At 43.6% G+C, this 72,089-nt stretch overlaps 1 protein-coding gene across 1 annotated transcript; it reads right to left on the bottom strand.

Moving 5' to 3' along the window:
• Window positions 1-48,976: 48,976 nt before the first annotated feature.
• Window positions 48,977-60,465, bottom strand: RHOV (ras homolog family member V). The gene is made up of 3 exons (XM_075844742.1): window positions 60,240-60,465; window positions 50,874-50,932; window positions 48,977-49,417 (listed from the first exon to the last, which is right to left on the bottom strand). The coding sequence occupies exons 1-3, from the start codon at window positions 60,463-60,465 to the stop codon at window positions 48,977-48,979; spliced, it is 726 nt and encodes a 241-aa protein (XP_075700857.1).
• Between the last annotated feature and the right edge of the window lie 11,624 nt (window positions 60,466-72,089).

Here is a 72,089-nt window from a genome sequence, read left to right as displayed (position 1 = left end):
CAATGTTTAGTGTAAATTTTGATATATTACGAGTCTATTTTTGGGTAATTGGTCAGGGCTATCGTTACGAGAATGATTGGTGGGGGAAGAGATTTTTTGGGGGGTATTTTATGTGTTATGTTTGATTTTTACTTTTATTTTTTATTATTATGGCCTATCCCTCAAAGGTCAGAAAAGACCTTTGGGGGGGACATTATTATTACATTTTATATTTTTGACACAATACTTCTCCACTGTAACCAGAGCTGCACAGCCCTGGTATAGTGACTATTGCCACTGTTAGGGCTGTGCTGGGTCTAGTTAGACCCAGCAGCAGACTCCTAGTAAAGGCATCCCTGCTGCTGCCTCTATTCTTTACACAGCGGCGCTCATTGAGTACAGAGAAGCGGTGAAAACCAGTTCTGTCTTCTCTCCAGGGTCCCTGGCAGTCCCAGCTTAAACCTGCGCCGCATGATCCATACCTTCCAACCATCCCGGATTCAGTGAAACAGTCCCAGATTCCAGGTGTTGTCTTGCTGTCCCGGGCGGTCGGGGATATATCCCACTGTCAACTGTATCTGCATCCTCAGGACTCAGATAGAGTTGAACCCCATGTTGAAGCAAGGAACTGTCATCTCCCTGCTTCAGCATTAGTTCAGAGCGGAGTAGCAGAAGGAGCTCCTCCGATCGGGGACGACTCCCCGGGCACAGAGCTACTTTAAGCACTGTGCCCGGGGAAGCCCTTAAAGTCACTGTCCATATATGGACAGTGACGTCAGTGGCTCCTCTAGAGCGGAATCCCTGCCGACGCCCTGGCAGGGGATTCCACTCCTAAAGGTAGTCCCAGTGGCGCTATCAACGGGGGTAGCGCTGTCTACAGGGACGGTGGCGCTATCTTCAAGGGGGGTGTGGCACTATCTACATGGGCACAGTGGCACTATATAGGGGCACTATATAGGGGCGCTATCTACATGGGCACTACATGGGCAGTGTAGCACTATCTATGTGGACACTGGCACTACGAGCTGCTAAGGGGGCAATATACTATATGGGGCAGATAAGGGGGCAGCTAAGGGGGCATTATACTGCATGGGGAAGCTATAGGGGCATTATACTATATGGGGCAGCTGTGGGGGCAATATACTGTATGGTGGCAGCTAAGGGGGCCATATACTGTATGGTGAAGCTATAGGGGCATTATATTGTATGGGGCAGCTATGGGGGCATTATACTATATGGAGGCATTATACTGTATGGGGGCAGCTATGGGTGCATTATGCTCTATGGGTTCAGCTATAGGGGCATTATGCTGTATGGGAGCAGCTATAGGGGCATTATGATGTATGGGGAATTTGGGCATTATACTGTATGTGTGGGCATTATAATGTATGGCTGTATCTATGGGGGCATTATACTGTATGGGGCAGCTATAGGGGCATTATACTGTATGGTGGCAGCTAGAGGGCATTATACTGTGTGGGGGCAGCTATTTGGCATTATACTGTGTGGGAGGCACTATGGGTGCATGATACTGTGTGGGCTGAACCGTGTGTGTATGGGCGGGGATTGGGTGGGATTATAGGCGTGGCTTAAAAGAAAAAAGTTGCTATGCTCACTGCATCGGTTGTCCCTCTTTGTGATACTTGGAAGTTGGGAGGTATGTATATACAGTGGGCAGTCCTCAACCGGTTTACTACCTAAAGATGGTATATACTATGCTGGAGGTGATTGGCTCAGTTCATGGAAGGCTGTGATCAGTAGCAAGGTCAGGAAACAGGCCAAGATGTAACTGGTCAGCAACACCTTTGCAGGGAAAGCGAATCAGGTAAAAGGCTTTGTTCCAGGTCAAAATATAAAAGGAACCATGCCTACAATATTTTAGTGCGTGCGGCTGCCGGCACTTGTGGAGAGGCAGATGTACATCTATGCAACAAGGCGGGCAGTAGTGGGCCTCCTGGAGTGCATTTGTTTAGATTTGCTGGGGGCTGATGCCTGCCCTGCAACTATTCAGCATTTTATAGTACAGCACATCAGAATTTCCTGGGAGCTGACCCTTTAAATTAACAAGGTATGCGTGCATCTAGCAGCAAAAGCCTAGCAGCCAGGCAGAGACCATATCAAGAGCTCAGAGGCAGGTAGAATGGACCACCTACCACAGGGGGAACAATAATATAAAAAATAAATTTAGGATTCTGAGTGGAAAAAAGATGGTCAATTTGCCACTCAGATGTCTTCGGCTCCTCACTTTACCAACATTTCCACACCTATAAACGAAGATAAAATTATCATGGTGCCACACACTGTGCCCAGGAAAAAAAAATCGTACTAAACACTGTAAAGTAAAGCAACACATACACACAGCCCCTGTAGATAGCGTCACACACAGCCCCCCCTGTAGATAGCGCAATACACAGCCCCCTGTAGATATCGCCAGACACATCCCCTGTAAATAGCGCCACAGTCTCCCCCTTGTATATAGTGCCACCCTCCCCCTTATGTATAGTGCCTAACAGTGCCCCCTTTGTATATAGTGCCACACAGCGCCCCTTGTATATAGTGCTACACAGCGCTCCCCCTTGTATATAGTGCTACACAGCGCTCCCCCTTGTATATAGTGCCACACAGCCAGGGCCTCCATCAGGGGGGTATTAGGGGTACTGGTGTGAGGGGCCCGGCCAAACCTAATTGAAAGGGGGGCCCGGCAACTGCCGCGACTTGCCATTGGTAGAAAAAAACAGGCCCCTGCAATGGGGCCCGTTTTTTTCACCACAGAATGTCGTGAGCTGCGGGCCCCCCTCTCGTCTTGGGGTCGTCGAACCTCCCGCGCGCGTGCACAAGGAACCTCCCGCGCGCGCACAAGGAACCTCCCGCGCGTGCGCACTCGCGAGCGTCCGTGAGCACGCACCCACGAAAGCCCGCACTCGAGACCGCCCGCGCGCGCACCCGCGAAAGAACGGAAGCGAACGAAGCGTGAGCAGCCGCGGACACACACATGGACACAACTTACCTGGAGCCTGGAGGTGAAGGACTGGACGTCTGGACCGAAGACATCGCCTGAAGAGGACTGGAGTGGGAGCAGCTCTTCAGACACAGTGAGTAAAGTGTCTGAAAGTGCTGTTTATGTATGGCCCTATTCACACAGAGTATTTTGCAGGCAGAAAAAAATCTGCCTCAAAATTCCTTACAGAATTTTGAGCCAGATTTTGACCTGCCCTCACTATCTTGCAGCGTTTTTTTGCTGCGTTTTTTGGACGCGGCGATTGAGGACAGCAGACAAAAAACGCAGCGAAAAATGCATTTTCTGCCTCCCATTGATTTCGATGGGAGGTCAGAGGCAGAACCGCGGCAAGAAAGGACGTGCTGCTTTTTCTTTTCTCTGCGACTGGCTCCCATTGATTTCAGATTAAATCAATGGGAGGCAGTTTTGGAAGTTGTTTGGTGCTGATTCTGACGCAGTGTCCGAGTCAATATCAAGGCCCAAAAACTCTGTGAACTGGGCCTTATTGTTAGGGCTTATTCAGATGAACGTGTAATACATTGCAGGGGCCTGTTTTTTTTCTACCAAAGGCAAGTCGCGGCAGTTTGCCTGGCCCCCCTTTCAATTAGGTTTGGCCGGGCCTCTCACATCAGTACCCCTAATACCCCCCCTGATGGCGGCCCTGGGTACCATGATATAGTGCTGGATGGAGTACCGTTAACAGGCGGTGCCACGGTAGGGGGGCCCAGAAAATTTAGCTGTAGGGGGCCCTGAAATTCCTGATGGTGGCCCTGCACACAGCGCCCCCTTGTATATAGTGCCACACAGCGCTCCCCCATGTATATAGTGCCACACAGCGCTCCCCCTTGTATATAGTGCCACACAGCGCTCCCCCTTGTATATAGTGCCACACAGCGCTCCTCTATTGTATATAGTGCCATACAGCGCTCTCCCTTGTATACAGTGCCCCACAGCGCTCCTCCCCATTTTTTTGTAGTGTCACACATCGCTCCCCCCTTGTATGTAGTGCCACACAGATCTTCCCCCCTTGTATAGTGTCACTCAGCGCTTCCCCCTTGTATATAGTGTCACACAGAGCTTCCCCCCCTTATATACAGTGTCACACAGCGCTTCCCCCCCTTGTATATACTGCCACACATCGCTCTCCGCCGTTATATAGTGCTACACAGGACTACACCCCCCCCCAAAAAAAATCTAATAAGAAAAAATATTGTACTTATCTTGCCCTGTTCCCGTGACGGACGGAGCGCTACACATACTCCAGGCGGGACGCATGTGCAGACCAGCGTGATGCAGTGACGTCATCGAGGCGGCCTGCGCAGGTATTCTTCACAACGCGTTATAGGCTGCAGGCTTAACGTGGCCTGCAGCCTATAGTATTCATTTGTATCTGTGTCCTGAGGACACAGATACTAGTGAATGTGGCTGTCGCTAGCATCGGGGCCCCCTCCGGTGCTAGCGACACCACCAGACATGAGTAGGTCCCTGCGGTTATGTGTGGCTCAGGCGAACCGTCCTAATGATGATCCGCCACTGCGTATAGCACCTGTGTATGTGTCGTGCAGAGACACATAAACAGATGCTAATAAAGATGGCTGCCCCCACAAAAGTAAAAACATGAATAAATACAATTACTTTAGGGAACATATTAAAATAATTAGAAAAAATAGGCCCATAACTTAAAGGCTATGTACACAATTAGAAACATTATATTATATTATATTATGTGTGTGTGTGTGTGTGTGTGTGTGTGATTGATTGATTTTATTAAAAAATATTTGTACTTTTTGTGATACAGCTGCTCTGTATCCTGTATCCGTCCGAACTGCGGGACTGACGGGATCAGTGACACGGGTCCTGCGTTTTTCTGACACACAGGATCCACCTGTAATCTATCACATCTAAGATTATAACTTAGCGCAGGACCTGTGTCACTGATCCCGTCAGTCCCGCTAACCTGATGGATACAGGATACAAAGCAGCTGTATCTCATAATTTTTAATAAAACGTCATTACAAAGTTGCACCAAGCACACATTTTTATTTAAAAAGAGGTTTTCAAAGGTGTACATAGCCCCCCCCCCCCCCATAGAGCTCTCCGCAGTCAGTCAGACAATCTGACCTCTCCTTGCAATCTAATAGCTACTGAGGGCTTTATGGGGGAGAGTTATACTGCAAGGGGGGTCTAACCATCTGACTGCAGGCTGAGGGCTTTAGGAATAATCCCCCATAGGGTCCTCAGTAGTAATTATACTGCAAGGGGGGGTGGGGTTGAACGTCTAACGGACTGCAGACGGCTCTATGGGGGAAATTATTATCCCCAAATAGAGCCAGCTGCCGTCAGTAAGATTGTTAGACCACCCCCTTACTACATAGTCCCCCACCTAGCGTCTGCCAATAACTTTAATGTTAGTTGAGGCAGGAGGATAAAACGGCAGCCAGTACCACTAACTTCACTAACGGTGACCGCCCTGCTCTTCTCTTCCAACTTTTGTGACGGCATCGCTGTTCTGTTACTTTATGGCGGCGCCCGCAGTGTCAAAGAGGCGTGTCCTAAACACTAGCAGACATGCTTAACGTCTGCTAGCTAGCACTATCAAGGCCAAGCCCGCCCTGAATTCCCTGCTCCTGCTCCCCATCTCCGCAGCGGCCGTTAGCAGTGCTAGCACGCTAAATCGTTTTATAAGACTATGCGCGGTCCGCCCGAACTGCCCATATGATAATCCGCCACTGAGTTCTTCTTGGGGCCCCCCCAAACTTCTTTTCATGGCCGACGGCCCGCAGCTTTCAGCTGCATCGCTGGGCCTCCTAAGTTACCCAATGATGCAGCACCAACAGCCAGGGGTGTCACTAAGGTCTTAAAACCTCAGGGGAAATAGCCCAAATACATATGTTGCCCCCAAAAAAATGTGTGTGATAGGATGGATAGGATACAGTGGATATGGATAGGATTAGATACAGAGGCTCAGCAGACAGTATCACACACGATTGGCTTAGATATAGGGCCCAGCTCGGTGACATTGCGGCTCCAGTGCTGAACCCAGAAAAGGTAAGTATAATAATTGCTTTGCTTTTTTATGTGTTACTAAAAAATTTTGTGTTTGTGTTTTTTTACAGGTGCGGTTGTTGGACTACTTCGGATTTGAGGACTAATTCGATGACGGGGTCTTTTTTTATTCTCAATAAAATGGTTTATGAAGGTTGTGTGTTTTTTTTATTTCAATAAAATATTTTTTCTATGTCCTTGTATTTTTTTAAACTTTATTACTACCGCCTTAGTAATGGCCGATTGACAGCGTCCATTACTAAAACGGGGCTTAATGTTAGCCAGTGAAAAGTCTAAAAATAACCCCCCATTACTACCCCGGTACCCACCGCCACCAGGGGTACTGAGAAAAGCCAGCTACGATCCAGTACCCAACCATCTGTAGTGATGGCCAGGCACTGGGGCGGCCGCAGGCTGGTATTATTAGGCTAGGAAAGGCCAGAAACAGTGGTCCTTCCCACCTTGGTAATGCTAGGCTACTGCTGCTATGTTGTATCTGGCTGGTTATGAAAAATGAGGGAAACCCACATCGTTTTTCAATTTATTTATTTTTAAAAATGACGTGGGTCCCTCCCCATTTTCATAACCAGCCAGATACAACATAGCAGCAGTAGGCTTTCATTACCTGGGTGGGAAGGCCCACTGTTTTTGGTCTTTCCCATCCTAATAATACCAGCCTACAGCCGCTTACGAGCGCTGCACCCCCTTCGTTGCGACGTTATGACACGAAAAGACGTCAGGACCTCCACTGCACTCCAGAACGAGAAGGGTAAGTGTACTGTCAGTTACTATAGTAACAGGGACCTGTGTAGTTTATTACATAGGCCCCAGTTACTATAGTAACTTTTTATGGATGTGGTGCGGAGGGGGGGGGGCGTGGGCCCCCCTGGCTTTGGGGCCTGGTCGCAATAGCGACCGCTGCGACCCTTATAGTTACGCTACTGCCTCTGTTTATCTGAGGTAACAAAAGGATCAGACAGGTTCAAATCTAACTGACCAATCTGTGGTGTTCGCCATAGATATCTGCTGACACAAACCCGTCTGTGGTTTCTCTGGGAAAAACCTATGCCAAAAGAGTGCCCTTTCTATGTACATTTGTCTGGTTGAACATTTTTTAAGGGTGCTGAATAGTGTAGTTTTGTTATTGTTCACCTCAAAAGTAATTTTTTTCCTGACCCTTTAATTTAGTCGTAAAAATTTCTGCCAAGTTTGATGATACCCTTATAGAGCTGTAAACCAGTGATAGATGTGGAAACACATGCCTAAAATTTGCACCCTCTGTTTTACAGTAAACCTAAAAAGAACACCAAAAACGAGGTGTGACCAGAGCCTTACTTTCAGTAATATCTTGTTCCTACTGATGTAAGAGTCATGGCCTGGAAAGTAATTCCCAGCATATCACTCTGCAGTTACAGGTCATGATGGGATTAGTGTTGAGGAAACAATCTTGTTGCTGTTTTAACCATGTTTCTCCCAACATTGACAGCCATGGAAATGCAAATCTGAACCTGCACGTATCTGTTTATAAAACAGTGGCTAATTGAAAAAAGTGACAGCTCTGTGTACATCAAACCGCACACTTAGGAGGGGACATATAAAGAAGTGTTGTCTGTGTCATACAGTATGACTAATTATAATATCTCACAATTGTCTGGAGTAAATTCATTAAAGTTTGTGCCACTCGTGCAAAATTGTTCCTTTTAGTGGACAAAATGGGTTGTGGGCACATAAATTGTGTCTTATTTGTAAAACTAAAGAGTCTAGACCTCTCCCTAAATGGTGCATTGGATCTTCTAGTCTGCTATATTACACTATCCCCAATTTTTTTAAACTCCTGAATAACCCCTTTAAACACAATTTTATTTCCCATGTGTGTGTTTTCATATTATATAATAAATTATTGTCTAGGGCTATTAATTCCTGGTCATTTTTCAACTAAAGAGCCACTACATTGTTTCTCAGACATAGCATTGTTATCACTTTTTGAAATACTTTCACAATGACACAAAAATGGTAATTTAGAATAGTGAATGCTGTTTTAATGGAAATTTACAAGAAGATAAATTGGTTCTCTGCTTGTATCTTGCATACAAGTTAATTTGCTGTAAAGTTATCATGTGCAATGTATTCGGAAAGTATTCAGACCCTTTCAATTTTTTCACATTTTGTTATTTTGAGGGCTTAAATAAAAATGTTTTTACATTTTTACCCATCATTCTGCACTCAATACCCCATAACGACAAAGTGAAAACAGAATGTTAATAATCTTTGCTAATTTATTAAAAAGGAAAAACTAAAACATTGCATTGACATAAGAATTCAGACCTTTTATTGAGTACTTAGTTGAAGCCCCTTTGGTAGTGATAACAGCCTCCTGTCTTCTTGGGTATGATGCCACAAGGTTTCCAGATCTGGATTTGGGGATTTTCTGCCATTCTTCTCTGCAGACCCTCTCAAGCTCTGTCAGGTTGGGTGGGGACTGTTGGTGGACAGACATTTTCAGGTCTCTCCAGAGATGTTCGATTGGGTTCAAGTCAGGACTCTGGCCGGGCCACTCAAGGACATTCACAGGGTTGTCCTTAAGCCACTCCTGTGTTGCCTTGGCTGTGTGCTTAGGGTCATTGTCTTGTTGGAAGATGAACCTTCAGCCCTGTCTGAGGTCCAGAGCACTTTGGATCAGGTTTTCATTAAGAATATCTCTGTACTTTGCTTCATTCATCTTTCCCTCATCCCTGACCAGTCTCCCAACAGCATGATGCTGCCACCACCAACACTGTAGAGATGGTATTGTAAAGGTGATGAACAGTGCCTGGTTTCCTCCAGACCTGACACTTTGAATTGACAGCAAAAAGTTCAATCTTGGTTTCGTCAGACTTTAGGTGCTTTTTTGCAAACTCCAGACGGGCTTTCATGTGTCTTTTACTGAGGAGAGGCTTCTTTCTGGCCACTCTGCCATAAAGCCCAGATTGGTGGAGTGCTGCAGTGATAATTGACCTAGAAGTTTCTCCCATCTGCACACAGAATCTTTGGAGCTCAGCCAGAGTGACCATTGGGTTCTTGGTCCCCTCTCTCACCAAGGCCCTTCTCCCCCGATTACTTCGTTTGGTGGTTATTCCAAACTTTTTCCATTTAAGAACAATGGAGGCCAATGTGCTTTTGGGAACTTTCAGTACAACAGAATTGTTTTTTGTACCCTTCTCGAGATCTGTGCTGCCACACAATCGTGTTTCTGAGGTGTAGAAACATTTCAAAGATGATCTAGAAAAATGGAAGACCCTCAGAGCTAAATTTCATGTGTCATAGCAAAGGGTCTGAATACTTATGTCCATGCAAAATTAGCGTTTTTCATTTTTATTAAATTTGCAAAAATAAATAAAATTCGGTTTTCACTTTGTCATTATGGGGTATTGAGTGCAGAATGGTGGGGAAAAAGTTTAATGTTTATTTTATTTTAGCACAAGGTCTCAACGCAACAAACTGTGAAAACACTGAAAGGGTCTGAAGACTTTCAGAATACACTATATGCATGGCTAATCAGGTGCCTCTGTTCTCGGGATTGGGCGCCACCAATAATCCTATGGATTTACCATAAAAATCCTTGCCAGAAAGCAGTTTTCATTTATAGAAGCTAGTGTCAAATTGAATAAAGAGGTTTTCTGAGAGCCAGGGGTACTACAAAGTTTCAGCAGTATGTCATGTCCAACATGACATGAACCTACAATAAAGATCAATATTACCAATATTACTAATAATATCACCATACAGTGGCCAAATATTGGTCAGATACTAGTTCTACACGGGCGCTCTATAGGGTATCATAATGCTGTGAATACAATACAGTTAAATCCAATGATTCGCAGTTGACCTCTTCTCTGATGGTAGTTATTCACTTTCAATTTTCTTTTCCACTTAGCCCAGATGACTTCTCCCGGCCACAACTTGTCTCTGCAAAGTTTGCTACCCGGATATCTTTGGCCAATCGCTTTTCCAGCACATTCCCACCTTCTACACAAACTTTCCATCATGCTACGCCCTTTTATAGTGCCCTACTGCTGCAAAATAGTACCAGACAGAGATTAGTCTTTAAAATAATAGTAGCAAACAGTACCCAGATGGTTATAGTGTCCCACTTAGTGACCCCTTAATGCCCCACACGGTAAAAGTGACCCCTTATTGCCCCACATAGTAATAGTACCCCCCTTTGTCCCCACACAAGAACCCCTTAAGTAAGCAGCTATTTTACAATTTATTTTTAATGACACCATTTTTGGGTAAGTACAGTGTCTTAAAAAACGTTTATAATTTTTTTGCGGGGGTGAATAAAAAAAAATGTTTTGTTTTTACGCCATTCAGCGTGCGGTATACATTACATTAACTTAATTCTGTGGGTTGTTACAAATATGGTGAAATTTCTATAGTTTTTTTTAAATATTTTATATTACTTTATGAGGAGCTTTATGAGGGCTTGTCTATCGCGAGATAAGCTGTAGTTTCCACTTTAGACCTAATGATTAACTTTCATTCCTTTTTTTGAGACGGGTGCTAAACAAAACGATGCAATTCCACCATTTGTTTTGTCATTTTTTCCTTAATAAAAATGCATTTATTTTACAGTACATTATGGTAGTGGTGACACCAATTATGAGTACTTTTTAAAATATATTTTTTTCTATGATAAAGCATTTTGTGAGAGGAAGTTTTTTTGTGTTCATTTTGGATTTGTTAACTTTTTTAAAGCTGCCAGGCAGCCTCCGGCAGGGCCTAAGGGGCACGCACACATGGTAGACCTAGGGGTCCTCACCGATAGGATGACAGAGGGGTTAAACGGCCTAGACGGGAGTCAGAGTGTCATTTGTAATATACAGCTGACACCCGCTTCAGATGATGCGGCCATAGTTACAGTGTTAACTACATAGTACCAGCGAGGAGTGGTTAATAGAGCCCTCTTAGTGCCTGATACAGTAATAGTGCCCTCTTAGCGCCACCATACGGTAATAGTGCTCCCCATATTGTAATAGTGAGCCCTTTATGCACCACAAAGTAATAGTTTCCCCCCCTAGTGCCCCCCACAGTAATGATGCCTCCTTAGTGTCCCACACAGTAATAATGCCCCTTTTGTGTTCCACACAGTATCTGTCCATACATCTCTGCCCTAATCTCCCAATACCTCCCCACACCTAATCTCATTATTTTCTTCTCTCCTCCTCCATTGTTACATTGTTGATAAGGTTGAAAAAAGACACAAGTCCAACATATAATCCTACTGTAAAGGATCTGCCAGGCACAACTTCTGTGTATACGCCAATAGGTAATCAGTCTGCACCTGAGTCTGTGTCTCTGAGACTGACTCCATCTTCCACCACTCAGGATGGCAGGCTTAGGAGTGGGAAAGCCTATCGCAGCCTGGCCAGACGGAGCTAGCTCCCGCCCTCTGTCTATTTATACCTGCCTTTCCTGTTCCTCCTTTGCTTGTGATTCTTCTCGTGTGGTTTCCTGGCCCAGCTACAGCTTCTAACTATTTGATCCTGCTCCATACTGACCCTGGCTTACTGACTACTCTCCTGCTCTGCATTTGGTACCTCGTGCACTCCTGGTTTGACTCGGCTCGTTCACCACTCTTGTTGCTCACTATGTTGCCGTGGGCAACTGCCCCATTTCCCTTAGCTTTGTGTGCCCTTGTCTGTTTGTCTCGTGCACTTACTGAGCGTAGGGACCGCCGCCCAGTTGTAACCCGTCGCCTAGGGCGGGTCGTTGCAAGTAGGCAGGGACAGAGTGGCGGGTAGATTAGGGCTCACTTGTCCGTTTCCCTACCCCCATCATTACACCTACTGTGTTAATCGAGAGGAAGTCAAAACCCCCATGAGGTTGGTGCCAATTGCCTAATTAGGGGAAAAATTACTCCCTGGCTCCAAATATGGCAATCAGAATAAATCCCGGGATCAACGTCCCATCTCCAGAATCTAGTACCCATAATCTGTAATATTATATTTTTCAAGAAAGGCATCAAGGCCCTTCTTGAACTTGTTCAAAGAATCAACCATCACAACATCCTGTGGCAGAGAGTTCCATGGTCTCATTGCTTTCGCAGTAAAGAATCCAGTTTGTGATAATGGTGAAACCTTTTTTCCTCTAGAAGGAGAGGATGTCCCATTGTCATTGTTACAGGCCTAGGTGTAAAAAGATCATTAGAAAGATCTCTGTACTGTCATTGTAATTACATCGTCCCTAAGCCGTCCTTTTTCTAAACTGAATAGGCCCAAGTTTGATAACCTTTCTTAGTACTGCAATATGCCCATTCCCTTAAAGGGGTTGTCCACTACCGGTGGATAGGTCATCAGTATATGATCTGTGGTGGTCCGACACCCGGACCCTGCACCGATCAGCTGCTCCTGTGGCCTCAGGGCACCGGATGCCCATGCCGAATGCAGTTGGCTCCGGTCACGGAAGAAAGACTGAGCTGCAGTACTGTAAATAGTAAGTAAGTGAATAAAAGCAAAGCTGCAGTTCTGCAGCACGGCCGCTATGCAATTTACGGAGCCAACTGCTTCCGGCTCTGTACATTAAATACTGCGCAATGACATCTGGTTCTCGCAGGCCACCAGAGCAGCTGATCGGTGTGGGGTCCGGGTTTTGTGTGGATAGGTCATCAGTTGTCCGGTAGTGGACAACCCCTTTCATTGCCTTGGACGTCCTTCTTTTTGCACCAATTCTAGTTCAGCCATGTCCTTCTTATACACAGGTGCCCAAAATTGTACACAATATTCCATGTGTGGTCTGACGAGTGATTTGTATAGAGGCATAACTATGTTCTTGTCATGAGCATATATACCTCTTTTGATGCATCCAATGATTTTATTTGCCTTGGCAGCAGCTGCCTGGCACTGGTTGCAAAAGGTAAATGTACTGTCCACCAATAATATCCAAATCTTTTTTAGTATTAGTTTTACCCATTGTTTTATCATTTAATGCATAATTGTAAAATTTGTTTCCTCTGCCCAAGTGCATAACCTCTCATTTATCCACATTAAACTTAAATTACCATTTCTCTGCCCAAACCTCCAGCTTCCCCTAATCCCTCTGTAGTATTACATTCTCCTCCTCTGTAGTATTACATTCTCCTCCTCTGTAGTATTACATTCTCCTCCTCTGTAGTATTACATTCTCCTCCTCTGTAGTGTTACATTCTCCTCCTCTGTAGTATTACATTCTCCTCCTCTGTAGTATTACATTCTCCTCTGTAGTATTACATTATTCTCCTCTGTAGTATTACATTATCCTCCTCTGTAGTATTACATTATCCTCCTCTGTAGTATTACATTCTCCTCCACTGTAGTATTACATTCTCCTCCTCTGTGTTGATTACTTTACAGAGCTTAGTATCATCTGCAAATACTGAAATTATACTCTGTAAACAGGGATGGGATTCAAATTTTTAACAACAGGCTCCCTGTTTTGCAGACAAAGATATACGCGTTGGGGAGGGGGGGGGGGTGTCACGGTGTTTTGCGGGGTATCGTGCCATGGAAAATGATTCTAATAATAAAATAAAACAATTACGATATTCCAAATATGCCCTATATTAAAGTGGACTCAACATAAAGAAATTCCCTGTCCAGAATGTTTTAATGTGGATTTCCACAATATTTATATAATTACATAAGCGTACACACCTAGCTACCTCATTATATTAAACTCACCCATTACTTATAGACCTATATACGCACATTCAATATCCTGAGCGTGCTCAGCCCATTTAGTTAGGCTGTGGACTGTGAGAAGGGTGGAGGACAGTGAGGCGTGCGCAGTAAGCCACGACAAATCTCCCGGCTAATGCACAGGAGCAAGCTCAGTAAATATACACACCAGAACCAAGCTCATACATATATACAGCACCAACACCAAGCTCAGTACATACAGTGAAGGAAATAAGTATTTGATCCCTTGCTGATTTTGTAAGTTTGCCCACTGTCAAAGTCATGAACAGTCTAGAATCTTTAGGCTAGGTTAATTTTACCAGTGAGAGATAGATTATATTTAAAAAAAACCTGAAAATCACATAGTCAAAATTATATATATTTATTTGCATTGTGCACAGAGAAATAAGTATTTGATCCCCTACCAACCATTAAGAGTTCAGCCTCCTCCAGACCAGTTACACGCTCCAAATCAACTTGGTGCCTGCATTAAAGACAGCTCTCTTAAATGGTCCCCTGTATAAAAGACTCCTGTCCACAGACTCAATTAATCAGTCTGACTCTAACCTCTACAACATGGGCAAGACCAAAGAGCTTTCTAAGGATGTCAGGGACAAGATCATAGACCTGCACAAGGCTGGAATGGGCTACAAAACCATAAGTAAGACGCTGGGTGAGAAGGAGACAACTGTTGGTGCAATAGTAAGAAAATGGAAGACATACAAAATGACTGTCAATCGACATCGATCTGGGGTTCCATGCAAAATCTCACCTCGTGGGGTATCCTTGATCCTGAGGAAGGTGAGAGCTCAGCCAAAAACTACACGGGGGGAACATGTTAATGATCTCAAGGCAGCTGGGACCACAGTCACCAAGAAAACCATTGGTAACACATTACGCTGTAATGGATTAAAATCCTGCAGTGACCGCAAGGTCCCCCTGCTCAAGAAGGCACATGTACAGGCCCGTTTGAAGTTTGCAAATGAACATCTGGATGATTCTGAGAGTGATTGGGAGAAGGTGCTGTGGTCAGATGAGACTAAAATTGAGCTCTTTGGCATTAACTCAACTCGCCGTGTTTGGAGGAAGAGAAATGCTGCCTATGACCCAAAGAACACCGTCCGCACTGTCAAGCATGGAGGTGGAAACATTATGTTTTGGGGGTGTTTCTCTGCTAAGGGCACAGGACTACTTCACCGCATCAATGGGAGAATGGATGGAGCCATGTACCGTCAAATCCTGAGTGACAACCTCCTTCCCTCCACCAGGACATTAAAAATGGCTCGTGGCTGGGTCTTCCAGCACGACAATGACCCGAAACATACAGCCAAGGCAACAAAGGAGTGGCTCAAAAAGAAGCACATTAAGGTCATGGAGTGGCCTAGCCAGTCTCCAAACCTTAATCCCATCGAAAACTTATGGAGGGAGCTGAAGATCCGAGTTGCCAAGCGACAGCCTCGAAAAACTTAATGATTTACAGATGATCTGCAAAGAGGAGTGGGCCAAAATTCCATCTAACATGTGTGCAAACCTCATCATCAACTACAAAAAATGTCTGACTGCTGTGCTTGCCAACAAGGGTTTTGCCACCAAGTATTAAGTCTTGTTTGCCAAAGGGATCAAATACTTATTTCTCTGTGCACAATGCAAATAAATATATATAATTTTGACAATGTGATTTTCATTTTTTTTAATTTATAATCTATCTGTCACTGGTAAAATTAACCTAGCCTAAAAATTCTATACTGTTTATGTCTTTGACAGTGGGAAAACTTACAAAATCAGCAAGGGATCAAATACTTATTTCCTTCACTGTATATACAGCACCAGAACAAAGCCAAGTACATAAATACAACACAAGAACAAAGCTCAGTACATATATACAGCACAAAATACCAAGCTCAGTACATAAATACATCACCAGAACGAAGCTCAGTACATATATACAGCACCAGAACAAAGCTCATACATATATACAGCACCAGAACTAAGCTTATATACATATATACAGCACCAGAACAAAGCTCAGTACATAAATACAACACCAGAACCAGTTCAGTACATAAATACAGCACCAGAACTGTAAAGGATCTGCCAGGCACAGCTTCGGGGTTAACGCCCATAGATAATCAGTCTGCACCTGCTTCTATGTCGGTGAGACTGACTCCATCTTCCACCACTCAGGGTGGCAGGCTTAGGAGTGGGAGAACCTATCACAGCCTGGCCAAACGGAGCTAGCTCCCGCCCTCTGTCTATTTATACCTGCCTTTCCTGTTCCTCCTTTGCTTGTGATTTTTCTCGTTTGGTTTCCTGGCCCTGCTGCAGCTTCTTGTACTATTGTCCTTGCTTCATATTGACCCCGGCTTGCTGACTACTCTCCTGCTCTGCGTTTGGTACCTCGTACACTCCTAGTTTGACTCGGCTTGTTTATTACTCTTCTGCTCTGCGTTTGGCACCTCGTACTCTCCTGGTTTGACTCGGCTTGTTCACTTCTCTTGTTGCTCACGGTGTTGCCGTGGGAAACTGCCCCTTTCTCCCCCTAGCTCTATGTACCCTTGTCTGTTTGTCTGTCGTGCACCTATTGAGCGTAGGGACCGTAGCCCAGTTGTACCCCGTCGCCTAGGGCGGGTCGTTGCAAGTAGGCAGGGACTGAGTGGCGGGTAGATTAGGGCTCACTTGTCTGTCTCCCCACCCCCATCATTACATAATCACAAGCCCATACCTAGTCTACCCTGGTCCCTGACACCACTATGGACCCCCTTGAGACCCTGGCTCAGCAAATGCAGGGTCTCTCCCTACAGGTCCAGGCACTGGCTCAGAGGGTCAACCAGCCTGATGCTACCATGGTAGTCTCCCTCACCTCACCTCTTGAACCCCACCTCAAGTTAACCGACCGGTTCTCAGGGGACCGGAAGACTTTTCTCTCCTTTCGGGAGAGTTGTAGGCTCTATTTTCATTTAAAGCCCAACTCCTCAGGTTCTGAGAGCCAGCGGGTGGGTATAATTATGTCCCGGCTCCAGGAAGGGCCCCAAGAATGGGCCTTCTCCTTGGCTCCTGACGCCCCTGAACTTTCCTCCGTTGATCTTTTCTTTTCTGCTCTCGGACTCATCTATGACGACTGACAAGACTGCTTTTGCCGAGAGTCAGCTGGTGATCTTGCTCTGACTTTAGGAAGTGGTGCGTAGCTTCTCGGTGGAATGACCCTGCCTTAAGGTGCCAGTTTAGGTTGCGTCTGTCGAACGCCCTGAAAGATCTGCTAGTTAGTTATCCCTCTTCTGACTTCCTAGACCAGGTTATGGCTTTAGCGGTACGACTTGACCGATGTCTCAGGGAACGACGACTTGAACGTTTTGATGTTTTCTCCTCTGACTCCCCCATGATGCCTCCCGAGGTTCCGTTGCTTCGTTCCTCCCCGGAAGACTCGGAGGTACCTATGCAACTCGGGGCCTCCGTGTCCCCCCAACAACGTAGAGCTTTCCGCAGGAAGAAGGATGGTGGTCTTAGGCCATGCATTGACTACCGAAGCTTGAATAAGGTCACTGTAAGGAACCAGTATCCCCTTCCTCTGATTCCTGATCTCTTTAATCAGGTTCAGGGGGCCCAATGGTTCTCTAAGTTTGATCTACGGGGGGCGTATAACCTTATCCGCATCAAAGAGGGGGATGAGTGGAAGACTGCGTTTAACACGCCCGAAGGTCATTTCGAATACCTGGTCATGCCCTTTTGGTTGTGTAATGCTCCCGCGGTCTTCCAGAATTTCATAAATGAGATTTTAAGAGATTACCTGGGGGTATTTCTTGTTGTGTACCTTGATGACATACTTGTGTTTTCCAAGGACTGGTCCTCCCACATTGAGCATGTCAGGAAGGTGCTCCATGTCCTTCGAGAAAACAAACTGTTTGCGAAGACCGAAAAATGTGTGTTTGGGGTGCAGGAGATACCATTTTTGGGCCAAATCCTCATTCCTCATGAATTCCGCATGGACCCTACCAAGGTCCAGGCTGTGGCGGAATGGGTCCAACCTGCCTCCCTGAAGGCGTTACAGTGCTTCCTGGGGTTCGCTAATTATTACAGGAGGTTTATTGCTAACTTCTCGGTCATCGCTAAGCCTCTTACGGATCTCACTCGCAAAGGTGCTGATCTCCTCCACTGGCCTCCTGAGGCGGTCCAGGCTTTTGAGGTCCTTAAGAAGTGCTTTATCTCGGCCCCGGTGCTGGTTCAGCCCAACCAAATGGAGCCATTTATCGTGGAGGTTGACGCGTCCGAGGTGGGGGCTGTCTTGTCCCAGGGTACCAGGTACCTCACCCATCTCCGTCCCTGTGCCTACTTCTCCAGGAAGTTTTCACCCACTGAGAGTAACTATGATATTGGCAACCGCGAACTCTTAGCCATTAAATGGGCATTTGAAGAGTGGCGCCACTTCCTGGAGGGGGCTAGGCACCAGGTAACGGTCCTTACCGACCACAAGAATCTGGTTTTCCTAGAATCTGCCCGGAGGCTAAACCCGAGATAAGCTCGTTGGGCGTTATTTTTTACCAGATTCAACTTTGTGGTTACCTATAGGGCTGGGTCTAAAAATGTTAAGGCTGATGCACTGTCACGTAGCTTCATGGCCAGCCCTCCTTCGGAGGAAGATCCTGCTTGTATTTTGCCTCCAGGTATAATCATTTCCGCTATTGATTCTGATTTAGACTCTGAAATTGCGGCTGATCAAGGTTCAGCTCCCAGGAGCCTTCCTGAGAAAAAGCTGTTTGTTCCCCTGCAATTCCGGCTAAGGGTACTTAGGGAAAATCATGACTCTGCACTATCTGGCCATCCAGGCATCCTGGGTACCAAGCACCTCATTGCCAGAAACTATTGGTGGCCTTGGTTGCCTAAAGACGTTAAGGCCTACGTCGCCGCTTGTGAAGTTTGTGCTAGGTCCAAGACTCCCAGGTCCCGACCAGCGGGCTTACTATGTTCTTTGCTCATTCCCCAGAGACCTTGGACCCATATCTCCATGGATTTTATCACCGATTTGCCTCCATCACAAGGCAAGTCGGTGGTGTGGGTTGTAGTAGACCGCTTCAGTAAGATGTGCCGTTTAGTGCCCCTCAAGAAACTACCCAATGCTAAGACGTTAGCTACCTTGTTTGTCAAACACATCCTGCGTCTCCATGGGGTCCCTGTCAATATTGTTTCTGATGGAGGGGTACAATTTGTTTCATTGTTTTGGAGAGCCTTCTGTAAAAAGTTGGAGATTGATCTGTCCTTCTCCTCTGCCTTCCATCCTGAAACTAATGGCCAAACGGAGAGGACTAATCAGTCTCTAGAACAATATTTAAGGTGTTTTATCTCTGACTGTCAATATGATTGGGTCTCATTCATTCCCCTCGCCGAATTTTCCCTTAATAACCGGGTCAGTAACTCGTCAGGGGTCTCCCCCTTTTTCTGTAATTTTGGGTTTAATCCACGGTTCTCTTCCGTTTCACCTGGTAGTTCCAACAATCCCGAGGTAGAGGTCGTTCATCGAGAACTGTGCACAGTCTGGGCTCAGGTTCAGATGAACCTAGAGGCGTCCCAGAGCATACAAAAAACTCAGGCAGATAGAAAACGTTCTGCTAACCCCTTGTTTATGCTCGGGGATCTGGTGTGGCTATCGACTAAAAATTTGCACCTTAATGTCCCGTCCAAGAAGTTTGCTCCCCGGTTTATAGGGCCGTACAAGGTCATTGAAGTCCTCAATCCTGTCTCCTTCCGACTGGAGTTGCCCCCATCTTTTCGAGTACACAACGTGTTCCATGCCTCCCTCCTTAAACGCTGCTCCCTGTCCTTGGCTCCCTCGAGGAAACCTCCGGTCCCTGTTATCACCCCTGAGGGGGCAGAATTCGAGGTGGCCAAGATTGTGGACAGCAGGATGGTCCAAGGCTCCCTCCATTACCTGGTCCATTGGAGAGGATACGGGCCTGAGGAGAGGACTTGGGTACCCGCTCGGGATGTTCACGCTGGGATATTGGTCAGGAGGTTTCACCTTCATTTCCCCAGTAAACCAGGTCCACTTAGAAAGGGTCTGGTGGCCCCTCATAAAAGGGGGGGGGGTACTGTAAAGGATCTGCCAGGCACAGCTTCGGGGTTAACGCCCATAGATAATCAGTCTGCACCTGCTTCTATGTCAGTGAGACTGACTCCATCTTCCACCACTCAGGATGGCAGGCTTTAGAGTGGGAGAACCTATCACAGCCTGGCCAGACGGAGCTAGCTCCCGCCCTCTCTCTATTTATACCTGCCTTTCCTGTTCCTCCTTTGCTTGTGATTCTTCTCGTTTGGTTTCCTGGCCCTGCTGCAGCTTCTTGTACTATTGTCCTTGCTTCATATTGACCCCGGCTTGCTGACTACTCTCCTGCTCTGCGTTTGGTACCTCGTACACTCCTGGTTTGACTCGGCTTGTTTATTACTCTTCTGCTCTGCGTTTGGCACCTCGTACTCTCCTGGTTTGACTCGGCTTGTTCACTTCTCTTGTTGCTCACGGTGTTGCCGTGGGCAACTGCCCCTTTCTCCCCCTAGCTCTGTGTACCCTTGTCTGTTTGTCTGTCGTGCACTTATTGAGCGTAGGGACCGTCGCCCAGTTGTACCCCGTCGCCTAGGGCGGGTCGTTGCATGTAGGCAGGGACTGAGTGGCGGGTAGATTAGGGCTCACTTGTCTGTCTCCCCACCCCCGTCATTACAAGAACAAAGCTCAATACATATATACAACACCAGAACCAAGCTCAGTACATGTAAAGTGCATCAGAACCAAGCTCAGCATATAACTAGAGCACCAAAACTAAGCTCAGTACATATATACAACACCACAACAAAGTTCAGTACATATATACAACACCAGAACCAAGCTCAGTACACATATACAACACCACAACCAAGCTCAGTGCATATAAAGTGCACCAGAACCAAGCTCAGCATATAAATAGAGCACCAGAACCAAGCTCATTACATATACACAGTACCAGAACCAAGCTCGGCATATAAATACAGCACCAGAACTAAGCTCAGTACATATATACAGCACCACAACAAAGCTCAGTACATATATACAACACCAGATCTAGGCTCAGTACATATATACAACACCAGAACCAAGCTCAGTACATATATACTCACCGGAACCAAGCTCAGTACATAAATACAGTACCAAAACCAAGCTCAGTACTGTATTTATGTAATGAGCTTGGTTTTGGTATTGTATTTAGTACTGAGTTTTGTTCTGGTGCTGTATATATGTACTGAGCTTCGTTCTGGTATTGTATTTATGTACTAAGCTTGGTTCTGATGCTGTATATATGTATTGAGATTGTTTCCGGTGTTGTATATATGTACTAAGCTTTTGTGCTGATGCTGTATATTTGTACTGAGCTTGGTTCTGGTGTTGTATATATATTTGCTGAGTATGGTTCTGGTTCTTTATATATGAACTGAGTTTAGTTCTTGTGTTGTATTTATGTAATGAGCTTTGTTCTGGTGATGTATATATGTACTGAGCTTTGTTCTGGTACTGTATATATGTACTGACCTTTGTTCTGGTGTTGTATATATGTACTGAGCTTGGTTCTGATGCTGTATATATGTACTGAGCTTGGTTCTGATGCTGTATATATGTACTGAGATTTGTTCTGGTGTTGTATATATGTATGAGCTTGGTTCTGATGCTGTATATATGTATGAGATTGGTTCTGGTGTTGTATATATGTACTGATCTTGGTTCTGGAGTTGTATAAATGTTCTGAGCTTCTCTTTGGTGCTGTATATGTATTCAGCTTGGCTGTTATGATGTATATAACTCCAGAACCAAGGTCAGTACATATATACAGCACCAGAACAAAGCTCAGTACATAAATACAGCACAAGCACAAAAGCAGCTCAGTACAGAGATCATTTGCAAATTCAGTTTAACCCCTTCCATATACATTTGTACGGCATACAACTACAGCTCCCAGTATAGCCAGATTGGTGGTAAGGATATGCTAGGAGTTGTTGTTTCACAAAAAAAGAACGATACACTCATCATCTCGCTGCAGATCATACAGTGACTACAGTACTGATCAGTCGCAGGGAGAATAAACATTGACATTTAGTGACTCACTGGTGACAACTTCTCAGATTGGGATCGTTCTTTTTCTCTTTTCTTTGGTTCTCTATTTTGACTTCTCCTGGCCACGACCCATTTCTGCAGAGTTTGCCTCTCAGATGTCTTCAGCTCCTCACTTTTACATAATTTCCACACCTATAAACGAAGATAAAATTCTCGTGTTGCCGTACTCTATACTCCTAAGTATAATAGTATCATACACTGAGCCCCCGAATATAATAGTACCATATACTGTGCCCCCGAACATAATAGTGCTACACACTGTGCTCAATATAATAGTACTATACACTGCGCTCCGGAATATAATTGTACCATACACTGTGTCCATGAATAAAATTGTGTTAAACACTGTAAAGTAATGGAGATGTCGGGAAACAAATGGGGGGGGGGGGGGGGCGCCAATCTGAATCTTTGCCCCGGGTGCAAGAGAACCTAGCTACGCCTCTGCCTTACCTGTCCCGTTGCCACGCCATTCTCCAGTGACGCCAGTCCTCCTCCAGCGGAACGACACAGCGGTGCGATGACGTCATTGCGCCGACTGCATCATCACTAAAGCGCCGAATGGCGAGGCATCATGTGCCTCGCCAGCGCAGCAATAGTCAACTCAATTGTATTTGCGTCCTCAATTGAGTGTAGGGGACCGGCTCCAGTTTCCAGTTTCACCCCGGTTCTGCGAACCAGCTGTCCTTTTAACATCCGGCTCGGGAGAACCAGGGTGAACCGGCTGGATCCCACCACTGTCTGTAAACCCTCTACAAGGTCATTAATAAACATATTAAGAAGAACAGGGCCAATACTGACCCCTGTAGAACCCTACTGGTAATTGTGAAGCACTCTGAGAATGTACCATTAATAACCACCCTCTGTTTTCTATGACTGAGCCAGTTATTACCCAATTACACATATTTTCCCCAGTCCCAGGATTTTAATTTTATATACCAACCTTTTATGCGGCACAGTGTCAAACACCTTGGAAAGTCTAGATACCCCACATCTACAGCCTTACCCCCATCCAGTCTAGAACTTACCTCCTCATAGAAGCTGATCAGATTGGTGTGACAAGACCAATCCCTCATAAACCCATGCCGATGCTACGTTAACAGTTTATTTGCATTGAGATACTTGAGAATTGCATGTTTTAGAAAACTATCAAATATTTTACCCACAATGGAGGTTAAACTTACAAGTCTATAGTTTCCGATGTCACTTTTTGACCCCTTTTTGAATATTGGTATCACATTTGCTATGCATCGTCACCTCCAAGATTTCCCCCATGAATGTCCCCTAATTCGCTTCTCCAAAACATGAGACATTCTCCCACCATCCAAACCCTCAAAAGCAACCTGAAAAGCAACCTCTTAAGGAAAGCTTACAACCTACAATAACATGTCTCCACTATGCCACTGTATGAGCAGATACTACAGTCCTTCTGTCTCTTCCTCCCTTCCGTGGTAGATTGTAACCCTTGCGGGCCAGGCCCTCTCTCCTTCAGTATCATGCTGTGACTCAATAAGCTCATGTGTAAAGGATCTGCCAGGCACAGCTTCGGGGTTAACTCCCAGAACTAATCAGTCAGCACCTGAGAATACATCCCTGAGACTGACTCCTGCTTCCACCATTCAGGCTGGCAGGCTTAGGAGTGGGAGAGCCTATCGTAACCTGGCCAGACTCAGCTAGCTCCCGCCCTCGGTCTATTTAAGCCTGCACTTCCTGTCCCTCGGTGCTTGTGATTCTTTCCTTGTGGTTTCCTGGCCCAGCTACAGCTCCTGCTATTTTTGATCCTGCTCCATACAGACCCTGGCTTACCGACTACTCTTCTGCTTTTCGTTTTGTACCTCGCACACTCCTGGCTTGACTCGGCTCGTTCACCACTCTGGTTGCTCACGGTGTTGCCGTGGGCAACGGCCCCTTTTCCTTGCTTGTGTTCCTTTGTATGTTTGTCGTGTTTGTCGTGCACTTACTGAGCGCAGGGACCGCCGCCCAGTTGTACCCCGTCGCCTAGGGCGGGTCGTTGCAAGTAGGCAGGGACATAGTGGCGGGTAGATTAGGGCTCACTTGTCCGTCTCCCTACCCCCTGCCATTACATAATCACAAGCCCATACCTAGTCTACCCCTGGTCCCTGACACCACTATGGATCCCCGTGAGACCCTGGCTCAGCAAATGCAGGGTCTCTCCCTACAGGTCCAGGCCCTGGCTCAGAGGGTCAACCAGCCTGATGCTACCCTGGTAGTTCCCCTCACCGCACCTCTTGAACCCCACCTCAAGTTGCCTGACCGGTTCTCAGGGGACCGGAGGGCTTTTCTCTCCTTTCGGGAGAGTTGTAGGCTTTACTTTCGTTTAAAGCCTCATTCCTCAGGTTCTGAGAGCCAGCGGGTGGGTATAATTATGTCCCGACTCCAGGAAGGGCCCCAAGAGTGGGCCTTCTCCTTGGCTCCTGACGCCCCTGAACTTTCCTCCGTTGATTGTTTCTTTTCTGCTCTCGGACTTATTTATGACGAGACTGACAGGACTGCCTTTGCCGAGAGTCAGCTAGTGACCTTAAGTCAGGGTAAGAGACCTGTTGAGGAGTATTGCTCTGACTTTCGGAAGTGGTGCGTAGCTTCTCGGTGGAATGACCCTGCCTTAAGGTGCCAGTTTAGGTTGGGTCTGTCGAATGCTCTGAAGGACCTGCTAGTTAGCTATCCCTCTTCTGACTCCCTAGACCAGGTTATGGCTTTAGCGGTACGACTTGACCGACGTCTCAGGGAACGACAACGTGAACGTTTATGTGTTTTCTCCTCCGACTCCCCCATGATGCCTCCCGAAGCTCCGTTGCTTCGTTCCTCCCCGAAAGATTCAGAGATACCTATGCAACTCGGGGCCTCCGTGTCCCCCCAACAACGTAGAGAATTCCGCAGGAAGAATGGTCTCTGCTTCTACTGTGGGGACGACAAGCATCAAGTGAACAACTGTCCTAAGCGTAAGATTGCAGCCAGAGAACTTCCGCGTCTAAGTGATCATCGGGGAGGTCACTTGGGCGCACAGGTATTTCCCGTAAATATGAAACGTACTAAGATCTTGCTTCCCTTTCAGGTCTCTTTTGGTGGTAGGTCTGCTACCGGCAGTGCCTTCGTGGATTCAGGGTCCTCTACTAATATCATGTCTGTGGAATTTGCTATGTCCCTTGCTATGCCTCTGATTGATTTGCCTAAACCTGTCCCGGTAGTGGGTATCGACTCCACTCCTCTTGCTAATGGTTATTTTACACAGCATACCCCTGTTTTTGAACTCCTGGTTGGCTCCATGCATTTGGAGCAGTGCTCTGTACTGTTGATGCAGGGATTATCGTACGATTTGGTTTTAGGCCTTCCCTGGTTGCAGTTGCATAATTCTACGTTTGACTGGAATACTGGGGAGCTAACCAAATGGGGTAATGAATGTTGTACGTCATGTTTTTCTGTTAATTCTATTTCTCCCCCTAAGGAGGCGAATACGCTACCCGAGTTTGTTCAGGACTTCGCTGATGTTTTCTCTAGGGAGGCCTCCGAAGTGTTACCTCCTCATAGAGAATACGATTGCGCTATCGAATTGGTACCAGGAGCTAAGCTCCCTAAGGGTAGGATATTTAATCTTTCTTGTCCCGAACGTGAAGCTATGAGAGTGTATATCCAGGAATCCCTGGCCAAGGGTTACATTCGTCCCTCTTCTTCTCCGGTAGGTGCTGGCTTCTTCTTCGTGGGGAAGAAAGATGGTGGTCTTAGGCCATGCATTGACTACCGTAGCCTGAATAAGGTCACGGTAAGGAACCAGTATCCCCTTCCTTTGATTCCTGATCTCTTTAATCAGGTTCAGGGGGCCCAATGTTTTTCTAAATTGGATCTACGGGGGGCGTATAACCTTATTCGCATCAAAGAGGGGGATGAGTGGAAGACTGCGTTTAACACGCCCGAAGGCCATTTCGAATACCTCGTCATGCCCTTTGGGTTGTGTAATGCCCCTGCGGTCTTCCAGAATTTCATAAATGAGATTTTGAGAAATTACCTGGGGATTTTTCTGGTAGTGTACCTTGATGACATACTGGTGTTTTCCAAGGACTGGTCCTCCCACATTGAGCATGTCAGGAAGGTGCTCCAGGTCCTTCGGGAAAATAAACTGTTTGCCAAAACCGAAAAATGTGTGTTTGGGGTACAGGAGATTCAATTTTTGGGTCAAATCCTCACTCCTCATGAATTCCGCATGGACCCCGCCAAGGTTCAGGCTGTGGCGGAATGGGTCCAACCTGCCTCCCTGAAGGCGTTACAGTGTTTTTTGGGGTTCGCTAATTATTACAGGAGATTTATTGCTAACTTCTCGGTCATCGCTAAGCCCCCTACGGACCTCACTCGCAAAGGTGCTGATCTCCTCCACTGGCCTCCTGAGGCTGTCCAGGCTTTTGAGGTCCTTAAGAAGTGCTTTGTCTCGGCCCCGGTGCTGGTTCAGCCCAACCAAATGGAGCCATTTATCGTGGAAGTTGACGCATCTGAGGTGGGAGTGGGGGCTGTCTTGTCCCAGGGTACCAGGTCTCTCACCCATCTCCGCCCCTGTGCCTACTTCTCCAGGAAGTTTTCGCCAACTGAAAGTAACTATGATATTGGCAACCGCGAACTCTTAGCCATTAAATGGGCATTTGAAGAGTGGCGCCACTTCCTGGAGGGGGCTAGGCACCAGGTAACGGTCCTTACCGACCACAAGAATCTGGTTTTCCTAGAATCTGCCCGGAGGCTAAACCCGAGACAAGCTCGATGGGCGTTATTTTTTACCAGATTAAATTTTTTGGTTACCTATAGGGCTGGGTCTAAAAATATTAAGGCTGATGCACTGTCGCGTAGCTTCATGGCCAGCCCTCCTTCGGAGGAAGATCCTGCTTGTATTTTGCCTCCAGGTATAATCATTTCCTCGATCGATTCTGATTTAGTCTCTGATATTGCTGCTGATCAAGGTGCAGCTACCGGGAACCTTCCTGAGAACAAGCTGTTTGTTCCCCTGCAATTCCGGCTAAGGGTACTTAGGGAAAATCATGACTCTGCACTATCTGGTCATCCAGGCATCCTAGGTAACAAACACCTCATTACCAGAAATTATTGGTGGCCTGGGTTGCCTAAAGACGTTAAGGCCTATGTCGCCGCTTGTGAGGTTTGTGCTAAGTCCAAGACTCCCAGGTCCCGACCAGCGGGCTTACTGCGTTCGTTGCCCATTCCCCAGAGACCTTGGACACATATCTCCATGGATTTTATCACCGATTTGCCTCCATCCCAAGGCAAGTCGGTGGTGTGGGTGGTGGTGGACCGCTTCAGTAAGTTGTGCCACTTTGTGCCCCTCAAGAAACTACCCAACGCCAAAACGTTGGCTACCTTGTTTGTCAAACACATCCTGCGTCTCCATGGGGTCCAATTTGTTTCATTGTTTTGGAGAGCCTTCTGTATGAAGTTGGGGATTGATCTGTCCTTCTCCTCTGCCTTCCATCCTGAAACCAATGGCCAAACGGAGAGGACTAATCAATCTCTAGAACAATACTTAAGGTGTTTTGTCTCTGACTGTCAATTTGATTGGGTCTCTTTCATTCCCCTCGGCGAATTTTCCCTTAATAACCAGGTCAGTAACTCGTCAGGGGTCTCTCCTTTTTTTTGTAATTTTGGGTTTAATCCACGGTTCTCCTCCGTTTCACCTGGTAGTTCCAACAATCCCGAGGTAGAGGTCGTTCATCGGGAACTGTGCACAGTCTGGGCCCAGGTTCAGAAAAACCTAGAGGTGTCCCAGAGCGTACAAAAAACTCAGGCTGATAAAAAACGTTCTGCTAACCCCCTTGTTTATGGTCGGGGATCTGGTGTGGTTGTCGTCTAGGAACTTGCGTCTCAAGGTTCCGTCCAAGAAGTTTGCTCCCCGGTTTATTGGGCCGTATAAGGTCATTGAGGTCCTCAATCCTGTCTCCTTCCGGCTGGAGTTACCCCCGTCTTTTCGGATACACGACGTGTTTCATGCCTCCCTCCTCAAACGCTGCTCCCCGTCCTTGGCTCCCTCGAGGAGACCTCCTGTTCCCATCCTCACCCCGGAGGGGGTGGAATTCGAGGTGGCCAGGATTGTGGACAGCAAGATGGTCCAAGGCTCCCTCCAGTACCTGGTCCATTGGAGAGGATACGGGCCCGAGGAGAGGACTTGGGTACCCGCCCGGGATGTTCACGCTGGGGTATTGGTCAGGAGGTTCCACCTGCGTTTCCCCAGTAAGCCAGGTCCACTTAGAAAGGGTCCGGTGGCCCCTCATAAAAGGGGGGGTACTGTAAAGGATCTGCCAGGCACAGCTTCGGGGTTAACTCCCAGAACTAATCAGTCAGCACCTGAGAATACATCCCTGAGACTGACTCCTGCTTCCACCATTCAGGCTGGCAGGCTTAGGAGTGGGAGAGCCTATCGTAACCTGGCCAGACTCAGCTAGCTCCCGCCCTCGGTCTATTTAAGCCTGCACTTCCTGTCCCTCGGTGCTTGTGATTCTTTCCTTGTGGTTTCCTGGCCCAGCTACAGCTCCTGCTATTTTTATCCTGCTCCATACAGACCCTGGCTTACCGACTACTCTTCTGCTTTTCGTTTTGTACCTCGCACACTCCTGGCTTGACTCGGCTCGTTCACCACTCTGGTTGCTCACGGTGTTGCCGTGGGCAACGGCCCCTTTTCCTTGCTTGTGTTCCTTTGTATGTTTGTCGTGTTTGTCGTGCACTTACTGAGCGCAGGGACCGCCGCCCAGTTGTACCCCGTCGCCTAGGGCGGGTAGTTGCAAGTAGGCAGGGACAGAGTGGCGGGTAGATTAGGGCTCACTTGTCCGTCTCCCTACCCCCTGCTATTACATCATGTATATTCGATTTGTTTTTTTATTGTCTTATTTTTGTTTTTAAACCCTCCTATATTTCATACCTACAGCGCCCTGGAAGTAGGAATTTTAAATTAAATAATAATAAAAACTAAAGTTGCTTTAGTCTAAAATCTGCTATAGAGACTGTTGTGAAACTTGTTCTGGGACTGTTCACCTAGTGTGTCCTTGTGACTCATAGATATAATTGAAAACTCACCCATGAACACTGACGTGGACTGCAGATGTCTTCATCTATCGTAGAGCCTCCAGTGTTTAGCTATTTGCTCCTGCAACCAGGGGTTGGATTCATATTTTCAACAACAGGTTCCCTACTTGGCTTACAGAAATATACATGTGCAGTCGACTGCGCTATTGGTTGCGTGAAAAACAACAGAACTCTGTCACTACGGTGACAAACGGAAAACTTTAGCAACGTTTCCGTCACCATGGAGATCAATGGCGAGGGAAACGGAAGCTGAGGTTTCAGTTTGCCATTCCATTGAGGGGTTAACCCGACAGAAACCTCCGCAGAACCCCTCAACGGAAGGGCAATGGTGTTGTGAACACAGCCAACACATATGGAAGGCTTAGACACAGGGCCCATGTGCAGGTGTGATACTGTTTGTTGGACCCTGTATCTAAGCCTAAGGTAGGCTTAGATACAGGGAGCAGCAGACAGTAATCTTATACAGTATAAGCTGGGGCCCTGTATCTAAGACTACCACCTGGTAGGCTTAAAAGGGGTTGTCCAGACACTAAACATTGATAGCCTATCCTCAAGGATAGGCCATCAATAGCTAATCAGCTGTTTTGAAGGGGGTGCAGCCGCTGTTGTGACATCACGCCCTGCGCACAGTGCTGTGATGTCAGGACCGCCGCTGCGCTCCAGAACTAGGAAGGTAAGTACCGTCAGTTACTATAGTAACGGGGGCACGTGTAGTTTATTACATAGGCCCCAGTTACTATAGTAACTTTTGATGTGGTGCGGGGGGCAGTGGGCCCCCTGGCTTCGGGGCCCGGTCGCAATTGCGACGGCTGCGACCCCTATAGTTACAACACTGCCTGCAAACCATACCAGTCAATCCAATACTGATCCAGCGCAGTCACAGGCAGAATAAACAATTAAGTCTAATGATTCAAAGGTGACGTCTTCTCTGATTGAAGTAATTCTCATTCTCATCAGCTCATACCACCAAGACGACTTCTCCTGACCACAACTCCCCTATACAGATTTTTTCTTCGAACTTTGTGGGAACAGTTTGCAGACGGTCCTTTCCTGTTCCAGAATGACTGTGCCCCAGTGCACAAAGCAAGGTCCATAAAGAGATGGTGTGACAAGTTTGGTCTGGAGGAACTCGAGTGGCCTGCAGAGAAACTAACCTCAACTCCATCGAACACCTTTGGGATAAATTGGATCACCAAGTGTGAACCAAACCTTTTCATCCAACATCAGTGCCTGACCTCACAAATGCTCTTTTTGTATGAATGGGCACAAATTCTTATGAAAAACCTTCCTAGACGAGTGGAGGCTGTTAAAGCTGCAAAAGAGGGCCGAGCTTCACATAAATGTCCATGTTTTTGGAATGGGGATGTCCAACAAGCTTATATGTGTGATGGTGAGGTGTCCACATGCTTTTGGCCGTGTAGTGTATATATGTATGTAAGAGTGAAAATCAGATTTTTTAATCTTCAAGGCATTCTTTTGTAATCTATAAAATATTACTCCTTTACTGTTTGTGTGATGTCTGTCATTGGGAACAAAGTGCTTTTTGAGTCTTGCCAGTCTACATTGGGTGACAGGCATGTGACTGCAGAATTCTTTCCTTGGCCTACATTCCTTGTCAAGCAGTTGCTGCTACTCTATATGGTTTCTGTGTTGAATATAAACATGGAGCACAATGTTAGTTTAGCCGATTGACATAGCTAGTTCCACATGGTGACATACGGCAGACAGAGCTAAGTTTTGCATTCCAGCATTCCTTTTCATATATTTGCTGTGTACTGAATGGCATTTTCTGGTATGCCGCCTCATTGACTAGATGTCAAGTTTAGCAACTTTCATTTAGAAATACGGGGGGTGGTCATAACTGTGTTATATGAATACATTTCAACATGATGGTGCACCAGTATAGTAAATTTGCTCTAAAATTAGAATTTAAAACACAGTTCTTGTAACCCAGATGGAAACAGTTGCAGTAACAGCTTAAAAAAAATTTCAATGTAAACATCAATCAAAAGGACACGCAAAAACATATTGGGCATTGTACTGGTTAATTATTTAGAGTTTTGGTAATAAAGGTTTGGAGATCATGAAGGTTCAACTAAAGGCAGGCATTATAAGATCAAGATCATGTGAACAGTTATAGTTAGAATTATAGAAGCTTCATTTATAAATGTTCTTTATCTGACATTACTTAGTGTCGTTAGATAATGTACTGTATATAATAAAGCTGAAATGTGTAATTATATATGAACATACGGTATATACTGGCATGTATATGTTGTACTTCTGGTTATATGCCCTCCTATATACTGTTCACATTCCCATAATGTTATTGTAATGCAGGATCAAGAAGTAGGAAAACACCAAAAACACCATCATGACATCACATTAGGTCAAAAGATTGTGTTTGCCGGGCAGGACTAAAGACCAATACAAAGGGCCTGTTCACATCAGCGTCACTTTCCGTTGAGAGGTTCCGTCGGATGTTTCCGTCACGGGGAACTCCACAGCGGAAAGGCAAATGGAAACCTTAGCTTCCGTTTGCATCACCATTGATATCAATGTTGACGGAAACTTTGCTAATGGTTTCCGTTTGTCACCGTTATGACAGGGCTCTGTTGTTTTGATGGAATCAATAGCGCAGTCGACTGTTGTAAAAAAAAATGTGCTGCAAATAAAAGGTGAAGGTGCCGAAAATACATAGTTATATAGTTACATAGTACGGTTGAAAAAAGACACATGTCCATCAAGTTCAACCAAGGAATGGGAAAGGGAAGGGAAACATTTCTACACATAGGAGCTAATATTTTTTTGTTCAAGGCAATAATTTAAGCCTTTTTTAAAGCCATCTACTGTCCCTGCAGTGACTAGCTCCTGCGGTAGGCTATTCCATAGATTCACATTTCTCACAGTAAAGAAGGTTTGTCGCCTCTGCAGATTGAACCTTTTTTTTTCTCCAGACGGAGGAAGTGCCCCCTTGTTTTTTGAGGGGGTTTTACATGGAACAGGATTTCACCATATGTTTTGTATGTGACATTAATATATTTATATAAGTTAAACATGACCCCCCTTAGTCGTCTCTTTTCAAGGCTAAATAGGTTTAATTATTTTAATCTTTCCTCATAACTTAAATTCTCCATGCCCCTAATTAGCTTCGTTGCTCTTCTTTGTATTTTTTCCAACTCCAGGGCATCCTTTCTATGAACTGGAGCCCAGAACTGAACTGCATATTCTAGATGAGGCCTCACTAATGCTTTGTAAAGTGGTAATATTACATCCCTGTCCCGCGAGTCCATGTCTCTTTTAATACACGACAATATCTTGCTGGCATTTGAAGCAGCTGATTGACATTGCATGCTGTTATTTAGTTTATGATTTACAAGTACACCCAGATCCTTCTCAACAAGTGACTCCCCCAGTATAGCTCCCCCTAGGACATATGATGCATGCAGGTTGTTGGTACCCAGATGCATTACTTTACATTTATCTACATTAAACCTCATTTGCCAAGTGGATCCCCAAACACTTAGTGTGTCCAAATCAGCTTGCAATTTACGAACGTCTTCCATAGACTGAACAAAACTACATAGCTTGGTGTCACCTGCAAAAATAGAAATAGTGCTAATCCCATCCTCTATATCATTAATACATAATTTGAATAATAGTGGTCCCAGCACTGAACCCTGGGGTACACCACTTATTACCGGGGACCATTCAGAGTAGGAATCATTGACTCTCTCTGGATACGGTCCTTGAGCCAATTCTCAATCCAATTACAAACTATACCTTCTAAATTTATAATCCTTAATTTACCCATTAGACTATGAGGGACAGTGTCAAATGCCTTTGCAAAGTCCAAAAACACTATATCCACAGAGGCCTCTCTGTCTAGGCTTCTACACACCTCTTCATAAAAACACTATATCCAGAGAGGCCCCTCTGTCTAGGCTTCTACTCACCTCTCATATAAACACTATATCCACAGAGGCACCTCTGTCTAGGCTTCTGCTCACTTCTTCATAAAAGCAAATCAGGTTGGTTTGACAACTTCTGTCATTAGTAAAACCATGCTGGCGGTCACTTATAATACTATTTTTGTGTCACATAATCCTGTATATAGTCCCTCAATAGCCCCTCAAACATTTTCCCCACGATGGATGTTAAGCTTACTGGTCTATAATTACCCGGGGGAAGACCTAGAGCCCTTTTTGAAAATAGGCACCATATTTGCCCTGTGCCAGTACTTTGGCACTATAATAGTCACTAGAGAATCTCAAAATATTATGAAGAGGGGGACAAAAATAACTGAACTAAGCTCTTTAAGAACTTTAGGGTATAACCCATCTAAGCCCGGGGCCTTGTGTACATTTATTTTATTTTATTTAGCTTGGATCATATTTACATTCAGCCAATTCAGTATATCAACTGATACATTAACAGCCCTGGCACTGGCTACATCAGCTGCTCTTCTACTTTTGTATATACAGACCTAAAGAACCTATTTAGTAACTCTGCCTTCTCTTGATCCCCTGTCACCAACTCCCCATTACCACTATCTAGGTGGTCCTACTTGTTCAGACCTTTTTGCATTTACATGGTTGAAGAATTTTTGGGGATTTGTTTTACTATCCTTGGCCTCCTGCCTTTCATTTTGTATTTTTGCTGATTTTATTACTGTAACATCTTTGGCCACGGTCCGTCGTTCTGCCTTAATCCCCGACAGCCGTGGCCAAGGACATCTTACCTGCTTGCAGCATCGTCATCCTGTGAGGCGCCGGCACTCACTTCCGGACTTCGAGTGTCTCCGGCGGGCGCATGGTCTTAAAGGGCCAGTGCGCACATTTTTGCAGGAAGTCTGCAATATAGCCCAGGGCTATAAAAAGGGCTGCCCTCTTGCTCTTTGCCAGAGCGTTGTTTGTTACCCAAAGTTTGTCGTGCTTATGGTCTCCCAGTGTCTTCCAGTTTCCCAGTGTACCTTGTTCCTGTATCCCGTATCCTGTTTCTGTGCTACAAAGTTCTTTTGGCATTCTGTGCTACAGTCTACGCTTGATTTGCTACGCCTTACCTGACGTCTTCCCGCCGCCTGGTCCTGTACATGCCTGCCTCGTTACTGCCTATGATTGCCTCAGGTACCCTCGCTGAACTATAAAACTCTGTACTTACCTGCTTGGCCAGCTGCCATCCCACTACGTGGTACGGCCCAGTGGGTCCACACCCCGCAGCGTGACAATTACCTTTTTACAGATTTTATTACGCTCTTTATAATCTACAAAGGCTACAGATGTACCCTCAGATTTGTATTTATCAAATGCCCTTTTTTTGTCATGTATTGCCCTTTATACAGAAGGTGTGAGCCATGTGGGGTTTAATTTTAGTCGTTTATACTTGTTACCTACAGGAATAAATTTTGCACTATAATTACCCAATGTAGATTTTAAGATCTCCCATTTATCATTTGTACCATTATTTGACATTAGTTCTTCCCAGTCTATATCCTGAATTGCAGCCCTCATCCTGGGGAAATTGGCCTACTTAAAATTAAGTGATATTGCCCTCCCAGCCTGCGTTTATTCTTACAGTATAGGTAAAATATAACTATATTGTGATCACTGTTACCGAGGTTTTCACGAACATTGACATTCCCAACAAGCTCTGAATTATTAGAAATTACCAGATCCAACAGAGCTTCACCTCTAGTCGGGACCTCCACAAACTGGCCCATAAAATTTTCCTGCAACAGGTTGAGGAATTTTCTCCCCTTTGCAGTTGAAGCCGAACCATGACACCAATTAATATCTCGGTAATTAAAATCTCCCATTATCACTACAGTACCCGCCTGTGCAGCCTGCTCCATCTGTTTATATAGCTGACATTCCATCTTCTCAGTTATATTGGGGAGTCTATGGATTACACCAAAAGTAATTTTATCAGTGTTTACCTCCCTTTCTGGTTCCACCCACAAGGTTTCAACCTCCTCACAATCTTCACCCACTATTGTCTCTTTCACACTCACCTTCATATTACTTCTCACATACAAACATACACCACCGCCTTCATATCACTTCTCACATACAGACATACACCACCACCTTCATATCACTTCTCACATACAGACATACACCACCGCCTTCATATCACTTCTCACATACAGACATACACCACCGCCTTCATATCACTTCTCAAATACAGATATACACCACCACCTTCATATCACTTCTCACATACAGACATACACCACCGCCTTTCCTATTTGTCCTGTCTTTCCGAAACAGTGTAAAACCCTGTAGATTTACAGCCCAGTCATGAGAAGAGTCCGGCCATGTTTCAGCAACACAAACTATATACTCCGAGATGACCACTTCAGATATTTATGCTCTCATATTTTGTTTTATTAATAAAGCTGTAGCCTACCCCACTTTTTCCATCAAGAAGTCTCTATTGTACTCCTCTCTAATATTTGTGACTTACATACACTATGGGTAAATGGTGAAGCACGCTGGTAAGTGAAGCAGCTCCCCTCAGTCAGTAGGGCTGGATCACTGCATAATTAGGCAAACTTGTCATTAAGGAGACCGGGAAAGCTGGGGGAAACCAGCACAGCTACCATTACAACTCTCATAGGGATTGTCATCCAGATTTTTTATGTTCCTGAATGTTAAATCTCTCTGATCAGTAGCTTTTGAAAGTATTGATGGGGCCTCATAGTAAAGAGAATAATGGAGCCCCCTTCTAATACTGGTTGAAATTACTACACTCCGAACAAGGCCAATTCTAGCTTTTCTGCTGCCTAAGGCAAAAATTGAAATGGAGCCCCCCATGTTTTGATTGACATCCCCCTGGCTGTTCTACATCACTAGCAGCCTTCTCCAACTCTTGCAAATGCGCTGTTGCCTTGTACCAGCATGCGCAGTGCAGTGATGAAGCCTCGCAGACTACACCTCGCTGCATGGTACTTCCCCAAGTAGTATAAGGCAATGGCGCATCCGAGAAAGTTGGAGGAGACTGGTAGTGATGTATAACAGCCAAAGGGATGTCAATCAAGCAAGGAAAGGTGGGTTTGGAGGCAGAACTGTGTGACTCTTCACCGCCCCATCACCCTTTAATGAGTAATTAGCATATAGTGTGTGCCGTTTAAAAGTTGATTTTATAGATTTTGCTGCATCTGAAAAAACATACAGGGGAATGTTTGGAAATATTGTCAGGCCATGTATTACCGCATGGTGGCGGTACAAGGGGTTAAAACTACAAGACAGGTTCCGATTAAATATACAATGAATTGAAAACAATTCCATCTGCCCTGCAATTTTGTTATTATAAATATATCCTATATAATTACAGCTCCAGAACCAAGCTATGACATAGTTCAGTACATACATACATACAACTCAAGAACCAAGTTCAGTGCATATATACAGCCCCAGAACCAAGCCCAGTACATATATACAGCACCAGAACAAAGCTCAGTACATATATGCAGTACCAGAACAAAGTTCAGTTGTAAAGGATCTGCCAGGCACAGCTTCGGGGTTAACGCCCATAGGTAATCAGTCTGCACCTGAGTCTATGTCTCTGAGACTGACTCCAGCTTCCACCACTCAGGCTGGCAGGCTTAGGAGTGGGAGAGCCTATCGCAGCCTGGCCAGACTCCTGCCCTCTGTCTATTTATACCTGCCTTTCCTGTTCCTCCTTTGCTTGTGATTCTTCTCGTGTGGTTTCCTGGCCCAGCTACAGCTTCTGACTATTTGATCCTGCTCCATACTGACCCTGGCTTACTGACTACTCTCCTGCTCTGCGTTTGGTACCTCGTACACTCCTGGTTTGACTCGGCTCGTTCACCTCTCTTGTTGCCGTGGGCAACTGCCCCATTTCCCTTAGCTTTGTGTACCCTTGTCTGTTTGTCTCGTGCACTTACTGAGCGTAGGGACCGCTGCCCAGTTGTACCCCGTCGCCTAGGGTGGGTCGTTACAAGTAGGCAGGGACAGAGTGGCGGGTAGATTAGGGCTCACTTGTCCGTTTCCCTACCCCTATCATTACATCAGTACATGCATTCAGATCCAGAACCAAGCTCAGTACATAAATACAGCACCAGAACAAAGCTCAGTACATAAATACAACACCAGAACAAAACTTAGTAGATATATACAGCCCCAGAACCAAACTCAGTACATATATACAGCTCCAGAACCAAGCTCAGTACATATATACAGCACAAGAATAAACCTCAATACATAAATAAAACTCCAGAACCAAGCTCAGTACATTTATACAGCCCAAGAATCAAGCCCAGTACATATATGCAGCACCAGAACAAAGCTGAGTACATATATACAGTACCAGAACGAATTTCAGTACATACATTCAGCTCCAGAACAAAGCTCAGTACATAAATACAACGCCAGAACCAAACTTAATACATATACAGCCCAGAACCAAACTCAGTACATAAATACAGCTCCAGAACAAAGCTCAGTACATATATACAGCACCAGAACTAAGCTCAGCACATAAATACAACACCAGCACAAATATAGCTCAATTTAGTGTAACCCCTGCTGTATAGGTTTTTACGTCTTAAAACGACAGCTCCCAGCATGACCTGAACAATGGTAAGGATATGCTGGCAGTTGCTGTTTCACCAAAAAAATAAATCAGACCACCCATCATCTCGCTGCAGATCATACAGTGACTACAGTACTGATTAGAGGCAGAATAAATCTTTACATTAAGTGAGTCACCGGTGACATCTTTTCGGATTCTAGTTGTTCTTTTTCTCTTTTGTTCTCCATCTGGTCAAGACATATATGATGATTCCTCCCAGCCACAGCCCATTTCTGCAGAACCAAGCTCAGTACATAAATACAACACCAGAACCAAACTTAATACATATATACAGCCCAGAACCAAACTCAGTACATAAATACAGCACCAGAACAAAGCTCAGTACATATATATACAGCTCCAGAACAAAGCTCAGTACATATATACAGCACCAGAACTAAGCTCAGCACATAAATACAACACCAGCACAAATACAGCTCAATTTAGTGTAACCCCTGCTGTATAGGTTTTTACTTCGTAAAACTACAGCTCCCAGCATGACCTGAACAATGGTAAGGATATGCTGGGAGTTGCTGTTTCACAAAAAAAAATCAGACCACCCATCATCTTGCTGCAGATCATGCAGTGACTATAGTACTGATTAGAGGCAGAATAAATCTTTACATTAAGTGAGTCACCGGTGACGTCTTTTCGGATTCTAGTTGTTCTTTTTCTCTTTTGCTCTCCATCTGGTCAAGACATATATGATGATTCCTCCCAGCCACAGCCCATTTCTGCTGTTTGCCGCTCAGATGTCATCAGCTTCTCACTTTTCAAACATTTCTGCACCTATAAACGAAGACAAAATTCTCATGGTGCTACACACTACGCCTCTAAATATAATAATTCCATACACTGCACCTCTAATTATAATAGCGCCATACACTGTGTCCCTGATTATAATAGCACCATACACTGTGTCCCTGATTATAATAGCACCATACACTGTGTCCCACACATACAAAGGGCTCCCTGTACATAGTGCACCCATAGAGTTCCCTGTAGATAGTGCCCTACATAGATCCCCCTGTAGATAGTGCCCGACATATAAGCACATCTCGCCTCATGGACGGCGCGGCCCTGACTTCTAACCACTTGGGACAGAAGGTCTTGGTACTTGTTAAATTGCAAAGTTTATTTAAAAGTAAACTGTGATTTTAATTATCAGATTCTTCATGGGCCATCGATAATTTAATATGTCAAATGATAAAGCAAATGTTCTAAAACAGTATTGAATATTATATAATTTTAATCCCAATAATAAGAGAAATATAACCTGCCGCCGCTGATTCTCCCCACAGCTTCATGTAATAAGCAAAATTATAGCAAACATATAATAAATGCAAATACCTATCACGAAATGTGAAGACATATATAACATATCCATGCCTGGATAAATAACATACAGCACACAATTTGTACCATGAAAATATAAAAAACTTGAGAAAGCTGACGGCGAAACGTGCGTCGGGGGCGTCTAGTGTGGTGATATTTTCTGTGGGACATATCATGCAATCTACAGGTTGGTATAGCCTTTTGAGCCTGTGATTTTGGGCTCTCCTCTACATTTGTTAAGCAGTGTTAACATATTGTTCATTATTATATCTTTGAACTTATGCTATATACCTTGGTTAGATGTATATGACCATTACGTTGGTGTGTACTTTTCTTGCTATACCCTTTGGTTTGGACTGAGAAACCTGTACCATACCATATCACATGATGTTTGTAGTTTACTAGCAAGCTATGTGTATGTGTCCCTGTTGTATCTCCACGCTATTCTTTTATTACTTGTATCATTGATTTTATCGTCTGATGTCCAATATATTGTTATGTGTATTTCAATAACGTTTTTTATATTTTCATGGTACAAATTGTGTGCTGTATGTTATTTTTCCAGGCATGGATATGTTATATATGTCTTCACATTTCGTGATAGGTATTTGAATTTTGTCGTTTTTGATCTGTGAGGACGCATGATAATTCTTTTGGCGTATGTCCATGGTCTATACTTGAATAGATATTTTTTATATAATAAATGCAGTCTAGTGAAATAAGTGCATCATGTAAATTTACTGTTAGATATTGTATATCACTGATCATCAGCCAATGGGATTTCTGGATTTAAATTTGAAAAAACAAACAGTCAGTGGTCCTCAGTCTGTTACAGGACAACGACGAGTAAAGTTGGAGGCAGGTGAGTTCTCACATCCCATAATGAGATATAGCTCCGCCTGCCTTTATAAGGAAGGAGGAGATAAGCAGGCTGAGGATGGGCCACTACTCATGGGCTAGTGCTGTGTGCTTGCCCACAGGCTCAAATTTGCCAGCCAGCTACTGCTGCTGAGTATGGAGCGAGCTCAGCCTGTGAGCCCGCTCCATACTTCCCCTTAACAGCTGCCACGTACATGTACGTGGCATGTCGTTAAGGGGTTAAATAAATCAGACCTCAGACCAGACTCTGCTGAATAAATCAGGCCCCGGACTCCTTTAATAAATTAGACTTCAAACCAGACCTCTCATACACCCAAAATACAGACCCCCAGACCCCCTTAACTGATACAAACCCCAGACGAGACCTCTTAAATAATTTCAAACCCATTTTCACTTTTGAGCACATATTATTTGACAAGATTCTTGCAAATAGGTTGGCAAAGGTGGCTGTCACGAAGCAGGTTAGTGGACCCACTAGGCCGTACCACCGTAGCGGGGAGGCAGCTGGCCAACAACAGGACACCCCAGAAATACAATGTCCCGCACAAGAGTACCTGTATAGTCCAGACGGTGGCCGCAGCTCTGGCACAGATGGAGATGGTTGCAGCAGACAGCGCCAAACGTGGCGGATGACACAGGAGCCGCAAGTTGCGCCAGATGTGGCGGATTCCTCCGGACGTGAGAGATGACACAGGACATGGTGGATTCCTCCGGACGTGGCAGATTCCTCAGGGTGTGGCAGAAGACACCGGATGTGGCGGATTCCTCCGGATGTGGCAGATGACACAGGACGTGGCGGATTCCTATGGACGTGGCAGATGACACAGGACGTGGTGAATTCCTCCGGACGTGGCAGATGACACAGGACGTGGCACGACTTGATACTAAGGCACAGCACGGGAAACAGGAACGGGGAATAAGGCACGGGTAACAACAGGAACGGGAAACACTAAGGGACCATTTGCAAGACAGACTGGGAAAACTAACAATGCTCAGGCAAGGATTAGAAGGCCTGGGCCTTCTTATAGACCAGGAAATCGTGGCAGTTGATGATGATGATGACTTCCTCCTATTTGCGCGCGCTGGCCCTTTAAGGCCGGGCACGAGCAAAAGCGCGCACCCTACGGGACACAGCCGAACGGAGCGGAAGTGAGCGGTGGCGTCTCCTAGGAAGGAGATGGGGACCAGCGCTCACAGATCCATGGCTGCGGGCGTCGGGAGGAGAGTAAACCCGACAGCCCGCGGCCATGGACGCTACAGTATCCCCCCTCTTACGCCCCCTCTTCTTGGGGCCAGAGTGAGAGAGGAACTTTTTAATAAGAGCAGGGGCACTGAGGTTCTCTTCTGGCTCCCAGGACCTCTCCTCAGGACCAAACCCTCTCCAGTCCACCAAATAGAAAGTCCTTCCTCGTACCCTTTTGCATACATCAGATGGACCGCTGGGAGCAACTGTGGAACTAGAAGTCTTGCTGTAGCGGTTCAGGACCACTGGTTTCAGGAGGGACACATGGAAGGAGTTAGGGATTCTGAGGGTAGAAGGCAGCCGCAGCTTATAGGAGACAGGGTTGATTTGTTGCAGGATCTCGAAAGGACCAAGGAACCTGGGAGCAAACTTGTATGAAAGCACCCTCAAGCGAATGTTCCGAGTGGACAGCCAGACTTAGTCCCCAAAAGATACTGAGGCGGCTCTCTTCTCCTAATATCTGCCTTTCGCTTCATGCGATCTACTGCCAGCAAAATAGAGGACCGGGTCTGTTGCCAGATTTGCAGGAAGTCCCCATATGCAGAGTCAGCAACGGGTACCTGAGATGAAGTTGACACAGGTATTGAATTTATTTGTGTTGCTACATAGGCTGGGGATTTCTGTAGAAGGCGAGGAGACAGAGACGTTTCAACAGCAAGCAATGCAGTCGTCAGAACAAGTTGTCATGACGGTCTAGGCCGGATGGGGAAGAAAAATAAGGAGAACATCTGCAATCAAAGAAGACGTCACCTGTGAGTCACTGGGCTTTTGTAAGTATAAGTTTTATTTTTTTCTAGTCAACAAAGAGAGCACTGTTACCCATCAGGGTGCACAAAGTTGTATATGTTTATGCGGAGGGCATTATTACTTTTTAGCGGGCCACACAGGACACATTATAATGTTTTCGAAGCACACAGGGGGCATTATTTCTTTCTGGGGAGGGCATTTTTACTGTATTGTGGCAGAAGGGGGGGGGGTCATTATTACTGTCAAGGTGGCATTATTACTTTTATAGGGGCACTACAGTAAATGTTATTACTATGTCGGTGCACAAAAGGGTCATTATTGCTGTGTGGGAGCACAAATGGGGGCACTAAGAGGATCATTATTACTGTGTGAGGATCTGGGGCATCCTTACAACTCTGTATGTGAAATTCCTCTGTTATTCCTCCTGGAACTGTATGAAAAACTAACTGATTTAGAGCTATAGTTGTATAGTGGACTGCAGCCTTCGTAGGATAGTTAAAATCAATCAGTAGTGCTACAGAAAGTCTCTGTGTAGCCCAGGCCTAATTGACAACTGGGTGTTGCCATTCCCCTTGTCAATAGGATGTGTTTCTACACAGTGTGATACTGTTTGCGATGATTGGACAAGGGAAATGGCAACACCCAGTTGTCAATTTATTCATTTATTTCCAGGAGGAATGGCACAATGCAGAGTTCTAAGAAAGGATGCTTGAGAATTGTAATTTCATGTCGTATACAAGTATTTACTAACACAGACATATCAGGGGAGGGGACACATACTCTTTGTAATTGTTATGTATTCTGCCTGTGACTGATTAGTGCTGTATTATCTTGTATGGTCCACAGAGTGATAACACTCTGCAGAGAGAAGTGTAGAACTGGTATCTAACCACTATATGGTCACTGTATGGTTTGTAGCTTGATAATATTCTGCAGCCCGCGAGCGTAGTACTGGTATCTGACCACTATATGGCGGTATTATTAGTTATATTGGTGCTTGCACAGTGGTAGTATACACTTGTCCCTGACTGAAAAAGCAAGTGTACGCATGTCCCTGACTGTGTAGGTGTAAAAGTGAGTAAAATATGTTTATGTGACTCAGTCTTGTATGAAGAATCCATTTTGTGTTTTGTAGAATCATCTGTTTCTCTGTAAAATTAAATTTATGCTGGGATTGTCTGGACACTGATAAGGTTAAGGAGTCTTAGCTATGTTTACCATTCTTCGATAAATGTTGACCATTTTTTGTTATGGGAAACGAGCCTGATGTCTCATTTCGTCTGGGAAGTCATTTATTATCATTCTTTGTTATGAATATCAGTCCTGATGACGTTGTGGTGACGTTGCATGTTATGAGAAGCCTCTGTCTTACGGTAAGTTTCCATAAGAAGCCTTTTCTTGCTCGTGATTGGCTCAGTTCTACTCCCCTTTGTTACTTCTATCAATAAACAAGAGAAGGATTTTAGGGATACAAAGCATTGTCTCTTTGTGTCTTACTTCTCTCCGATATATCGATATAACTAATGGATTTGGATCTTGATAAGTGATTGAAGGGTGTCAGTTGACACACCCACCTTCAGTCTAATAGATTTCAAGTAAAAAAAATATTCCACAGTGCGCATTGCACGCCACTATTTTTCTGCAATATGGAGGGCAGTATTGAATGTCGGCTCGTGGAGTTTGTGCGCTAGGGCAGCTTTTTAGTCAAATCCCCTCACTGTACGTGACCCATAAACTTCTATGTTAAAAAAAACTTGTACCGTGTGGTACTTTTTTTGCAGGATCTGGTCTACTACGCTATTCTACACCTAAAAAAATGTATACTGCTCTATACCAGCCTGAGTATAGAGTTTCCTTTTGACCTCCGTCGGGCTAATTGAGCCCTTTGTACACCTCTAGCATGTACTTTGAGAATTTTCCAGACGTACACGCTAAACGGACATCACCGACAATGTGAACATTGCATTAGTTATATTGCTAAACCAATGATTGGTGCTGCCAGAGGAAGGCCTTTGCAACATATAAAGCCTGCTGTCACAACTGCCTCCCCTGCTGCATTTCACCAACAACTGGGAGGCCCTTAACAGTGAGGCTTTTCTCCGTTTGAGAAATACTTTCCTAGGAAACATAGGATAATTCTTTATATATTTCTCACATTTTTTATTGCAATGAGTCAAAATAGGATCAAAGATAAGGAGGAGGTTAAAGGCAGTTTTTATATTTATGTCTTCTCTACATTTAGACTTCCTTTAATGAAGTGAATAATATCACTACTCAGGATCTACTTTGTCTAAATCTGCCACTAGATCTTCAATATGTACAATGCATTCGGAAAGTCTTCAGACCCTTTCACTTTTTTCACATTTTGCTATGTTGAGGCCTTGTGCTAAAATAAAAAATAATTCAAGTTTGTCCCCATCATTTTGCACTTAATACCCCATATATGACAAAGTGAAATTTTTGCAAATTTACTAAAAATTAAAAACTGAAATTTAGCATGGACATAAGTATTCAGACCCTTTGCTGTGACACTTGAAGTTTAGCTCTGGGGACCTCCCATTTCTCTAGATCATCTTTGAAATGTTTCTACACCTTGATTGGAGTCCACCTGTGTTAAATTCATTTGATTTGACAGGATTTGGAAACACATCCCTGTCTATATAAGGTCTCACAGCTGACAATGCATATCAGAGCAAAAACCAAGCCATGAGGAGGAAATAACTGCCTGTAGAGCTCTGAGACAGGATTGTGTGGAGTTATAGATCTGGAGAAGGCTACAAAAAAAAATTCTGCTGCACTGAAAGTTCCCAAGAGCACAGTTGCCTCCATAATTCTTAAATGCAAGAAGTCTGGAACAACAAGGACTCTTCTTAGAGTTGTCCGTCCCCCCAAGCTAAATAATCGGGGGAGATGGAGCTTGTTTTGAGATGTGACCAAGAACCCAATGGTCACTCTGGCTCAGCTCCAAAGATTCTGTGTGCAGATGGGAGAAACTTCCAGAAGGTTCACCTTCCAACAAGACAATGACCCTAAGCACACAGCCAAGGCAACACAGGACTGGCTTAGGGACAACTCTGTGAATGTGCTTGAGTGGCCCGGCCAGAGTTCTGACTTTAACCCAATCTAACAACTCTAGGGAGACCTGAAAATGACTGTCCACCGACGTTCCCCATCCAACCTGACAGTTTCAGAGGATCTGCAAAGAATAATGGCCCAAAAAAAAAAATAAAAAAAAATACAGGTGTGCAAAACTAGTGCCATCATACCCAAGAAGACTGGCGGCTGTTATCACTAATAAAAGGGGCTTCAACTAAGTACTGAATAAAGGGTCTGAATACTTATGTCAATGCAATGTTTTAGTTTTTCCTTTTCAATAAATTAGCAAAGAACTAACATTCTGTTTTCACTTTGTCATTATGGGGTATTGAGTGCAGAATGATGAAGAAAAACTTGACTTTTTATTTTATTTTAGCACAAGGCCTCAACATAACAAAATGTGAAAAAAAGTGGAAGGGTCTGAAGACTTTCCGAATGCACTGTATAGCCAGCTTTAATTAAAGGAACCCAAGACAAATTACGCAAAGATTAATTGTGTATTATCCATTAAAATGTAAAACATTAGCCAGGCAAAGGTTATAGAAAACAATGTTTTATTTACATTTTTACAATCCGTTTTCTTGGTACTGTGTTCAATTACATTTATATAAATATATACATAGGAAGGACATCAGGAAACCAGTATTTACTCTTGAATACCTATATTGATATTGACATAACAAGGTGTGTTATTTGTAAGGCAAGCAAGCTTTTCAAAGCTCGAAAATACCACGGCCATCGCTGCATGCCGGAGGATGCGGTAGAACAAGATCTGTAGCTTTGACTGTTGGAGATTAGCGTGCCAGAGGAAATTTGTTAAAGTGATGCTCCCATTGTGGGCAGAGTTGTCGAAGAAACTACGGTGTCAGGGAAAAATTACTGATTCTTTCTATGACTTCTGCGTATTTACATTACATATTCCTACAACACTGGTGGTGCCAGAAATTCAAGCTAACCACCTACTTTATTAGAAGCAGCCTTAGGCCCCGACCATATATTTCAACCATAATTATGGCCCGTAATTACGGACCCATTCATTTCTATTGGCCAAGGACACCGTTCTGTATTTTTACGGATGGGTGTTCATGCTGAAAAAATGATAGAACCTGCCCTATTCTTATGCGTAATTACGGCACGGACTCTCCCACAGAAGCCTATGGGAGCTTCCGTAAATACGGACGGATACGGATGTGTATCCCTAAACTGTCCGTATTTGTGTGGAAGTGTTGCTATGCAACATGTTGGTGACATCATTTGCAACCTCCTTCTTTTTTTACGGATATTTGGATCAAATACGGGTTCACTACGGACTGTATTTGCTGATACCGTTCCGTATATACGAATAAGTTACGGATCCGTATTTACGGATAGATGAAAATACGGTGGTGTGCATGGGGCCTTAAAAAGTGCTGCAATAATCAAGTAAAATGCCAATTTCCACTGCCAAATGACCTGTAAATATCTAAAGTGGTTTTTAGTAACATGCTTAATACACACATTGTAGATTTACTTTCTATTATTTAATCACATCTATATTTGACCACATGACAATACACATAAAATAAGGCCACGCTTTTTTTTTTTTACAAACATCAGTATCAAGTTTAAACAAAACTTCCAATTCAGGATTTGATCACATCATTGCTATAATTTAAAGGAAATCTGTCAGCAGATTTGAACCCTAAAAATGTAACACCGCTTAATAGGTGCTGGGGAAACAAGTTCAAACATCATAAAGGAAGTATACCAGAGAAAATGATTTTTTATTCACTCACTAGCCATGTGCTAATGAATTGTTAGGTGTCCGCTGGGCGTTATTCCATCTGTAAGTTATCGACCGCAACCCCTCCCAAACCCCCTCCCGTCCATTCTTGATTGACGTTTTCTGGAAAGGACGTCGGATGAGGCAAGAAACTTAAGGCCCTTTTACACGAGCCAATGATCAGGAAAACGAGCGTTCATATGATCGCTTGTTCCCGATCATTGCCTTGTTTAAACAGGGCAATGATCAGCCGATGAATGGGGAACGCTCGTTAATCAGCTAATTGTATCTTTTATGAAGCACTAAATATTATCGTTGTCGGCGTCACATCTCCTGGTGTAAACACGGAGATGTGCTGCCAACATAATGCAACTGCAAGCGATCATAGTGACGATCGCTCGTCCCCATACATAATCAATCATTGCTCATTGTGAAAAGAGCAAACAAGCGCCGATCGACGAGCTGTCTCGTTGATCGCCGCTCTGTTTCACGACCCATATTGGCCGCTGTAAAGGTTCCTTTGAATCAAGAGCAGAGGGCAGGGGTTGACGCTGATAACTCAGGAGACTTCACAGATAAAGTAACATCCAGTAGACACTTAATGATCTCATAGCATATGGGTGACTAAAATAGTATTTTCTCTTGGTTTATGATAGAAAACATGGGGATGTTTGAACTTGTTTCCCCATCACTTATTTAGCAGAGTTTTTGGAGGTCAAATCTGCTGACGGATTCCCTTTAAAGGGGAAATCCAAGTAAAGTTATCTTCCAATACGTTAGATATATGTTAGAAAATCACATTGATGAACCCCCTTTGGCACTGCAAAGATATTTTTTTTCTACAAAAAATCTGACAACATTCTAAGAAAAGTGTCATTCCTATCAATACTTTCTTAGGTAGTGTAAGATTTTCAGGAACAGAAAACCCAGATTAGATTTCAGATTATTCTGACTGTATTTTCCCTTTGAAGTACATTTTACACTCTTGCAATCTGATGCAGATTGGACCTTCTATAATAATTTCACTTCCTAAAAACCTTTTTTAACAAACTTTTCAAACATCCTCCTTACCATCTGCCAACTGTACCTTTTCCATTCAATATTTCTAATATTCACGTTTTTATAACTTTCTATAGCTTTCGTCTACATTAGTCTGTGGAAAACTCAAAGGCGTTTTGACGGAATGTATAGCGCAGTCAATTACGGTATTGATTCCGTCAAAACGATAGAACCCTTGCACAACTGAGACAAACGGAAACCATTGGCACCGGATCCGTCACCATTGAAATCAATGGTGATGCAAACGGGAATCTATGGTTTCCGTTTGTCTCAGTCAGGGCTCCATTCTGATGGAAAGCTCAGACGGAACGTCAGAACGGGACCCTGACGCAGATGTGAACGAAGACTTAATCATTTTCAACATTAAAGTGGTCATCCTATGATGTTATCTTCTGATATGTCATAGGTTGCATCAGTGGGGGTTCCAGGAGATGGTCCTAGTGTTATCTTTCAACTGAAATTAATTGGTGCTATGGAAACGTAATGCCAGCCATAGACCTTAGATTACCGTCAGTGGATCCCAAAGATTTCAAAGGAATCCTCAGACACATTAATTTCTATGGGGAAAGCCTGTCTTTCCCAAAGGTCTCCCATTGAGGGAAGAATGGATTGCCGGATTTTATTAGATGTAGTATTTTTACATTTTGGATTTTTTCCTATGCGATCTTTTGTTTACCCTTATATAAACTGTGCCAGAAATGTATAGCAGAGGCTTATGGTATAGGCAGATGCAATGATCTATCATGTTAATGGTGTGGCGTCGAGGGTAGAAGCCGCCAACGATACAATCTTACGACTATGCTCAACTTCAAAGGCTTGTCTATTTTGAAAAGCCCTTTTTGTTTGAACGGGACCCCTGACTTAAGCGGAGAGCCCTTGTAGGTTTCTATGTCCCATTCATTTCTATAAAAATAAGCACCAGGACTGAACATATAGGACATTGGTGAAGGTCCTAGCTTCTGAATCCTAACTTATGTGATCTTCTGAAATGTCCATTGGACCAATCAGAAGACAATGTCATTTGAATACTCTAATATTTTCTGTTCATATTCACAGTGCATTAAAACTTCATATCACATTTCAGCAAATGATAAATGTCAAAATGATGTAACATTAGGAACCTGTGCGCTCATCACAACAGTCACAACTGATCATAGAAATTATTAAACAATCTCTTGCTTGGTGCATAGATCATAAAAGGGAATTTTGATTCCTTTCAGGTGTTCAACATTGATGGACCAATGGCAAAAATTTTTTATGCTGGCCAGACCTTTCCATCGTTGTGGTGAAACCCCAAACAGAGTACTCATAGTTTTGTCTTATGTACGTAAAGGATTCACACAAAGCAAAAATATTTCTTCCACCGGCATTTGGAAAGTCTTTTAAAACCCTTTGAGCTCAGTTTTTTTTCCAGCCTTGCCTTGTGTTCAATAGCACTCAGAATGGCTGTGTCAAATACATCTTTGAGGTTTTTCTGAGTCAATGCAGAGCATTCAACATATGTTTGAGCTCTTATTTTCTGGGTCACCGCCTGTGCTTGGGACTTACTCACAGGTCTAACATGATATCGATTTAAGTTGATTAATACATTGACATCATCTCTAAGGTCAGTCTGAGTTCCCACCAAAACCACTGGAGTGTGTGGGCTGTGGGTACGGATTTCAGGAATCCATTTCTCAGTAACATTTTGGAAGGAACTAGGATTCACAACGCTGAAACACACCAGAAAGACGTCTGTTTCTGGATAACATAATGATCGGAGGTGGTCAAAGTCTTCCTGTCAAAAAAAGAGAAGAAAAAAAAAGTCATATCTTATATCTCAATAGACTCAACTAGGAAAATTTGATGACTACACATGAAGGTGCAATAAACAATATCCTAGACACCTCGAAAGATAGCCGTTAAGCCATTTAATAACAATACAGCTTACTTGGTCAAGATAATACAAAAATGTATTTAATGCTTACTTGGCTTGTGTTTAGAGGACTAACCATTTCAGGTCTTTAGGCTGGAATCACATGCAGTTTTTGATGCAGTTTTTTATTTTTAGCCAAACACAGGAGTGGATACAAAAGAGAAGACAAATCAGTATTTTTCTTATACTTTCCCTTCTTTTTGAATCGACTCCAGGCTTTGGTTCAAAAACTGTCACAAAAACGGCATCAAAACTGCATGTGTTAATAGCTAATTTAAAGTAATTTGCAGTGTTTGTAGTAGAAATACCTTTCTAATTTTTCTTGTGCTTCCCCGTCTCCCCCTTGGTGTTGCTGCTAATCAGTGCTGCTGAGGGAGGGGCTCTGAATAGAATCAGTCTTCTTGTCCCTCTGGCAGCAGACAATATAGTCCTTTTTTACTTTCCCTGCAGACAGTTAACATGGGATTCAGACTAGCGAAGATTTATACTGTGTGACATTCACAGTTTTCACTCCCTTAGACAGCAATTAAAATATAGAGAAATAAGATAATAAAGACTGAATGGGCATGTGCAGGACTTCCATCAGCTGCCAGGATGCAGAGCTCTATAGTCCTAACAAGTTGAGAAGAAGGAGTCTCCTCAGCTATACTGCCATGCTACTGCAGAGGCTCTGCTTCTTCCCTGACAAGCAGGTAAGAAAGCTATTTCTATTGGCTGCACTGCAGTGAAAAGAGGATCACTATGCAGAGACCTGGCTGTGGGGAGAGTGATTGAGCATGCATCATTCAGCTCATTAGGTGAATGTGCACATTGCTATGAACACCAGGAGGCGCCATATTATATAACTGTTAGCATTTTATGATTGTTAACAATTAATTTGATTTTAATGGTGGGACAACAATATGGCTTGAGTAGGTTAACACCTTTTAGAGTATATTGTATTTTATGTACATATAGAAGTAGACACTCCACACCCAAACCTTTAGGAATAAATGTTCACGTGTATTGCATTTCAGGTGCTGTGTATTTGATTGAAAAGCAGTTTATGTTCATTTAATTTTCTGTAATGATTTTATGTATGATCCTCTCAGCTATTACATCACTAGGGTGAAAAATTAATAATACAAATATGTAGTAGTTCCTTTTAGAAAAGATTCCTTACAATAGTTCTTGCTTTTGTCCAAGATAAACAACCCACAATCGCTGTTCTCACATGAAATTATTGTGAATTGGAATATTAATCTTTATAATTAAAAAAAATCAATAAAAATAAATGCATGATAAATATTTTAAGCTTGGCGATGGAACAATGAAATACCTGTCCAGCGGTGTCACAAAGTTGGATTCGTACTGGTGCCCCATCTACTTGAACTTGAACTGAAAAAAAACAAAACACATTTAAAGCAAAAAAAATTCTAAAATACACTTTTAAGTCAACACCTCATGAAGACAACCCCCTCTTAAAAAGAAACCAGTGCACCCACTGAAAGGGAAATGGAGCATTACATGGTGGCTATTCAAATGATTGGCCGTTCATATAATGCATGGATGCGCCACGTCCACCAGAGCAGGAGCCACTCTTATGCCTCATGCACACGACCGTTTTTGACGGCATCCGAGTGGCACTCGATAGTCTTCACGGACTCATTCACTTGAGCGGGTGAATCGGGTTTGTGAAAAATGGTCCGAGTCTCCGATCCGAGGAAACAGAGAACATGTCCTATCTTTCCTCGGATCACTGACGGGACTCGGACGGCAAACGCGGTCATGTGCATGAGGCGTTACAGAGTGACTCTCAGTTCGTCAACATAAGGCAGGAAGCCATTCTATGAAGTCCAAATTTCTCTTAATAAGGCTAATAAAAAGGGGTTATAGTTATGAGACAACCCCTTAAATTCATTTATAACAATGCGCTGATTTCACAGAAAGGGCAGCTATAAAATAGTCTCTGGGAAATAACCAGCTTTGATTGTAACTGCAGATGGAAATCCACTGGTTACCGGAAGGAGAAAATGCAGGAGAAACTTTAGAAGACAATTTAGTGTAAAAATACTTATTCAATCTAAGGCTTCGTTCACAGATTATAAGCAATGTTGTCATAGGGACCCTGTGTGAATCCAAATCACTAAATATAACAATATCTACATCTGACCTGGCTTGAATAGCAACAACTTCCTATGCATTGTTTTGAATGTGAATAGTACTATAAATGAATAATATACCATGGAAAGCATGTGTGCAGCTATAGGTTTTGTCTGTAGTTTCACTGTCTGCTATTGTAAAGTGTGTAATCTAGATGCCAATATACATTATGGTATATATGGGGCCACAAACAATTGTTTAAATCAGCATCTCATATATTCAGCTCTTTTCAATTGTAAAATAGCAGATTGTGTGTGGCCAGTTTTACTTGAACACTGTCATATGTTTGTGTGGGAGGAGGGGAGCGCACAATACTTTGACATGAAAATACAGTTACGGTCCTCTTACACGGCCCGTCCTGGGCCGTGTAAACGAGGGTCGATCAACAAGACATCGTTGATCGGCGCTCGTTTGCTCCGGTCACACGGAGCAACGGATGGGGACGAGTGGTCGTTACTCCGATTGCTCGTCCCCATACATTATCATCATGTCGGCAGCGCGTCTCACTGTTTACAAGGGTGATGTGCTGCCAACAGAGATAAAATTAAAGTTTTTTAAAACGATATGATCAGCCGATGATCGAGCGTTTGCTCGTTTATCTGCTGATCGCTGCCCTGTTTACACAAGGCAATTATCGTCAATGAGCGTTCCATGAACAATCGTTTGCCCGATAATTGGCCTGTTGGCCTTTAAACTGTTTGAAACAAGGAAAACCGGTTTGGGTTACACGTCAGCTTCTTGTGTCCTCAGGATGCTCACATTATTGTCTTGCATCTCAGGTATTAAAACTTGTTTGCAAATAATAGGTGACTTGAGTTGAATGGAGTTTGCATGTGCCGACAGTTATCAAGAATAAACAAAGAGGATTTCATAGCAAGATTAGTAAGATTGTTAAACTATAGTTATGCGGGGAAAACAAAATTGCAACACAAAGAAATACCTGGTGTGTTTAAAAGGGCCTATACAAACTAGATGAACATCAGTCGAAGCTGCCAATTTCAGTGGGACTGGCCAGCAATCTCATGTCTATGGGGTGTCCCAGGATTGGGCTTGTTGGATTTCAACCTGCCCGATCTTATAAGATATAGACTCTGCCAAATGGTATATGGCAGCTATGAACACCCCTAACCTCCCGATGCCATTAACATGGACATTTGACTTTGCACCATGTACTTGTTATTTTTTTATTTTTTTAACCAATATATTTTTATAAATTTTTAACAAAAATCAAACATACAAGTATAGCGAATCTAATTATCAGGCAAACGAGCGTTCACATAATGCTCGTTCCCGATAATTGCTCTGTGTAAACAGGGCAGCGATCAGCAGATGAACGAGCAAACGCTGGATCATCTGCTGGTCGTATCGTTTTAAATGTTTAAAATATTATCGTTGTCAGCAGCGCATCTCCCTCGACATGATAGAACTCTATGGGGACGAGCGATCAGAGTAACGAGCGCTCGTCCCCATACATAGCTCCTTGTGAAAGGAGCAAACTAGCGCCAATCAATGAGCTGTCACGTTGATCGGCGCTTGTTGCAACTTGGCCGGTGTAAAGTACCTTCACATTAAAGCTCTTCGAAAAATAGAGGTGGATTATCTCATTATTTACCAATTTTGGTGATATCACATAACCAGCTGGCAAATCTGTGTGCAATACCAGGGTCTCAGTAGAAGTGCACATTAAGGGGTTTTCACATCTGGTATATCGTTAAGATCCTGAAAATAAAGGGGCAACAGTGCTGCTTTAAGCTGCTGCCCCCATCAAAAATTTCACAGTTGCGACACAGCTCCAGTCACTTAAATGGGGCCATGCAGTAGTTCCCTGCACAGCGGGTGGTCGGGTGCGCCACTGTGCGGAGGAAAACAGAGAAAGGGATGCAGCGCTAAAGCAGAGCCGTGGTCCGTTCATTCTCATGATCAGTGGGAATCCAAGACGTCAGACTAGTTATTAATTTCTGAGATGAGAACAGTCCTTTAACATACCAATACACCCTATTCTAATGTCAATGGATCCCACCATGTTTGGACTCTATATTCGTTGTATTTGCCAGGAAATTCTCCCGTCATATAAGTCTGATGTGTCCATAATCAAAAGCAAAACGTATACCGCAAGAGCGTAGTTTTAGCATACGTTTGGCCAGTATATCTCAGTATAACTTTGCCTCAACTATGTTAAAAGCAAAGTCAACTAGACTGTCTTCTCACTTCATCAAGTTTCCATTTAATTGAAGGAAGGAATATGATAAAAGTGATCAAGTAGATTCAAGGGAAACTCCTGTGATTTATGTTTAATAATTGTGTATAGTATCCAAGTAATTTGTATTACTCCCAATGCAAACAGTGCCATCTTTGATCGAGATACAACAAAGTATTGCAAAAGTAAAGACCCCCAAAAACAAACCAAATAGTGTATTTGTTGGTAACTTTATATTAATACAGGAGTATATAAAGAAGAGTAGAAGTATACGGGAGAATAGCTCCGTAATATGGCGCCTGATGGCGCAAGCCATGCTTGTGTGCATTCGGATTATCTCAGTAAGGGTATGTTCCAACACACAGAATACACTGCCGAATTTCTGCAACGGAAAATCTGCAGCGAAGGCTAAATCTCATTCACTTTGCTGCTAAATGCTGCGAAATTTACGCACAGAATTCCGTTGCGGAAATTCTGCAGCGTTTACACTGTGTGGGTACCCAGCTCCAAACTAAACCCATGTAATTCCACTCAACACCAAATAGATTTTTATCTTGAAGGTTCACAAAATATTCATCCAACCTATTGATTTACTACATTGACTGGTCGCTGTATGATCAGGTCATCATTAGGACGCCATTGATTTTATACACTTATAGTTTCCAATTAGAGAGTGTATTACACTAAGGTCGGATTCCCAAGAGGCGGATACGCTGCGTAAAAATCACGCAGCATTTCCGACCTGGAACCCACAGTACACTCCGTCCGAAAAACGCGGACAGATTTACCACTGCGGAATGCAGCGGTAAAAACCGCTAATACTTACGTAGGCCGTTGTTATCGTTTGGTCTGGCCTCCCTGGATGATGATGCAGCGCCTGTGATTGGCTGCAGCGGTCACATGTAATGCAACATCGTCCCAGGAGGCCGGACTGGACGAAGAAACAGATTTCTGGGTAAGTATGTTTTTTTTATTTTTCCGTAGTTGCGATTTTTGAAGCGTAATCACTGCCATTACGCCGCAAAAGTCGCAAGACTTGGCTTTCTGTTGCGGGTTTTGCATCTCCATTGATTCCAATAGGGAAATCCAGCAAAGCATAATCAACCAAAACGCAGCATAAATTGACATGCTGCGGAATTAAAATTCTGCACCGCAGGTCCTGCATTTTTTCCCCGCAGCATGCGCATAAGATTTTCTAAATCTCCTTTACTTTGCTGCTACTGTAAATGCTGCAGAATTTCCACACAGAATTTAGTTGCGGAAATTCTGCAGCGTTTAGGTTACGTGGGAACCCGGCCTGAGAATGACTCTTTCTTCCTGTCAAATATTTCTCATGTGAAGTGAGCGACAATTAGACAGTACAGGGGTGTGATCTCGGACTGGAGTGTGTGCTGTCACCTAAGAAGCTTGTTAACTCCTGGGAAAATCAAATCATAACCTCAGTAGATAGGAGAGGAACCTGTTCAACTGGAAGTGCTCCTGTCAACCGATACTAGCAACCTCACAGACTGAAATGCTTGCTTTATTTTTACTAGAATGTTTTATATATAAATGTCAAATATAGGTTAAAAATACATTTTCCCCCTCACATAACCTGTAAACATAAGTCACTTTTTCCATTCCGCTCTTTCTTATCTATTTCTGGCAAAGCTGGCTGACAACCATTATGGAGGTGATCACCGTCTTCCCAGTTTTCCTTAAATTGGGAACACTAAAGGTATTTTTAGGCTTAGTTCACACGGGGCGGATATGCTGAGTAAAAGCACGCAGCGTATTCATCCTGTGCGCCGCAGGGAATTCCGGGCGAAAAACTGCAGTAAAACTGTGGTGCAGTTTTTCGCCCAGAATGTCCGCTGCGGAAAACTGCAATGCTTAGCCGGCCTACTAGCAGGCCGGCCTACTTGGATGACGTTTCGTCACATGGGATGGATGGATTGTCATCTCAGGAGACCGGCCCTGTGACATCATCCAAGGACGTCCTCTTGGGATGATGTTTCATGCCATGTGACCGCCGCTACAGCCTGTGATTGGCTGCAGCGGTCACATGGGATAAAGCGTCATCCCAGGAGGCCGGCCTAGAGAAAGAAACACAGGTAAGTATACGTTTTGTTTTTTTCTGAGTTCTGTTTTTTGCAGCTGCGAACCCCCCGCAAAAAAATGCAACAACTGCTATTTGTTGCAGGTTTTACGTCCCCATTGAGTTTATGCAAATACAATTGACACGCTGTAGAAAAAAATTCGGCACCGTAGGTCAATTTCTGAACGTTTTTTTCCGCTCAGTATTTACGCAGCGTGTGGATGAGATTTGTTTTATCTCATCCACTTTGCTGCTACTGTATTTGCTGCGGATTTTCCGCAACTAATTCTGTTTTGGAATATCCACAGTATTTACGCAACGTGTAAACTGACCCTAAAAGGGTCTTATATCCGCCCAGTTACTCTGTAATACAGGAGTGTGGGATATATCAATCCATACCTAAGGATATTTGACACAGTCTGGAAAAGCTGAGTGACCAATCATGTACGGAACTTAGAAAAAGTGATATTGTCACTCCTGTGGTTGAATATATGATGACTGCTAATATTTTTCCCACTTCTATGGGTGGATCAGTAAGTTTTCGCACATAGTTGGGGCACACAGATGTTTTGGATGGCTGATCATTTCATTTATTGTCCATTATTTATTTAGTGTTGGCATATTCCCCATGGTTGTATAGTGCATTGACTCATTCCCATTCACATAGAGATAATAAAGGGCACAATAAACCTTTCAGAAGCTGAAATGACCGGCTATCACCTGAGAACAATAGCTTATCCATTTACTGTTAATACGGTTAGCATACAATGCCCTATAGCTATGTAACTATGTCATTTTCTATGGTGCTGTTTTTTGCAAACAAATGCATCAAATTCAACATTTGAATGGTCAACATTATAACTAAAGGTGAGCTAAGTGAAGCCGGGATTCTCTCTACATTTCTTATATACTATCTGGTCGAATTTAGCCTCGGGAACCACAGGTGTGGGAGGGGGTATGGTTTGTTTACATAACTCACTCTATTAATGGGAAAGAAATAAAGTCACCCTCTCCTTCACCCCAGAGCTGTGACCCTCAAGATCAGTGAACAACAATAGAATAGATTGCACAATGGAAAACTAGAGCACACCATGTGGCATACCTTGCAACTTTCAAGTATCGCAAAAAGGGGCACATTTTTTTCCTTTTAAACCACGCCTCTAATCCGAACCAATCATTACCCATACACACCTGGTTCAGCACACACAGTATAATGCTCTCATAGTGTCTCCCACACAGTATAATGCCAAATAGCTGCCCCCACACAGTATAATGCCATCTAGCTGCCACCATACAGTATATTGCCCTACATAGCTGCCACCATACAGTATAATGCCCCATAGCTGTCACCATACAGTATAATGCCCCCCATAGCTGCCACCATACAGTATAATGCCCTCTAGCTGCCACCATACAGTATAATGCCCCCCATAGCTGCCACCATACAGTATAATGCCCCATAGCTGTCACCATGCAGTATAATGCTCCCATAGATGCACCCATATAGTCTAAAGCCAAAACAGATGCCCCCATACAGTATAATGCCCACACAGATGCTCCCATTCAGTATAATGCCCAAACAAATCTCCCCATACAGCATTGCCCATACAGTATAACGCCCCCATAGCTGCCCCCATACAGTATAATGCACACAGATGACCCAATACATTATAATGCCCAGTAGCTACCCCCATACAGCATAATGCCCTATAGCTGACCCTGACAGTATAATGCCCCCATAGCTGCCCTCATAGAGTATAATGCCCCCATAGCTGCCTTCATACAGTATAATGCCCCCATTGCTGCCCCATACAGTATAATGCCCCACAGCTGCCCTATATAGTATATTGCCCCTACAGATTCCCCCATACATATATGGAGAGTGATGTCAGGGATTCCCTCTAGGAGCGAAATCCCCGGCCAGAGCGTCGGCGATGCTCTGGCAGGGAATTCCATTCCTTGAGCAGCCACTGACACTGTCCATATATGTCCACAGTGACGGAAATTCTGCAGCATTTATGTTACGTGAGAATCAAGCCTAACACACCTGACCACAGTGTGTTAATCCACCCTAATGGTGTATTCACGCATTGTGGTTATATTGCTTTTTTGCCATGATTTGCACAAAATTGCTTCAAAACTGCTACGATAGACCCTTATCAATGTGTCAATATATTTCTATAAGATGTATTTGTAAAATGGTGAAATATGTGCGCCCTATTAATCAAGCAATTCTGTCTGTTTTAGGCTCTATTCACAAAAGTAAGCTTGGTCCAGTTTTTGAGAAATTTAGTGTAAAATGTGCCATTTGTGTAGAAAGTCTATCCTATGATACAAAAATTACTGATGTTCTAAAAATCTCAGATTAAAAATGAAAAAGTGATTTAGGTCACTTTCAGATGTTGTTCATGTAAAAAAAAAATGCAGCATCTAAAGTTAAATATGAAATAATGTATATATACTGAATCACGTTACTGAATGGCTGCGTATTTTCGGTGCAGAACATTTTAATTAATTTAGGATTTTCCAAAACGACATTCACACTTTGCCAAAAACTAATTCTGAATTTTTCTATAGATATCTGAAGTGGCACGTGGTGGATTTGCTGCGGAATTGCAGACTTTTCTTTCTTTGGTTTCTATAGCCTTTATAGTATACTTAGTGCAGACGTTGCAGAAAACAACGGTGTGGAAAATAGTTTGCGTTGTAGAATTTACATTCTGTCTGTTGCGGAGAAGTAACGGATTTTCACTATGGATTTCAGTCTACGCAGTGCAAAGGCTGAAACCTGCAGTAAATCTGCTGCAAAATTTGCCACGCCTGAATGAAGCCTCACTTATACAAATTTTTATGCAGATTCGTTGCGTAAGTGCCACCAACCGGTGGCAAAATCCACAGTGGAAAAATTCTGCCACGTCTGAATGTGCCCTAAGATCTCCACGCACACCATTTTTATTGCAATTTAAACTGTATCAAAAAACACTTCTAAAAACACCAGTGTTATTAAAACATGCTTTTTTAAGGCGTTTCTAGACCCACTTTTGGTGTAATTTTTTATGTGGTGTCATTTTGTAAATACTTTTTTTCTGCCATTTTTGATGTCCCATAGAGAAGCCTCAAATGCCTGAAAGGTCCATACCCAGAGTATGCTGCATTTGGGAAAAAAAACGCTGCATACCACAAAATTGGCTAAGAAAAGACGCCACAAACAAAAACTCAATTGTATGTAGTGTATTTTATATTTTACTAGACTTTAATGTAACATTAAAATAATGCATAAAAAGCCAATAAAAAACACAAATAACGCACAAAAACGCAGTGAAACGCTGTGTATGAATCCAGCCTTAGGATGTTAACTGTGATGTCATTGCTGAAATATAGAACGCACTACAAACATTGTGTGGCCTTTTTTTCCCTTTTGTCTTGCGTTTTTTGGCTCAGTGGTGTTTTTTCAAAATTGTAGCAAGGTTTGGATTTTTTTACATAGACCCTCATGTGTTGTGTTTTTTTTGTGGTGTTTTTTTTTCAGAATAAATCATGAGTTGCGAAGAGGATCTTTGAATCACATGATTTTCAATGTGAACAACACCACATAAAAAAACGCAAGTAGTAAAACACATTTTTACAAAAATCGCCACAAAAAAAGCCATTAAAAACACGTGCCATACTACTAAAAAAAGTTTTGTTTTTTAGATGCGTTTTTTTGCTCAAATAAAGTGTGTGTGAAAGAAGTCTAAAGGTACGAAGGCGAGAAATCCACATGGTGAAAGCTGTGACATCTCAGCAGGAGACAAACTGAAGTGAGAAGAGAATACAATGACAATTATCCAGGACAGGAAGGAGTTAGTGGAAGGTTTATTCACGAAGTGTCAATCTTAAAAAAAAAAAAGTCACAGCCTTTGCATGATACCCTTACGTTTTGTCACTTCTATAAGAAAGAGGACATAACACTTACTGGGGAAGTAAAACAGAGGCAATTAATTATATTGCCCCCTTACTTCTTAGTTAACCCTATCAGTGTCAAGGTAACAATTAATAATAATAAATTAGATTCAAACCCAACACCCCGTATGTATAATGGTTCACAAAGTATCACAACCAATCTTAATCCAAGAAGTTGTCCAACAAGGTTCGTTACTTGCAATAAAGATTATAATAGTAGCGTAGTATAATGTACAGAAGTCTTCTCCGAGAACGCTTAACACAGTGGCCTTAGTTTTCCTCGAAAATTGGATTTTTCAGAATAACTAAAAATGTCGTTAACTTACCAGAATATGTGTCTAGGGCAGTCGGCTGGTATTCTGTTGGGTAGCCATTTATAGTGTAGCTGACCACCAGACTGGTCTTGCCCACTGCACCATCTCCAACAAGGACACACTTTATGCCGAGCTCTTGACTGTTGGGTCTGGATGAATTTTTCCTCTTAAGGGATCCTGATAGCTGCGGACTCACTCTGACTCCCTTAGAACAATCCAGCATCACTTGTGGTGGCATGATAACAGTCCAGGAGCCAGTGCTGGTATCTTGAGTAAAAGCCTAAAAGCAAATCCACTTTCTTTCTTTTCATGGGTCACTCTGTGCCAGCAGCTCTTCAAATGACCTTACCATGAGGGAATTTCACCATTATTGTATTTCAAGTACATCCCACTCAAAGCCTTTTTACTCTGTCATGCTAAACAGGTGTGACTATGTCATGGTTTGCTCTCCAACTGGTTTTAGGCTTAGAGCCAGCCTTATTTATACCCTCCCTCCCAGGATGGTAATTGGAGCCGACTAACTTCCTTATAGACAGAACCCTCGCAATGCTCTTGTCTTGTAATCGTATGTTGTGCATTAGGGAGAACTTGTTAAACACTCAAGTTTTTAAGAGAATCAATAAAGTAAAAATAAGTTAAAAAATATACTATTAAAGGGGCACTATTAGTGTTTATTATTTTGTCTTATATAAAACCACTATTGGGGTGAGAAAGAAGAAAAAGAATAGTAATAAAACATGGTGACAATTATCACCCAGGTAACGTTTACACCAAAATATCTCACAAGGAGAAAGTGTGTGACATGTCAGACCACGTATGTCAGCCATTCCAGCAGTTATTTCCTCTTTTTAATGGCGGAAATTTTTCAGAAAAGTTCTACATAAAGGTCAGCACTTTATCCACACCTTTTTTCATGTTGCATCCTGATGAACACTCTTACGCGTTGCAAGTCCCCTCATCAGGGCGTTAGGGCTCTTTTACACGAGCCAATTATTGGGCAAACGAGCGTTCACAGAATGCTCGTACCCGATCATTGCTCTGTTTAAACGTCAACGCTCAGCCGATGTACGAGCAAACGCTCGTTCGTCGGCTGATTGTATTGTTTATACTGCAGACAATATTATCGTTGTCGGCAGCACATCTTCCTGTTGCTGCGACATGATAGAAATGTATGGGGACGAGCGATCGTCGTAACTTGATCGGCGCTCGTTTACACGGCCTATGTCGGGTCGTGTAAAAGGTCCCTTAGTTCATGTCCTGCAGCAGACATGAGCACAGTCTACACCAATTTGTTAGTTAAACATGGAGGTTATTACTGACTTTTTAGGGCAGCATGGTGGCTCAGTGGTTGGCACTGTTATCGTGCAGAACTGGGCAACATTGCTATGTTTGAAAAACTATCATCCTGCCCTATATAGTGGTGCTAGCGGTGCTAGCGGTTTAGTGGTTTGGGAGGTGAAAATGTGATGATGGACTCCCTTTAATAATAATTATCCTAATGGTCCTAATACAAGGCTAGCATTTAAAATGCTTACGAGTAAACACGCCCAGTTGGTAAAAACACAATACACTCCCAGTTGGTAAAACGAGAAAACCCGCCCAGTTGGCCATTGAAAAGCTCATTTGCATAAATCTAAAATTGCTCATAACTTGGGCAAAAATGATCGTTTTTTAAAAAAACAAAAAACTTTGCTGTTATCTACATTGCAGCGCCGATCACATTCAATAGGAGATAGGGATTTTATAATCTGGTGACAGAGCCTCTTTAAGGTGGAGGCCTCCATTCTTCATCACTTCCACAGGGAGAGGGGAAGAGACCAAGAGTATACGTACTATAGAAGCAGCCAATTTGGCTTATGAGGCCCATGGAGTAACAGGGTTCAGCCAAGGTTGGCTGCATCCATTATTCTGATGTTGGTGGTAAACCGTTTAGGGATCTTCTCTCTAACGGCCCTACAATGGTAGAAATTAAGCGTGTCCGGAATTAACCGAAGGATCATGAAAACTAGATGAGAGCCCAACATTACATTTTAGCCTTTACTATGGGGCCCCTTCACCCTGAATTGGACTGACTCCCCGGGGACCCGGTGAATTCCCCGATGGGCCCCTAAATCAAGATTAGAGCAGTGAGCATGGCTTCAATAACTTACTACTCCTTTCTATTTAAAGAGGCTCTGTGATTATAAGTGCCCTATCTCCTACATAATCTGATCGGTGCTGCAATGTAGATAACAACAGTGGTTTTTATTTTGAAAAACGATCATTTTTGAGAAAGTTATGAGCAATTTTAGATTTATGCTAATTCGTTTCTAAATGACCAACTGGGCGTGTCTTTACTTTTTACCAACTGGGCATTGTGAAGAGAAGTGTATGACGCTGACCAATCAGCATCATACACTTCTCATTGTTCCAGCCCATTGTTACAGTGTGATTGTGCAGTGAAAGAAGCTGGGCTGGAACTATGAGAAGTGTATGATGCTGATTGGTCACTGATTGGTCACTGATTGTAAAAACACGCCCGGTTGGTCATGAAGAAACTAATTAGCATAAATCTAAAATTGCTCATAACTTGCTAAAAAATGATAGTTTTTCTAAATAAAAAACACTGCTGTTATCTACATCACAGCGCCGATCACATTATGTAGGAGACAGGGCACTTATAATCTGGTGACAGAGTCTCTTTAATCCTCTTCTGCTCCAGGCATCCTCCTGGTTTTGATACAGTGCGGCGGGAGACATCTGGAGCTATACAGGCCCGAGGAGCGGTGAGTATAAGGAGGCAATTTTTTTCCGTGGTCTGATTAATTTAGATGGTCTTATCTGGCGTCTAATACATTTAGGGGGTCCGATTAGAGGTCTTGTCTGGGGTCTGATTTATTTAGGAGTCTTGTCTGGGGCCTAATTAAGTTAGAGGTCTGCTCTGGAATCTGATTAAATTAAGGGTCTGATTAATTTATGAGGGTCTAGTGTTAGATTAATTTAGAGGGTCTGGTTTAGGAACTAATTGAGGGGATCTGGTCTGGGGTGATTAATTTAGGGGTCTGATTAATTTGGGGGGTCTGGTCTGGGATCTGATTAATTTAGGGGGCCTGATTAATTTAGGGGTCTGGTTTGGGTTCTGATTTTTTTTAGGGGGACTGGTCTGGGATCTGAATGAATTTTGAGATCTAAAAGGTTGCTAAGGGGCGCTACGTTTTCTTGTTATGCCTCTGCTTCAATCTGGTAGCAGCAGGATGGCAGTGTTAAATAATGGGGGGAGGTTGTGTAGCTACAGAGGCTGGGGATGCAGAATTGAATTGTCCAAAAATTTCTCGGCAGCAAACTCTTCAGTTGCCAGGAGAAATAATTATGGCGGTCTGGGTTTGATGAAAAAAGATAATGAACGACTCCATTCAGAAAAGACGTCCCCTGTTGGTCTCTGGATTTAATAATTATGTATTCTGCATTTGATCAGTACTGCATTCTTTTGTATAATGTACAGGGTAATGATACTCTGCAGAGCGCTCGTGTAGAATTGGTATCTGACCACTATGTGGTCACTGTATGCTGCTATTATTGGTTTATATTTTTTCGCTATTATTTAACATTTATTTTGGTATATTATACAAATAATTTTGGGTAATTGGGTTGGTGCTAGCGCTATGGCATTGACTGGTGGGAAGACAGTTTTCAAAGGGGAGTGATGTTGCACAATTGCATGAGGCCTAAAAAGGAACAGGTAATGTTTCCATTCATCTTAAGTTTGGGCCCCCAGTATCAATTCCACTGTTGGGCCCTAGGCACCTCAATCCAACACTGCCCTCACCTCTATGTATGTTCCTGAACAAGACAACAAACCTGAACACTTTTAGGAGTCAAGGCTGATAGCCCAAGGCTACACACAGAACTGTTGCACAACTTAGGGCCTATTCACACCAGGGCCGGCCTTAGGAAAGATGGCGCCCTGTGCGAAATTATCTATCGGCGCCCAACCCCCCAGCATAAAAAATGACCATAAAAAAAGTATAATGCCCCCCACAGTATAATGCCCCATATAGTGCCCCACACAGTATAATGCCCCTTTAGTGCCCCCCATACAGTATAATAATAATAATATTTAATAATATAATATAACCCCTTCAAGAACACAGTATTTTGTCCTCTAATTGTGCCCACACAGTATTATGCCCCCATTGTACCCCTACACAGTATAATGTCTGCTTAGTGGCCCCCAAACAGTATAATGCCCCCTCCCCTGACTGCCACACACACCCCCCCCTTGTAGATAGTGCCCCCCCTGTAGACTATGCCATAAAGCTTCCCTGTAGACAGTGCCATACATCCCCCACCTCCCTCTTGTAGATCGTGCCATACAGCCCCCCACCTCCCCCTTGTAGAAAGTGCCCCCAAACAAAAAAAATTGTACTCACCTAGGCCCCGTTCCCACGACGATCTGAGCTGCTCCTCGACGGGATCCATGCGTAGGCCGGAATGATCCTGTAGCCTAGTATAGAGTTTCCCAACCTTTTCGGACTCGTGGCACCACTGGAAAAATAAAATTTCCTCAGGGCACCCCTACCAAAATTTTTTCGAGAAAGACAGAAAATGGCTAAAAGCAAGCACTACACTCTTATGGTATGTTCACATAGCGTTTTTTTGTAAGGCAAAAAAAATCTGCCTCAAAATTCCCTCCGGTTGTTTGACCTGTTTTTTTGTATTTTTCTTAAGCCATTGAAGCTAATGCAAAAGACGCAGGCAAAAAAGCACTCCAAACAGGCGCCGCAGGTATTTCCTGCCTCCTATTAATTTTAATTGGAGCTCAGAGGTGGAAACCACTTGAACACTATCAGCCCCCCACTCACAGTAAAATGACCATCAGCCCCCCACTCACAGTAAAATGACCATCAGCCCCCCAGTCACAGTAAAATGACCATCAGCCCCCCACTCACAGATTCCACCTGTAGATAGTGAAACATAGCCCCCTTGTATTTAGTGCTACAAAGCCCCCTGTAGGTAACACTACACAGCCCCCTGTAGGTAGTGCCACACAGCCCGCTGTAGGTAGTGCTACACAGCCCCCTTGTAGGTAGTGCCACGCAGTCCCCTGTAGATTGTGCCACACAGCCGGCTTGTAGGTAGTGCCACACAGCTCCTTGTAGGTAGTGCCACACAGCCCCTTGTAGGTAGTGCCACCCAGCCCCCTGTAGGTAGTGCCACACAGCCCCCTTGTAGGTAGTGCCCCACAGCACCCTGTAGGTAGTGCCACTCCAGCAGTTTGGTCCAGTCTTTGAGAAATTGAACACAAGTTGTGCTATTTTTGTAGGCTCGATAATAATAAGTCTGTCCTATGACGCAGTATATAAATATTACTGAGTATGTTCTAAAATCACTGCAAAATCTCAGATAAAAAAATAAAAAATGAAAAAGAACCCCATGTGCATCCAGGCTTTTTTAGAAACTTTGCTCAATTTTAGGGAAAAAAATTCTTGCTGATATATTTGTCAATTGAAATTCACAAAAAGGGCAGACAGCTATCTTTGCCTTTTCCTTCATAAACATGCATGCTGGGATTGGTGTATGTGTTTGCTGCCAGAGGTACAGTGGGGAAACTCAGGCATGTTGAAACCCAACATACCCAATCCTTCTTTTCGCCTTGATGGGCTGTCCCAAAAAAAAACAGATTGTTTGCCGGTTCTGCAGAAATCCCCAGGTTCAGCCAACATTTATCGAATGTATGGTACAATTTATTCATCTATGTGGACCTCCGCAGTTGTGTCCCTAAAGAGTAAAATGGGCTAATGCCACTATTACATCCACAGATCAAGCTGTAACATAAACAACATCTACATTACAACAGCCGATAGGAAATTAGGAGGAGACGAAAATAAAGCAGGGTGTATATTGGAAAGTGTTGTTCATTATTTTGAATTTAAAATCTGTTGAGCTACTTTTCTAACAATACAATACCCATTCACTTGCACTTACCATGAATCTGTCCCCGAAATGTGAAACTTATCATCAGGACTGAGGTTGCAGCATTCAGTCACGTTAAGGGTATGTTCACACGAGGTCATTATGTCCGTAATTGACGGACGTATTTTGGCCGCAAGTACCGGACCGAACACAGTGCACGGAGCCGGGCTCCTAGCATCATAGTTATGTACGACGCTAGGAGTCCCTGCCTCGCTGCCGGACAACTGTCCCGTACTGTAATCATGTTTTCAGTACGGGACAGTTGTCCTACAGCGAGGCAGGGACTCCTAGCGTCGTACATAACTATGATGCTAGGAGCCCGGCTCCCTGCACTGTGTTCGGTCCGGTACTTGCGGCCGAAATACGTCCGTCAATTACGGACGTAATAACCTCGTGTGAATATACCCTTAGTTGTCTTCTTTTTTCCTCAAAATGTTACATAAATGGAACCGGTCACATTGAATATACTAAATTAAGAGCAGGAGAAACTGAAGGGAATTATTCATAGATTTGTGGGAAAAGATACTTTATAACTTGTATTTTATTATTTGAGATCCATGAGTTCCACTTTGAATCGGGTGGGCGGTCCTACATCATGATTGACAGCTATCGCTGCCTGTATTATCATACAGGGTAGGCTGCCAGTCATTAAATTACTCCACCCACTAGACTCATAAGCTCACAGTGAACATTTCAATCTAGTTATACAGGATTTTTCCACAAAACTATATATCAATCGGCTTAGCTCCTGGCTCCTGCAGCTTATATACAATGACAGCAACCCAATGTAATACTTGAGGCGGAGCTGCTTGTCCCTTCTCTCAAGAAATTTTGGCAAGGCTATACTGGGCACAACCCCCCCCCCCCCCCCAAACAAAAACAGACTATAGTTACATAGAACAGTTGAAAAAAGACACAAGTCCATCAATTTCAACCAAGGTATGGAAAAAGTGAAGGGATGTGGGTAAACTATACAGCTTTGTTTTACCCCTATTAATCCAGAAAGATTTAAAAAATAAATAAAAAAAAAACATAATTGCATGAACCAATCTCCCCTAAAAAGGAAATGTTTCCCTCCTGCTACCAAGTAGTGATCAGAATGGACCAACGTTCAAACTCAAATTCTACACATTGACATAGGAGCTGATTTTTTAATTCTAGGAAATTATCCAAGTCATTTTTAAAGCCATCTACTGTCCCTGCTGTGACGGCTCCTGCGGTCGGCTATTCCACAGATTTACAGTGCCCCCTTGCTTTTTGAGGGAGTTTGACATGGAACAGTTTTTCACCATTCTTTTTGTATGAGCCATTAATATATTTTATGATGTTCTGTTCCCACGAGGTGTTATTTTACGCGTCGCTGTCAAAAGACGGCGCCTAAAAAGATGCCCGCGAAAAAGAAGTGCATGTCACTTCTTGGGACGTTATTGGAAACGTTTTTCATTGACTCCATTGAAAAACAGCTCCAATAACGTTCGTAAAAGACGCCGCGAAAAACGCCGCAAAAAACGCGAGTACTTGCAAAAGCTAAAACAGCTCCGTAATTTTAGACGTATTTTGCTACTGCGTGTGGGCATACCCTAAAAGCTATAATCTTTATGACCAGCTTATTTTAAACCTTAATTACCAAGCTATTTTTTGCATTTTTCCATTGTCGCATTCCAAGACCTATAACTTTTTTATTTTTGCGTCTACATAGATGTACAAGGTCGTGTTTTTTGTGGGACAAGTTGTATTTTTTAATAGCACCATTTTGGGGTACATATAATTTATTGATTAACTTTTATTAACTTTTTTTGGGGGTAATGGAAAAAAAACCATAAATTTCGCCACTCTTTTGTGTCTTAGATTTACGCCGTTTACTGTGTGGTATAAATAACATAATATCTTTATTCAGTGGGTCATTACGATTGCAACGATACCAAATTTATATAGATTTTATATGTTTTACTACTTTTACACAGTAAAAACACTTTTATTTCAAAATTATTTGTTTTTGTGTCACCAAGATTTAAGAGCCATAATTGTTTTATTTTTACACCGATGCAGCTGTATGAGGGCTTTTTTTTTTGCGGGATGACATCTAGTTTTTATTGGTACCATGCGACTTTTTTATCACTTTTTTTCACTTTTTTTTGAAGGCAGGATGAACAGAAAACAGCAATTCTGGTATTGTTTTTTATTTATTTTTTTACGGAGTTCAACGTGTGGGTTAAATAATGTAATTGCTTTATAGGTGGGGTCATTACGGAAGCTGAGATACCAAATATGTTTAATGTTTTAATTTTTTTTTTTTTTTTTCATATTAAAGTATTATATAAGGGAAAAAGCGGGTTTTTAATTTTCTTTATTTGGGATTTTTATTTATTTATTATTAACTTTTTTAAACTTTTTGATAACTTTATTTTTAGTCCCACTGGGGAACTTCACTATGCGATCTTCTGTTCGCTTTTATAATACACTGCAATACTTCTGCATTGCAACATATTATTGCCTGTTAGTGTAAAACTGACAGGCACCTGCCACAGGCATGGCCTAGCAGGCATCCACTACAGGCAGACCTGGGGGCCTTTGTTAGGCCCCTGGCTGCCATTGAAGCCATTGGCACTCTGGAATTGCAGAGTGCCAATGAGGTGAGAGAGGTAGCACCCTCCCTCCAAAACCACTTGGATGCATCATTCGCTATTGAGCACCACATCTAAGGGGTTAAACGGGTGCGATCGATGTTGAAATCGATACTGCCTGTTAGTGCAGGTGTCTGGCTGTTTTTAGACCGCCCGACACCCGCTTTAGCTGGCACAGGACACCCGTGCCGGGCTTATGTCAAAGCGCCATGAAAAGGCGGCGCTCTGGCATAAGTATCCTTAAAGGGAATGTGTCGCTAGAAATTATTATTATTTTTTTTTAGTTAAACAATTAGTATATACATGATTACACATTGTTCTAATTTATTAAATTTTTTCACAAGTCAGGAAATATTATAAATTAGGTTCTAATTTATAACATTTCCATGTGCTGGTCACTAGAGGGAGCAATTCCCAAAATTGCAGCATTGGCATGTGGTAAAGCAACCTCATTGCTTTATGCTGCAAAATTGGAGAAGACACACTCGCTCTAGTGTGCTCAATTAATCCCCCTCCTTCAAACCTCCTACACTGTGTGCCGCCATTTTTTGAGCGAATGCACAGTGTAGTAGGCTTACATACAGTGGTAATCACACAGTAAAACACGAACATAAACAAACATAACTTACCTGCTCCTGCCGCCGCTGCTGCCGCTGCTCCCTCCGCTCCGTCCGCTCCCTACGCTCCTAGTCCTTGCTTCTGAACATATGTCCGGAAGCCGCGACCGGAAGTAGTCATCTTACTGTCCGGCCACCGCTTCCGGTCCACATGAAAATGGCGCCAGATGTCGCTCGGCCGAAGACCTTCCTTTTGGACTGTGTGGGAGCGGCGTATGCGCCGTTCCCACACAGACGGCGTACACCATAGTGAATGGAACGGCTCCCGTTCGCATTCTCTATGGGGATGTAGGTGCCGTATTCCATCTCAGTATGTGTCGTTAATCGACACATACAGAGATGAAAAAAAAAAATGGCAGCCCCCATAGTGAAGTAAAAGTAAAAAAAAAGAAAAAAGTTAAACACAAAAACACAAATAAATAAAATGCATTTTAATAACACACTAAAAGCAAATTTATATAAAAAATATTTTTTTCGCTACACCTGTCCTTTAACGGCCGCCATGAAAAGGCGTATTGGCGTTCATTAAGGGGTTAAACTTGCACATTTAGTGCGGCGAACAATAATATTTCTCTTATTCAAAACAATGCGATCGTCGATATACGAAGGATATATCGTTAATCGTTCCATCGCTTGCAGTGTTTAGAACTAGGCTGATTGATCACTTTTGCTCAATCGAACGATTATTCGAATGAGAACCGACTCATCTAAAAGGCCCTTTAGTCGTAATTCACCAAAAAATTGGACATACTGATATACAATAAAATACAAAACACAAAAAACACAAAAACAGGCCATTCTTACTAAATGGGCAGGTTAACACCAGTTCCCAACAGGAGGCTGACAAACCACAAATGCTACATTGGGGGAAGAGTGCTCAGGTACAATGTGCTAGTGATATCCACTACCAATAGTCTTGAGGGGAGTGGCTGCTCAGTGTTATTACTGCACACAACCAAAGCTGCAAACAATGTGTCGGTCGCACGGCATAGCGTATCTTGTCGGATGACAGCCTACTAGTCACGCCCATACTATTAGATCAGGCGGGCTGCCCTGAACGCCACACCAGACTATAGCATACTTTTGTCCCCAAGCATTATGAGACCTCTTTACAAGACTTAAAGGAGTTGTCCACTACCTGACAACTGTTGACCTATCCACCGGATAGGTCATCAGTACATGATCTGTGGGGGTCCGACACCCGGAAGCCGCAGCGTTATGCCGCACCGGAGCGTTATGGGCACCGGACGTACATGCCGGAAGCAGTTGGCTCAAGCCAAGGAATAGTGGCCGAGCTGCAGTACTGTATAGGTGGATAGGTCATCAGTTGTCCGGTAGTGGACAACCCTTTTAATACATTTAATTATTTTAATCTTTCCTCATAACTTAGATTCTGCATGCCCCTTATTAGCTTCGTTGCTCTTTGTATTTTTTACAACTCGAGGGCATCTTTTCTATGAACTGAAGCCCAGAACTGAAATTCATATTCTAGATGAGTCCCACGAGTCCATGCCTCTTATACTACATGACAATATCTTGCCGGCCTTTGAAGCAGCTGATTGACATTGTGCTGTTATTTTGTTTACGATCTACAAGTACACCCAGATCTTTCTCAACAAGTGACTCTGCCAGGTTAAACCCCCCCCCCCCCCATATGATGAATGCAGATTGTTGGTACCCAGATGCATAACTTTACATTTATCTACATTAAACCTCATTTGCCAAGTGGATGCGAAAACACTCAGTATAGCTGAGTTGGATAGTAATTTATGATCTTCCATAGACTGAACTATATTACATAGCTTGGTGTCATATGCAAAAACATAACCAATGCTATTAATCCCTTCCACTATATCATTAATAAATAAGTTGAATATTAGCAGTCCCAGCACTAAACCCTGAGGTACACCACTTATAATCGGGGACCATTCAGAGTAGGAATCATTGACCACAACTCTCTGGATACGGTCCGTGAACCAATTTTCAATCCAATTACAAACTATATTTTCTAAACCTATAGTCCTTAATTTACCCATTAGGCGTCTATGAGGGACAGTGTCAAATGCCTTTGCAAAGTTCAAAAACACTATATCCACATCGGCCCCTCTGTCTAGGCCTCTGCTCACCTCTTTATAAAAAATAAATCAGGTTGGTTTGACAACTTCTGTCAGTACAATTTTCTGTCACATACTCCTGTATATATTCCATTAAAGGGGTTTGCACATCTTGGACATTTATAGCATATCCAAAGGATATGCCATAAAAGTCCGATAGATGCTGGTCCCACCTCTGGGACCCGCACTTATCTTTAGAACGGGGCCCCCTGAACCCCGTTCTAGCTTACTCGGCTCTGCTGCCTCCCGGCTATTTCCTTGTTAGGTGGTCGGGATTTACAGAAACAGCCAAGTGCTCGCTAAGCTACGCTGTTTCCGTAACTCCCATAGAAGTGAATGGGAGTTACTGAAACAGCTTAGCACAGGGAGCTACGCTGTTTCCGGAACTCGGTAGCTACGGAAACAGCGTAGCTCATCGTGCTACGCTGTTTTCGTAACTCCCATTAATTTCTAAGGGAGCTACGGAAACAGAGTAGCTCAGTGAGCTTGGCTGTTTCCGTAACTCCCGACCATCTAACCAGGAAGTGGTCGGGAGGCAGCGAGAGCCAAGTAAGC

Source organism: Rhinoderma darwinii, chromosome 12, assembly GCF_050947455.1.
Source record: "Rhinoderma darwinii isolate aRhiDar2 chromosome 12, aRhiDar2.hap1, whole genome shotgun sequence".
In the NCBI taxonomy this organism is placed as follows: domain Eukaryota; kingdom Metazoa; phylum Chordata; class Amphibia; order Anura; family Rhinodermatidae; genus Rhinoderma; species Rhinoderma darwinii.
The sequence above is the reverse complement of the archived record's forward strand: the minus strand, read 5'-3'. Positions and strand labels throughout refer to the sequence as shown.

What these genes read in the sequence shown, in the direction of transcription:
- RHOV (XM_075844742.1), bottom strand. Translation starts at nt 60,465, where the DNA reads ATGCCACCACAAGTGATGCTGGATTGTTCTAAGGGAGTCAGAGTGAGT. An exon ending in TGCCCTAGACACATATTCTG is followed by an intron (nt 50,933 to 60,239) that starts GTAAGTTAACGA and finishes GTTTTTTTTCAG; the next exon opens with TTCAAGTTCAAGTAGATGGG. An exon ending in TTTGTGACACCGCTGGACAG is followed by an intron (nt 49,418 to 50,873) that starts GTATTTCATTGT and finishes TTTTTTTGACAG; the next exon opens with GAAGACTTTGACCACCTCCG.